The 71,791-nt window shown below is 42.3% G+C and overlaps 2 protein-coding genes across 5 annotated transcripts; one reads left to right on the top strand and one right to left on the bottom strand.

Moving 5' to 3' along the window:
• The first annotated feature begins 1,078 nt into the window (after window positions 1–1,078).
• LOC309531683 (interferon-induced GTP-binding protein Mx2-like) lies at window positions 1,079–22,765 on the top strand. Of its 2 annotated transcripts, none has more exons than XM_082221330.1 (14): window positions 1,079–1,236; window positions 5,550–5,859; window positions 7,601–7,793; window positions 8,285–8,422; window positions 9,626–9,780; window positions 10,073–10,211; window positions 10,788–10,986; window positions 11,556–11,634; window positions 11,767–11,889; window positions 16,386–16,527; window positions 17,641–17,799; window positions 18,165–18,241; window positions 20,552–20,770; window positions 21,315–22,765. In XM_082221330.1, the coding sequence occupies exons 2-14, from the start codon at window positions 5,581–5,583 to the stop codon at window positions 21,543–21,545; spliced, it is 2,133 nt and encodes a 710-aa protein (XP_082077456.1). In that variant the 5' UTR covers window positions 1,079–1,236; window positions 5,550–5,580; the 3' UTR covers window positions 21,546–22,765. The 2 variants fall into 2 exon arrangements, with proteins under 2 accessions (XP_082077456.1, XP_082077457.1); XM_082221331.1 differs by lacking the exon at window positions 1,079–1,236 and adding an exon at window positions 1,963–2,085.
• A 904-nt stretch (window positions 22,766–23,669) lies between these two features.
• Window positions 23,670–46,938, bottom strand: TMPRSS2 (transmembrane serine protease 2). Of its 3 annotated transcripts, XM_082221348.1 has the most exons (14): window positions 46,766–46,935; window positions 38,820–38,876; window positions 37,055–37,262; window positions 36,396–36,482; window positions 35,901–36,020; window positions 35,040–35,169; window positions 34,329–34,439; window positions 33,381–33,424; window positions 32,761–32,935; window positions 31,527–31,702; window positions 29,565–29,660; window positions 28,320–28,462; window positions 26,847–26,999; window positions 23,670–25,085 (listed from the first exon to the last, which is right to left on the bottom strand). In XM_082221348.1, exons 2-14 carry the CDS (start codon window positions 38,832–38,834, stop codon window positions 25,074–25,076), a joined length of 1,470 nt encoding a protein of 489 aa, XP_082077474.1. In that variant the 5' UTR covers window positions 38,835–38,876; window positions 46,766–46,935; the 3' UTR covers window positions 23,670–25,073. The 3 variants fall into 3 exon arrangements, with proteins under 3 accessions (XP_082077474.1, XP_082077473.1, XP_082077472.1); XM_082221347.1 differs by lacking the exon at window positions 23,670–25,085 and having other exon boundaries at window positions 25,093–26,999; window positions 46,776–46,938; XM_082221346.1 differs by lacking the exon at window positions 23,670–25,085 and having other exon boundaries at window positions 25,093–26,999; window positions 46,766–46,938.
• Window positions 46,939–71,791: the final 24,853 nt, after the last annotated feature.

Raw genomic sequence — 71,791 nt, forward strand, 5'->3', positions numbered from 1 at the left:
TAGTGACTTTTTTATAGTGACTTACCATTGAAACTCTTTAATTGAATGTCTGTAAATGTTTTAAGATGTGAAGAAGCCATAAGATCCAGGGCAGCACACAGATACAACATTTAAAAGCAAAAACACAGTAAAAAAGTTTTAAAACTGAACAGTCTAAGAATAATTACAATTAAAGAGTTATAAAAATGGTCTTCCATCCAATGATGGGGTTGGCAGGCCCAGTATTCTCCAGCCACCAAATGCCTGGCTGAACAGGAATGTTTTCAACTTCCTCCTGAAAGTTACCGTAATAATGACAGAGACAAACATACCATACAAGCAGGTGGGTTCGGCCCAGTCAGCCAGCACAACCCCAACCATACCTACTCAAGCAAGTCCTATTGAATTCAGTGGGGCTTCTTCTCAGCTGTGTGGTGTTAGGATTGCAGTCTTAAGGAAACTGAATTTAGGTACCATTGGAATCAATGGGAAATATTGTCATGTCTTAAATCCCATGGATTTCAGTGGGAATGAAGTGCAGTGAAGTTGGGCCTACGGCCAACTCCATGCATCAAACCCCCATTGCATCTCTGTAACTGATTTATTTTAAAAATGTGGATTTGTTAAATATGAACTATATGATGCTTGGATTGAACTGTATCACTATTTAGCAGGCTATCCGAGGCTGCCCCTGCTCTTATAGTCGGCCCCACGGGTGGGGTGAGGAAGCATCTCTGCAGTGTTTGTGGGTTTTTCTTCCATCTGAGGCTCTTCCAGCTCAAGCGCGCAAGATATTTCCTGATCCAGAGCCTACTGCACTTACGTTGGGCGGGGCCAGCTTTCCTGAACCCCAAACCTACAAAGAAGGCGGGGGGGGGGTAAGAAGGTAAAGATGCAGGGGTCAGGCGTAAGGCCCGCTTCGTCCGGCATCCGGCCCCAAGGTGCCTTCTGGGAAGCTCGCCAGCAGGATCCGACCACAGCTGCGCTCTCCCCGTTGGCGATCCAGGGAACTTAGTTGCTACGCCGGGCACCATCCTCTCCGCTCCCCGCCCCTTCCCGCTTTCCTTTCTGCCCAGATTTTACTTTTCAGTTTCATTTCCCCAGATTTTGTCCCGGGGAAGAGGCGGGGCGAGGGATGGTGCTAAATTGCCGGCCCGGAGATCCAGAGGAGACTGGCTCGGAGTCGCTTCGGTGGACGCAACAGCCAGCGATCCGGCAGTGGGACAGATCGCCACCCAAGATCTCCGCTCCGTAAAGGTGACGTTTCCCCTCGACCCTTTCGACGCCTTGCTGTTAACCGAGTGATAGGCAAACAACTTTCCAGGAGAGATTTCATTTTATCCCGCAAGAGGGCGAGCGACGCTGGTTGCGGCTCCGCCTTCCCTCCTGGAAGAGCCGAAAGGTCTCGCTAGGTCCTTGGAGGCGCTTCAGCCTTTCCATTTAATGGGGCGAATAAAGGCTTCGTGGGGCGGGAGGGAGGGGCCATGTTCTCGGGCCCCTGGCTTGGGGAGGAAGGGCGGCGTTGATTGGCCCCATTGCGCTCTGCCTTCGCGCCCCAGGACGCAGCAGGTGGGAAGCGTCCCGCCCGAAGTCCTGTTGGATACGGGGGTGGGAGGGTCACTCTCGGGGAACCGAAATTGGTACTAAGAAAGGGGGCGTGGGGTTTTGGTTAGGGGGCGCAGACCCTCAGACTCGTATTGCTTTTTATTGATGGGGGGGGGTCTGCCCCCTTGGCTACGCCAAGGAAGGGGGCTCATTTCCCTCTGGCAAGCACGCGAAGCTCCACAAAACAGCCTGAGGGACGCGGTCGGGTTGTCGTTCTTTCGCGGTCCTGTAGCACCAGCCCAGAAGTGATGCTCCGCTCCGGGCGACTCAGGCTGTCCGGTTCAGAGAGGCGGTGTTTTCTGAGGGAAGACTGCTGGCGCCCCTTGTGGCAGAAGCGAATAGCGCTGAAGCCCCTTTTGTCACCGGATATGAACGCTCACTGTAGTTTTGGGCGTTGGCTCGTTCTTGTTTGGAGCCGCGCTAAAAGGTTCCTGTTCCAGGCAGATGCAGAGCTTGATGCCCCCTTGGTGTGGGGAAGAGCCGAGGATGGAAGTGTCAGGTGTGGGTGAACGCTCCAGAATATATTATTATTATTATTATTATTATTATTATTATTATCATCATCATCATTCCTGCTGTTGTTATTCTTACCATTTCTATTATATGCCACCCTTCATCAAAAGATCTCAGCGGGGTTCACTTTCAGGTGGCCTCCAGGCTTTTAAAGGTTCTCTAACCATGTTTTAAGAGAAAGTAATAATCTGAGCAATCCTGCTCATAGTTGTGTATAGGACCACAAACTAAATATAAAGCAGGAGATTTGCGATCAGGACCTCCCATATTTGTCCCCACAGCTGGTATAATGAAAACAATCAGATTAAAAACTGCAGCTTTAGGAAGGGGGTAAGATATTCTTTCCCACAGTTCTCTCAGTTAAAATCCCCCCTCCGGCAAAGTTGCCGTGTTTACCCCTGTAGGGCAGACAGCAGCCGTGTATGTAAAATTGGAGAAAGGGGCAGGGGGAAGGGGAATTAAAGCCCCTCCACCAGTGTCATGATCTTGATCTGATTCCCCTCTCCCTCCTACACACACAACTGGTTTTCTATCTAAACATTTGTTTTCTAAAACATGGGAGAACTTCCTTAGTGTAAGAATGGCACAAAAAAACCTGGGAACATCGCCATTTTATCAGATTTCGCTTACTGTAAATGGGAGGATGCATCACAGACAATAGATAAATGGGATAAAAATCGAATTTTATACAATGACCAGGAATAACAAAATATATTATACTATTCAGCTGCTTATCTTATGTTACTACAGTTACGTCATATGTGTTATGGATAATCATGCTGTGTTTTCGTTTTGTTTTTCAACTTTGAATTAAATGTTGCAGAAATCAGACCATAAGACAATCATTTGAAACACATGCCAGGACATCTTTTATTTTCCTGATACATATGTCAGGAGAGTCAGCTTGCACCTTTGTGTCATAGACATTATGAACATGATACAAAGTGCAAAATATTTATACAGTAGCTGAACAAAACAAAAAAACCAGGCGCACAAGTTTATTCCTCAAACACACTGGAAAATTATAAAAGTTGGAAGAGGATTTTGGCAAGTTACTAAAATAGGGTTGCCTTTTAAATATCAGTTTGTCTAGCAGCTTTCTTTGCGTTACATGGAAGTAAGTCTGCCATTACACATATTAGAGCATTTTTGCACAACTCTGTTCTTGTGGCTAGAGCAGAATATGAATCAAACACTTCCGTCCTTTGTTTCACACACAGTCAGCTGTCAATTATCTAGAAGTCTAGGCCTCATTGATTTCGTTAACATTTTTTTAAAGTGTGGGAGAACATAATCACTTAGCAATGAGCAAATTCTTGAGAGAACTGGCTAGGAAACAGAGTGAAAATGATGTATTGAGAAACGACAACAGGGAAGAAGGTAGGAACCTGCCACCTAGTGGACAAAGATTGAATTATTGACATTGCCTTTAAAAGCGTACACAAAATCTACAGTAGGACAATACACTGGTACATTGGTTCCCGAACGGCATAGTGGGCGAACAAATTGGCTCCCGAACGCCGCAAACCTGGAAGTAAGTGTTCCGGTTTGCGAATGTTTTTTGGAAGCTGAACATTCATTTCAGCTGTCGGCATTGTTTCTTGGGCCAATCAGCCAATCAGAAGCTGCGTCTTGGTTTTCGAACATTTTGGAAGTTGAGCGGACTTCCAAAATGGATTGAATTCAAGAACCATGGTACCACTGTACCTTTACTAAGCCTACCAGGTATTGGACATCCCCCTAAAGTGGATTTAGGATTTTTTTTCTTATGGGCCAACATGTTTACTTTTGTTTTTTCAAATACCAGGAGCTCTATACACAAGTGGGTTCCTTGCCTTTTCTGCAGGGCACACAATGTGTGTGGTTTGTACAAAGAGGGTTCTAGAAGGTTTCTTCTTGTTGTGATCGAAGGTTTATTTCCATGTGAAAGAAACGGGAAGAAGGTTTTGGGTGTTTGGGTTATTTCTCTGGGAAGCTGAGTATAGCTGGTTTCAACAGGTTTTGTTGTTCATTCTGTCAAGGTCATACTGACTAATGTAGTAAGGCCAGGAGGAGCCTGGGTCTCACTCACTTTCACTTCTGTCTTTGTTCTAGTGTTGTGTTTCTTTATGCTGTAGTGTTAAAGTTTAGTCTTACTAAGTTTGTAAGTTTTATTGTAAGTGCTGCAACTGGATTTTTATGGACTGTGTCAATCCTAATTGTTTTGGATTTGTGACCATTTATGCTCATTTCCCTTCAGTACCAGTAAAGCTCTGCTGGATGAAGTACAATTGCCCCTGGTCTGTTGTTTTTTTTTTTTTTTGGAAACTCTGCTGTACGTGTTTAAGTTTTTTCCTCCGGTGCTAATGTGACAGTGACCACCTGGTTGATACCCTCAGCCTTAGAGCAGGTGCTTCGTCACAATCTGAAATCCTGTGGGCGCTGGCCAGCTGACAAGAGTAGCAGGGAGTGAAGACAGGAGTTCTTTGCTATCTTCTGCTACTTCAGAATAGTGGTAGTGGTGGTAGTGAACACAGCTGGCTTTGAATTTCCGTTTGTATTTATACTTTATGCTTATGGGTTAAGAGCCGAAACCTGGAAATCCTTCATTTGCATCTCTACTCCTTTCTTCTTCTTCTGATGCCTTAAAGACTTAATACATTTATTGTGGCATAAGCTTTCAAGGACTGCAGTCCTCTGTATCAGATACACAAAGTGCTGTCTTGACTAGGAGGACGGATAGCACTTCACGCACCTGCTGTTGACTGCAGTCTGTGAAGCTTATGCCATAATACACTTATTTATTTGTATTTATGGTGCAACAGGAACTCTTGTTTTTGCTGCAAAAGACTTAACATGCCTAGCCCTCAAGAAAAGGGAAAATACATTATTGCAGACAGGCACATGGTGAGGGGGAAAAATACACACGGTGACATTTTTTAAAAAAATCCAATTTATTTAAATGAAAGGATATGCAAGCTTGCAAAAGCAGAACTTGTTTGCACAGGACTCTTCCTTTTGAACTTTCCCCTTTGTTTGGATCTGAGAGAGCAGAGTTTTATAGTTCTAGCTTTAGAGTTTTTTAATTCAGCTTGTATAGCATTCTGACCTTACCTGGAAGTAAACCCTATGGTATACAGTGGGAATTGCTTCCAAGCAAACCACATAGGATTGCACTGGAAGTGTATTAAATATTGAACCATTGTTGGACAAAGATATTATGCAGATTGACAGCTATCTTGCATTAAGATGGAATGTAAAATGCTGTGCAGATGTTATCCTTTCGTTCTGCTTATTTAAATAGTTAAGTTGAGAATAGTGGAGACAAAAATTCCAGTGTATCTCCTGCTTCCAGATCTCCATAAATATGTGCATGCCCCATTTTCACCCACCCACATCCACAGTTCCAATCCAGCCCCCATCACTGCTTTGAGCTTTTCTTATTCTTGACAAAATGTCTAATATCATTTCAGGAATCAATAAAAGAAAGTCCCAGATAACTAAATGTTGAAGTCCTCTTCCTGGCGTGAGTCTCCATCTGACCGGCGCACTCGGAAACTTAGGAACAGACGCTCTTCAGATGAGGAGATGGATAACCAGTGGAATCTGCAACGAAATGGGACTGTAGACACAATCCCATCACTGTTGCCAGAAGAAGCTAAATCTATATCATACTTTGCTGCACCAAATGTATTTGCTCCATCAAAAATGGAAGGCTTTGTGTTCAGTGCCATAAAACAAGAGGATGTGGATCAACTGGGAAAACAAAACCAGCCTAATAAAGTAAGTCTTTTGAGTTAATATGCACCTTGTTAGCACTGAAATCCTGCAATTTAGAGCCAACTTTTTACTCAAGGTTGTGCATTCTAAACAAATCTAGGATTGTATGCCTCAGAAATCAGATTACTGGCCAAGAAAATATGAAATTAAGTGGGTCTGCATAATTACTCTTATTTTCTGAAATTTATCCTGCTGCTTCTCCCTTGAGCCCTGCTTGTAACTAAAGTCATACCTTGGAAGCAGAACGCCTTGCAAGACGAGCATTTTGGCTCCCGAACGCCGCAAACCCAGTGAGTGTTCCAGTTTGCGAACGTTTTTGGAACCCAATCATCCAGTGTGGCCTCCGATTAGCTGCAGGAGCTCCCTTGGTTTCCGAATGTTTTGGAAGTCGAATGGACTTCCGGGACGGATTCTGTTCAACTTTCAAGGTATGACTGTACTGGATATCTTACTCGGCCACCCCTCTGGCTTTGGAGAGTTTAACAGGTGTTGCCCACACACTCTCAAGAGTATAGGCTCCTAGCCATAAGAGCCTGTGTGAGGGTTCAGGGAGCAGATGTTGGAACAGGACCCATTACAAGACTAGTAGGGGAAGGAAGGATGGATGGAGAGGGGAAACCACAAGGGAGGCCACTGTCTTCCTCTCTAGATGGCCAGTTGTCTTGAGTGAGAGGGAATCTTTCTCATGGGAACTAACCTGCCTGGTGTGTTGTCTCTTTCTGGAAGGAGACTGGTTATGAATCAACTACGTTACTGACGTTTGAGAATGATAAGGAACACAAATTCTGCTCATGGTCCTGTTGGAATATTCTGGTTGCTAGGCAATGGAAAATTTCTCCAGCAACAGGTGTCCTTATCAGGGCATGTGATCAAGGAAGTCTGGGTCAGTGTAAATGACTACAGTCATACCTCAGAAGTCGAAAGGACTTCCAAAATGTTCTGAAACCAAAGTGTGGCTTCTAATTGGCTGCAGGAAGCTCGTGTAGCCAATTAGAAGCTGCGGAAACCCTGTTGGACGTTTGACTTCCAAAAATAGTTCGCAAACCGGAACACTCACTTCCAGGTTTGTGGCGTTCGGGAGCAAAAACATCCGAGAACTAAGCTGTTCAAAAACCAATGTGCAATTGTATGTGAATGAGTCAGCATTAGGTATCTGGCCAGATGGCTAAAAAGAGAAAAAGATTATGTTGCTTTATTTGCTTTGTTCATTAATGACCAGTGTGAAGTTTTGTAAATAACATATACTCTAAGAAACAGGACCAGATTGTGTTTATTCCTGTAATGGGAATTTCACTAAGAGACAGCTCTTAGTAAAAGATGCAGAAAAGCCTTTCTGTAAAAAGGAACTATTCTGCAGAAAGAAATGAAAACCCAAGAGTAAGATGCTCACGCACTAAAATGAAGTGCCTAGCCTGGTCTAGAACCACTGCTACTTTTTGTGCGTGTTCAGTGATCTTTTTGATCCAAGCTGCTCCTATGAGTGTCAGTGTTTGAAATACAATTCTGGCTTAGCTTTACATCTGACCCAAGGGCGGTTCTTTTGTTTCTTCATCGTAATTTGTTTGAATGAAACAAGCCCCCACTTTAGACATAACTTCAGAGATTGTGTTTTGTGGTCCCAATTGCGCAAAGCAGGAGTTTTCTCCCTATTCAAAGCAAACCATTAACCACGGCTCAGATGATTTATGAATAGAGCCACATACTAAAATGGAAGTGAACTGTGTGTGTGTGTGTCTTTAACCAGAAACCAGAAAACACCTTATTCAACCAATACGAAGAGAAGATCCGCCCTTGTATTGACCTCATTGATACTCTGAGAGCCCTCGGAGTGGAGAAGGACTTGGCATTGCCAGCAATTGCAGTGATTGGCGATCAGAGCTCAGGGAAAAGCTCAGTTCTGGAAGCTCTTTCTGGAGTCGCTCTTCCACGGGGCAGTGGTGAGAATTACCGCCGGCTTTTCCTTCTGGGAAGCTTTGAGGATGTGCAAGTTCAGAGATTTTTTAACTTCAGTGTTCCTACGTTATAAAAGGCATTTTTATTTTCTAAAGTTACCTTCTCTTTGGTGTCTGCCTGCATTATTTTAACATCTCGGAGGGTTGGATACACTTCAAAGAAAGCAATGTTCCCAGTTAGAAGTCTGAGAAACCAAATTGATTTTTAGAAAGCTTGGTGTAATATTATCGGGGGGTGGGGAATGGCACTGTTCACCTATAAGGTTAAGTGCAAAGATTTTAAGATAGCTGCCTACATCTGCAGTATAGCTCAGATTATTTATGGAGGTCCATTTTAGGAGATGATTTTGCCCTAGAACTAGGTGTTGTTTCATCATAATCCATGGGATTCTGCCTGTTTTTAGCAAATCTTTAGGAAGTTTCTGTGAATCTGAATAACCTATACTTTTAATGAATTGGATTCTCTTCACGAACAGGCATTGTCACCAGATGTCCCTTAGAACTCAGGCTAAAAAAGCTGCTGCCTGGCGAAAAATGGAATGGGAAAATCAGTTACCTGGGAAAATATATGGAACTTGCAAATCCTTTGATGGTAGAAATAGAAATAAGAAAAGGTGAGTGTTGTGGTTTCCATTATATTCAATAACAGATCGTTATTTTCTTTCTTAATTTCCTTCTGTTATAAATGAGAATACTTCTTCAACTAAATTCTATGTATAGTCCCAAAACCAGTGATGGGGTTTACCAGAAAATTTAGGGTAATTTTGCACTGGATTTTTTTAAAATTAAAATAAGGTTTCTTAGAAAATCTTATCCAATTTAGTGTATTTATTTTACTTGTATTTAGCAAACAAAGCTTAACACTTGAGAACAATGAAGCTTCTCACGTTGTATTTGACATTGATTGTCACAAATGAACTTATGAACTTATAGAAAGTGCACTGGATTTTTTTCCATTCCACATTGCTGGCCAAATATCTTCAATGGCTAAAGTTTGGGAGATGTGGAAGCAAATGCATTGCTGAAATCAAATGATGGCTCTTACGTGGCTTCTATAGTATTCTTTTAACCTTCCCCAGCTTTCCCTATTGCTGTCCTTCAGCAGGTTTTTTTCTTAGGTGGGGGGGAGAGTCTCGTGGGCATTGTGGTGTCACAGATGCCCCATGAAGGGGTCTCAAGTCTGCAGTGATTGGCAGCTGCTGTTTAGAAGATTCAGGCAGAGATGTTTCCCCCAGCTCTTCTCTCCCTGGAGATGGTTCAGAGATTGAACCATGGGTCCTTCTGTATGCAAAAAACAACAGCCCTTAAAAATAAAACTGCACCATTGGAAACCAGAATTAACTTTTACATGAAAATTTATAACAGTTCCGTTAACACTGTTTGATAAACATAGCCATATTAACCTTTCCAGTCTCAGAATTATAAGAAGATACAGTCATACTTTGGGTTGAAATTGCTTCAGGTTGAGCACTTTCGGGCTCCGCGGCAACGCGGAAGTAACATAACGCGTTACTTCTGGGTTTCGCCGCTCGCAAGTGTGCAGACAGTCAAAATGATGTCACACGCATGCGCAGAAGGGGCGAATCGCGGCACGCACAGCCGCGGCTTGCATTCGCTTCAGGATGCAAACGGGGCTGCGGAATGGATCCCGTTCGCATCCTGAGGTACCACTGTACTGATTTTCTAAAGAGTTTTCCTTCCTGCCAAGTTTGGCACCTGTGTTGTATAACAAATGGTAGCCAGAAGAGGCTGCCAGTCCTATGACATGAGTATCTGAAATGTTGATGTTAAAGTTTTTCTTGCTTTCTTCATTCCAGCTCAGAACATAATAGCTGGTGATGGAGTGGGCATTAGTGATAAACTAATTACCCTTGAAATTAGATCTCCTGAAGTTCCAGACTTGACTCTGATTGATCTGCCAGGGATTGCAAGAGTGGCTGTGGGTAATCAGCCAGTAAATATTGGAGATCAGGTAAAACACTAAATATCTTGCCCAAGAGAGCTTTCTCCATAAGTGTACTGCATTCCTTACTAGGTTTCTGCTCCTTTCCTGCTGCCTCTTGCAAGCTCCCAGTCCTGGTGCTTTCTGCCTACCCCCTAAACTGGCAACCCCAGTCCTCTTTCAGGCTTGCATCTTGCCCAGTATATGATCCTGCCTTGATTCCTGTACTAGCTTCAACTTGGCCTAGGCAACTTTCTATCAAACAGTGAAATAACTAACTATACAGTAGCTCTAACAGCAGTTCTGTTTGTCTTCATTGCAGATCAAAAAGCTGATTAAAACATTTATTGATAAACAAGAGACAATAAATTTAGTGGTGGTTCCAAGTAATGTTGATATTGCCACAACAGAGGCACTGAAAATGGCCCAGGAGGTGGATCCAAATGGAGAGAGAACGCTTGGTAAGGAGGCAAAATAATTCTCCTTAACTTTGATAATCTTGCACTGTTGAAATGAGAACGTGCTTTTCAGATCCCGAAATGTCGGTATTTGTAGGTTGTTGTTGCTTTAAATGGTTCATGGTCACTATTTGTTTAGTTCCTTAAGTATTCTTTATTTATCTCACTAACCCACATGAAAACATCTGTTTCTTTTTTTCCTCATCATGAAGACAAGCCAAAGGTCCCCAGTTCTATATAGGGAGTTTTGCTGGAGTGGCAGCTGGACTTTATTCAGCACTGGCAATGGGACAACATACTTCATCGTACCTGAAAGTTAGCTTAGGGAATTCAGGGGAAGTGGTGGTTTCTCCATAATGTTTCAGTTGGCCCTGGTTCAAAGACATAATATTTTGCTTAATTCTACTGCAAGAAAGTAGAACTCTTTGGCCTGCATGATGGTTTTTGAGCCCTTGATTTTGCCAATGCAGACAAGATGATTTCTATACAAGTGTGAACAGTCCTTCAATTGTGCGTCACCTTTGCCATTTTGTATTATGTTGGGTTTTTTCCTAATGTCTTTCTGTATTTCATCCCAAGGGATCGTGACAAAGCCTGACCTGATGGACAGAGGAACTGAGGGGACAGTTGTGAACATAGTGAGAAACCAAGTCATTCCCTTGAAAAAGGGATATATGATTGTGAAATGTCGTGGGCAGCAAGATATCCAGTCCAACATGACCTTGGCCTCTGCACTCAAGGAAGAGAGAGCATTTTTCGAGAAACATAAATGCTTTAGGTACTCATAGACTAGAGAGTGATTTTTAAGATAATAGTATAATTACAGTTACTTAAACGGCCTCAGTCCTATATACCTGAAGGAGCATCTCCACCTCCATCGTTTAGCCTGGACACTGAGGTCCAGCGCTGAGGGCCTTCTGGCGGTTCCCTTATTGCGAGAAGTGAGGTTACAGGGAACCAGACAAAGGGCCATCTCAGTAGTCGCGACTGCTCTGTGGAATGCCCTCCCATCAGATGTCAAGGAAATAAGCAACTATCCTATTTTTAAAAGACATCTGAAGGCAGCCCTGTTTAGGGAAGCTTTTAATATTTAATGCTGTATTGTTTTTAATACTCGATTGGGAGCCACCCAGAGCTGCTGGGGAAACTCAGCCAGATGAGCAGGGTATAAATTATTATCATTGTTATTATTATTGTTATTATTATTAAATATTTATAAACCACACTTTTCACAGGAAGCAAAGTAATATTGTGTAAAACGTAATGCAACACTAAAAACATCAGTGAGTTTAACTGCAATTGTTAGCATCAGATTTTCTAGTAAACATTTTCTTTGTTCCCATACAGTATCCTTCTACAGGAAAAAAAAGCCACAGTCCCCTTACTAGCCGAGAAACTGACAAGCGAGCTTGTGGAACACATTTCCGTAAGTTAGCAAAATGACACTTTAAAAACAACAACAATGAAACATCAACCCCAAAGTTTGTTTCTTTACTCATTACAAGTTTTTTCCCCTAGCACCATATACATATTTTCTTTCTTTCTTTTTTCTTTTTAGAAATCTTTGCCCACTTTAGAAGAGCAAATAAGATTTCAACTCCAAAAGACAGATACTGAAATGCAGAGATACGGCAAAGCCGTGCCAAAAACCGATGGCGAGAAACAATATTTTTTAGCAGAGGTAAGTACACTGATGAGGACTCGTGCTAAACGTTTCTAGTCTTAATAGTGTTATGCAGACAACATATGTCAGTGTAAGAGTATGTGAGCCTTGGAGGCATCCAGAACCAGCAGCCAACGTAAGATAAGTCATGAACCTGTCTTTGCTGTAAATCGAAGATGCTTTTTGTCATTTGAGTTTCTGACCTACCTCACTCTGTGTACAACCCATTCAGCTACTTTTCTGTTCTGCCTACTGGAAAGCTATGTATTGAGTTCATAAGGCGGAGAAAACTTAGTATAGTTATACACCAACAAAAACTGAAGTTAGCTTGTAACTCTATTCCCACTTACCTGGGAAGAAGCCTGATTGAACTCAGTGGTACTTCCTTCATAATGGATACCCATTTGAATTCTTACATACTTTGTCTCTTACATATTCTCAATTATTTTCTGGGATGAATACTTCCTTTTTTTCCCCTTTTTTTTTTATTCCATACAGATCAAACACACACAAAAGATCAACAAAATACAAACATACAAAAAGAAAAAGAAAAATTCTCAATCACAACAAAAAAAGCACACAAAGTTCTTATTTCCATAGTTTTTCCATAACATATTTCTTTCTTTTGGGACTTCCTTCAGCTTGGCCGCAAATCATTCGGAGTAAATGAGCAAAGTCACACGTTTCATCTTTTATATTGTCATTGTGTCCAATTTTGTTCTCTATTTTCCTTATGCAATAACCTTAGTCTGTCACAGTACATCTCTAAACCCCCTTAACGTTATTTGTCCATCACTGATATTTTCCAGATAGTTTACATATTTTCCCCAGTCCTTGATAAACACTTGATCTTTTAAATATCTGATCTTTCCCGTTAATTTGTCTAGCTCTGCATATTCAGTTAATTTACATCTCCACTCCTCAACTGTTGGAATTTCTTCCTGTTTCCATCTTTGAGCTATTAAGATCCTTGCTACCGTAGCCGCATAGTATACCATTTTGCAATCCTCTTTTCTTATCTCTTTATGTAATATTCCTAATAGGAAAGTTTCCGGTTTTTTTATATATGTGTACTTCAATATCTTTTTCAGTTCTGTGTATACCTTTTCCCAGAACTGTTTTACCTTTCCGCACTCCCACCACATATGGTAGAAGGTGCCCTCTGCATCTTTACATCTCCAACACTTGTTATTCACCTTGTACATTTTTGAGAGTTTTACAGGTGTCAAATGCCACCTATAAAACATCTTCAGAACATTTTCTTTTAGTGCCGTACACGCTGTGAAATTCAGACCATCTTTCCATAATCTTTCCCAGTCCTCATATTGTATACTGTGGCCTACATCTTTTGCCCAACGAATCATCACAGATTTCACCTCCTCGTCTCCCAGATTCCAGTCTAACAGCATTCTATATGCTTTAGATATATTTTTCTCCTTGTTGTTTATTATTTCCGTCTGGAATTTTGAATCTTTGTCTACATACCCTCTTTCTTTAATATCTCTACTAAGCATCTGGTTAATCTGTTGGTGACCAAACCAATCGTACACATATTCTCTAATCATCTCGTAAGGTTTGATTCTCCATTTCCCATCCACTTTAATTACTAGTTGGTTGTATGTTGCCCAGTTACCTCCCATATTGATAGTTTTCCTGTTTATTATTTCGAGTGGTGCTAACCAGTGAGGTGTTTTCGGTTCCAATATGTTTTTGTATCTTTCCCATACTTCTATTATCGGTCCTCTAAAGATATGATTGCTAAATCCCCTGTGTACTTTCGTTTTATTCTTCCACAGGTAGGCATGCCAGCCAAAGTGGTTGTCGAAACCCTCCAGATCGAGTAGCTCCGTGTTTTCTAGTTTGACCCAGTCTTTTAACCAGCTTAGGCATGTCGCCTCATAGTATAACATAAGATCTGGCAGCGCAAACCCCCCCTTTCTTTTACATCTGTGAGTAGTTTGAATTGAATTCTGGGTTTTTTGCCCTGCCATATGAACCTCGAAACTACCCTCTGCCATTCTTTTAGAGTCTTACTCCCTTTTATTATAGGTATAGACTGGAACAAAAACATCAGTCTTGGTAAAACGTTCATCTTTATCATGTTTATTCTTCCCCATAATGATAGTTTTAATCGTCCCCATTTCTCTAGGTCTTTCCTTATTTCTCTCCATACTGGCTCATAATTATTTTTGTAAAGGTCCATATTTTTAGATGTTATCCAAATGCCAAGATATTTAACTTTCTTTACCGTCCCTATCTGCCATTGTTGTTGAATTGATTCTATTGTCTTTGGGTCCACATTCTTATATATCATTTTTGTTTTCATCTTGTTTAATTTAAATCCAGCCACCTTTCCGAATGCTTCTATTTCTCTCATTATCTCTCCTGTTGATGTTAATGGGTCTTCCGTCATCACCACTAAATCATCGGCAAAAGCCTTGGTTTTATATACGTTCTGACCTAAGGTCACTCCTTTTATATTTCCGTTTTTCCTTATAGAGTTTAGGAGGGTTTCTAACACTGTTATAAATAGTAATGGGGAGAGTGGACATCCTTGTCTTGTACCCTTCCTTATCTTAATCTCTTCCGTTACTGTGCCATTTACAATCAGCTTGGCCTTCTGATCCGTATATATTGCTTTCACCCCGTTATAGAAGTCACTGCCTACACCCATATGCTCTAGGTTTCTTAACATAAAGTTCCATATCACATTATCAAACGCCTTTTCGGCGTCGATAAACATCATTGTAACTTGTTTGTTAAACCTAATAGATAAGAATTCTAACATGTCCACAATGTGTCTTATGTTGTCTCTCATCTGCCGACCTGGCAGGAATCCCGCCTGATCCTTATGGATAACATCTGCCAGTACATCTTTTAACCTTCTTGCCAGGATTCCTGCATATATCTTATAATCTACATTCAACAATGAGATTGGTCTATAATTTCTGACATGAGTTAAGTCCGAATCTTGTTTGGGTAGGAATGTGATAAACGCCTCTTTCCAGGTTTCCGGGATTTCCCCTTTCTTTAATATTGTATTCATTGTCTTTTTTAGAGGTTCCATAAGGACTGATTTCATTTCCTTATAGTAGCTTGCCGTAAGCCCATCGGGACCTGGGGCTTTTCCCCTCTTCAAATTTTTAATTATCTCCTCTATTTCCTTATTTTCAATAGGTATATTCAATCTTTGTTTTCCTTCCAGTGGAATTTTTTGTCCTCCTTTGTCTTTCAGAAATCTCTCTATCCTCCTTTGTCCTATCTTTTCTTGATCATTGTATAAGTTGCTGTAGAAGCTTATAAACTCACTCCTTATTCCTTTAGGATCAGTTCTTTCTTCCCCCTCTACTACTATTTTATTGACTATCCCTTGTTCTTTCCTTTTTTTAATTTGCCAGGCAAGCCATTTGCCTGGTTTATTAGCATGTTCAAAGTTTCTTTGTCTAAATCTTTTAATATTCCATTCTACCTCCCTATTTATTATTGTGGCAAACTGGGTTTGAAGAATTTTTATTTTTTCCTTTGTTTCTAAACACTTGGGTTTCTGAACTAATTTTTGTTCGTTTATTGTTATTTGTCTTAGAATTTCCTCTTTATTTTTTTCTCTGTTTCTATTTTTAATTGCATTTTGTTGAATAAAAAATCCTCTTATGACCGCCTTGCTGGCATCTCTGGGATGAATACTTCCAGTGATTACGTTCAACTAATCTTAGGCCTCCTGTTTATTAAATAGTCATCCTGATTTGCTTGCACAAAGCTTACATGGTGGTTAGATATTGTCTAGTCTTCGCTGAGCAGTCATTCAGATTTGTTGGTTGTTTATCCCACACTTTTGGGGCATTTTCCCATCACTATCCAAAGTGGATTGTGCCAGAGTGCTTTAATTCACTTTCATTGCACAAACCTAAATTTCCAGTATTCTGTTTACTCTTTCCCACAAAATACTGACAATCTGGAGTCAACTATGACATATGCATTCTTTCTAATGTGAGCCATTCAGTTCCAAAATGATTACATTGCTCATAGCTTTATGGAGGCAAGTTCTGGAACAAATTTTGGGTGCTTTTTTAAAAAAAAAATTGGATGAATGTGTGTTTGTCTGCTTGGACACATTGCCAGTCAATTTGCTTGATCATTTTAACATTATGGACTTGCTGTCTGAGTTGAATTGATGTCTGCAACATAATTATTTATGTATTTCAGAAAATTTATATACTGCTTGATTGTAGGGGGGAAACTCAAATTGGTTTACAAAAAGATAAAAACAAATCTCTTTTAAAAAGTACACCATAATTAAAAACATACAAAAAGTTAAAGCCACAATAGAATAGACTAAAATAAATTAAAACTCATCAGAGCAGGACTTTCTAAATATTGCTAACATTGCAAAAAAAATAACCACTCATTATCATTGCTGAAAAAACACTTTGTTCAGATTTGAAACATGCACAAATCAAATTGTCTTTATAATCAACAAACCTCATTGCATCTCTTTAAATTGTTTGCTTTCACAGAAAATCGAGCACTTTATTGCAGATGTTGGAAGCACAGTACAAGGAGAAGAAAGTGTGTCTGAAAATGAAGCCAGACTGTTTACCAAAGTTCGTAAAGAATTTCAGAAATGGGGCGAAGGAGTTGCTAGTAGTGGCTTAAAAAGTAAGTACAGACTACACTGTGTCTAGAGCAGCTCCTGTTTTAATAGCATCACATGTCCCTTCTAAACTGAGTCTCCAGGATTACAAATGGCTACCTTAAAATAAAAAGGTGTGTGCATTTAAAAGAAATGCTGTACAAAGAACTTTGTTTTGAGGTAAGATGTTAAGTCCAGCTTATCCTTGTCTGGAGATTTTATCAACCTTAAATAGAAGGGACGATGGAGTAACAGACATGATTAGTTACAGATAGGTAGCCGTGTTGGTCTGCCATAGTCAAAATAAAAAAATACCTTCTAGTAGCACCTTAAAGACCAACTTAGTTAGTTCTTGGTATGAGCTTTCGTGTGCATGCACACGAAAGCTCATACCAAGAACTAACTTAGTTGGTCTTTAAGGTGCTACTGGAAGGAATTTTTTTATTTAGACATGATTAGGTTTAAGCAGGATGCATCCTAAGATTTTGTGTTATCAGGCACCTGGGAAAAGCAGTGGAGGATCTTCGGTTGCTTTTAAACCAACTGCAAGGCTCCTAGTTCTATTAGAAACACATAGAATAGGAAGAAACATTGCAACCTCTATTTGGAACACCTTAATAAAATACGCTACTGATGCTGAATTTTGTTGCTGGATCACAAATCCCTTCACCTCTGACTATTGACCATGCTAGCTGAAAATTAACAGTGGAGAGTACTGTGTTAGATAGGGACCCCTGACAGTTAAGTCCAGTCACAAACAACTCTGGGGTTGCGGCGCTCATCTTGCTTTACTGGCTGAGGGAGCTGACATTTGTCCGCAGGCAGTTTTTCTGGGTCATGTGGCCATCATGACTAAGCCACTTCTGGCAAAACCAGAGCAGCGCACGGAAATGCCGCTTACCTTCCCGCTGGAGAGGTACCTATTTATCTACTTGCACTTTGACATGCTTTCGAACTGCTAGGTTGGCAGGAGCTGGGACCCCTGTGCTAATTTGGGGACTTCTGTAATGAAAAATGATGGTGTAAATTAAACAAACCTATCCTGATTTCAACTAACTGGTTCCCAGGGTGATTTACTGAGCTTTTGTAAATCCGTGACAAGTTTTAGGGGTTTAAAAAAAATGTTTTTCTTCCTGCAGTTCAAGAATCCCTACTCCCTGAGAAGTGGAAATTTGAAAATCAGTATCGTGGCAGAGAGCTTCCTGGATTTCTCAATTACAAGACGTTTGAGATGATTATAAGGAGATATATCACCAATCTAGAAAGGCCAGCTGTTGATATTCTAACTAGAGTTACAGGTAAGTCCATTTATTAAATTCAGTTTTCTGGCTACTGGGACAGTGTAAGTTGTTTTAAATGTTGCAGTTGTACCCGCCATAGGGTGAAAGGTGGGTAATAAAGGGGATTGATTATACATAACATAAAAATATGAAAGGGGTTTTCAAATACTATCTATATATACATGCAATGTAAGTGATTTTGCTTGAGCTGTGAAACCTCCAACATTTATATTTTCGTAAAAGGGCTGTAGGAAAAAATGAATGGAGTTGTTAATGGTTTGAGTGTATGCAACATTTTTACCAAAATACGTGTGAGAAAACAAGAAATTATTTTTCTACACAGATTCTGATCATTTGGTGTATTCACTCCCCCCCCCTTTCAGAAATAGTGCGTCAAGTTTTTGTGGCGATTGCTAAAAGCCATTTTGAAGGATTTCATAATCTTCATTCGGAAGCCAAGGTAAGAACAACATGATGCAGATTCAAACTCTCTTGGATGTGTGGAGCTGCTGGCAGGGAGAGGACGCTTCCTGAGCTCCCCCATTCATTATCTAAACATGATCATCAGAAAGGAGTGTCCCTGCCTGAAACCATCCTACTACAGTGGTGCCCCGCAAGACGAACGCCTCGCGAGACGAAAAACTCGCAAGACGAAAGGTTTTTTCGTTTTCGAGTTGCTTCGCAAGACGAATTTCCCTATGGGCTTGCTTCGCAAAACGAAGCTTGCCCCCGCACCCCGGACCTCTTTTGAAGCAAGCGGCGGCGGGGAGAAGATCGCTTCTCCCCGTTGCCAGCCCCGCAATCTCCGGGGACAGAGGGGAAGGCGCGCGCCTTTTGAACCAAGGGGCGGCAACGGAGAGAAGCGATTCTCCCCGCTGCCCCTTCCCTTGCTTTAAAACAGGTCCGGGGACAGAGGGGAAGGCCCGCGGCGCTTCCCCTCTGTCCCCGGACGGTCTCCATAGGAACGCATTGATTGATTTTCAATGCATTCCTATGGGAAACCGTGCTTCGCAAGACGAAAAACTCGCAAGAAGAAAAAACTTGTGGAACGAATTAATTTCGTCTTGCGAGGCACCACTGTATCTGCTGTTGGCCAGCCATGATTACATGTAATGATGGGCTAAACTCTGGTTTTATTTTGGGGAAAATTCTTGGAATTTGTCCCTTTTCTGAAGAAAAAGCAGCTGTGGGGCCCACACCTGAAACATGCTCACTGGGACTCATCACCAGTTTCCTGCTGAAAATTAGTCCCCTCCTTAGCAGTAAACAGTATAGAGGATAGAGTGCATCCCTCACCCAGTGGAAGAGCAATTCTGGGTTGCTCACCCATGATTGCTTATTTTTCTTCAAAATAAACATGAGCAGATTTTAAAAAGTTACGATAATGTAACATTCAGTTGGCCCCAGGTACTGTCATAGTGGGACAATCCCATTTGTTTTGTTTCTGTTATTTGTTGCAGTTAGTTTCTCCCCCCCTTTTTTCCGGATCACATCTATTGTATTCCGGCATCATGCTAAAGTACAGTTCAGTGAGACATGAATGATCCTCACTACCTCCTCGGCTGGTGGGCTCCCCCTCTTTCCCTCTGTTCCTTTTGAGCAGCTGGGAGGATGAGTTCATAGAATTTCATTTTTCAGCCATCCCTACTTTCCCTGTGCTAATAACTTGCTTTACCCATTATTGATACCAGCTAGTGCCCAGTAATGCTTTGTTGGATATGGGCCTTAATTTCTGTGTAACTTGATATCAGCTTGCTGCTTCTTGTGATCTGTTGAACCATTGTTCAGAGGTTAGAATAAGTCTGCTATTTTCTGACTTGTTTATTTCATCTCATTTATCTCGCTCTATCTTGGATTGTGCCATCTAACATGTGCCATCTTCTGGGCCTCTTGGCCTGTGCTATTCAACTCACCGGGTCGGGATGGGACCAGGTTCTCCCCTACCCCCCCCTCTCCTGATCATGAATTGCTTGCTGCTGTAATGAAAAAAGTTGTGCCCTAATTATTATCCACACACTGGTCTAGTCTGTGTCGCTCATTTGGTCCTTGGTGTGTGTCAAAATTGTGCATATACCACATGTTTGCATTTCTTCTTCTGCATCATTTTCCTTTTAATCTAGCTCTGCTGTTTGTAGAAACTGGATGGGCAGTGCTGAAAAAAAATCACAAGCTGGAGGAGGGGTGGAAGTTTAGTTTTTCGCAAGCAGCTATCAAAAGCAACAGAACTTGTATGCAGTGAAGCAGAGTATTTCAGAGTATGAAATAAATTCAGTTCACAGAACCGGGTTTCTCTTGGTGCCCTACTCCCCCTGAAATGTTCAAATGTTAGGCACATAGACACTTCCATTTGTTGTACAGTGGTACCTCAGGTTAAGAACTTAATTTGTTCTGGAGGACTGTTCTTAACCTGAGATACCACTTTAGCTAATGGGGCCTCCCGCTGCCGCGCTTCTGTTCTCATCCTGAAGTAAAGTTCTTAACCTGAGGTAATATTTCTGGGTTAGCGGAGTCTGTACCCTGAAGCGTCTGTAACCTGAAGTGTCTGTAACTCGAGGTACCACTGTAGTCTTTTACACTGGAGGAGAGCTTGCAGAATAAGTGGATTTAGGGAGCTTGAGTGCAATGTGTGGTAAAGGAAGGCAGTTTGAGATTAAAGGTCATGGGGAGTACGTGTGGGAGTGTTATGTCCAGTATCTCCATATGGAATAGTCAGATGTGATTCCTTCTATGCTACATCACTGGAAATGTCTGTTATTTTTGCCTTTCACAGAATAGAATTGAAAGTATTATGGAGAAACAAGCAAAGGAAGCTGAAGCTATAGTCAAGATCCAGTTTGCAATGGAGAAGACCTTATTCTGTCAGGACAATCACTACCAGTCATGCTTAAGAGCTGTAAAGGAAGCTGCAAGAGGGGGGGAAACCACAGCGATAGCTGAAGAAGGCACTGCAATCGCTGAAACAGCTTTTCATTTGGAGGCATACTTCAAGGTGAGTTACATGGCATTCCTGAACATATTTACTCAGAAGTAAGTCCTGTTGAATTTGGTGGGTCTTACTCCCAGGATCGCAGCCTCAAGTCACCAATATCATTTGTACCCGTTTGACTTTGATTATAATTGCTAACAATATTGCATAGCAAATCAGATTGAACTGAGAGCTCATGATCACATTCATTCCAAGATACTCCTGGTTTATCATGAGCCTCATTTATAAATATGCTATTAAGTCAAAGGCTCCCACATGGCATCTTCAGTGCTGTGAGGTTATAATGCTAGCCTTCCTTGCCTGGCCCCCCATGAGGCTCAGATGCCATTGTGGCCACCCAATGTTTTATCTCCAGCAGTGGGTATATTTTGCTCAGTCGCAATTTTTCTCCCCTGCCATTATTCCACTTATTTCCCCCCTCAAGCAAGACAGTGCTGGGTCATAGACTGCCCAAGTCTATCATTCTTTACCACTGCTCATTCAGAAACAGAATTACCAACATGTGGAAGTTACTAATTGCAGTGCATGCATCTTTTTTTCATTTCAGACTGTAATCCAACGTCTCTCCTCCCAAGTTCCCCTCATTATCCAGTACTTCATCCTCAATAAATACGAATACAGGCTGAAGAATGAAATGATGCTGCTCCTCAGTCAAAGGGAGAATTTGAGCCTTCTGATCCAGGAGCGCACAGATGCTGCTGAACAGAGGCAGTTCTTGTCTGACCGCATGGATCGCCTGGTTCAAGCTCGGGACCACCTAGCAAAACTACTTGGCTAAAAATGTGTGCTTCCGCTGCTGCTTCCGGAAGGCTAGTGCGCTAGACAGCTTCTGGGTAGATTATATCTCTCTTGCTAAAAGATGTGGTTCATCACTTGCAGTTCGTGAATCTGGAAGAACTTTGCTTACTCGCAAACAACCCTTAGTGCCGTGCTGTGCCTTATGCATTAAACTTCTCAAGGACAAACTGCCTCACAGCCACTTTGACTTAGATTCCATCAGTTTGAATTGTTCAGCATAGTAGAAGGGGGGAGCAATATATGCAGTATTTTTTTATTTTTTTAAAGGAATGTGGGTACTCATAAATTGATAAAAGTGGCAGCACAAAATGGTTGTAATGGGCAGCAAAAAACAGTGCTGTGTGGCTGAGTACTGTCACCCAAAAAGTGTTTATGCTTTTAAGCTCCATCAGAGGCAGATTTAGATCAGCTCAACCAGTTCCCCATGCTGGGACCAAGGGGGTGCCTTCCCAAAGCCAGTAAGCGCTGGGGAGGCGGCGTGAGGCTGACAGGGTTGTGGAGTCCTCCTGCCTCCTTCCCAGAAGCCTTTGGGAAGGGGGGGAAGTCACATTTTGAGCTATTGTTTTTACAAGATTGCCATGCTCTTCATGCAAAGAATAGCAACCACTTATCACATATCTGCTCTTGTGTGGGGGCGATGGGTGCATTAATTTCTGAATAGGGGATATCATGCAGTTTTATTGAAATCTGTTGTGGCCAAAGCACTTGGAATGGGATGCAGCCTTGAAGCTGCTTGTTCATCTGCTAATTGTGTCCTTTTTGCTTTTTTTGTCCTTCTCATGAGTATTTTATGGGGACCGTATCTTGTTTATTTCTAAATGTGCCTTGGGGGGCCAAAAAATATGGGGCAGGGAAGTTTACTTCAGATTCACTAGGTTTCTGTGGCTTCTGCATGGAAAGTACTGGAAGTGGGTGATGCTTGTGGGTTGCAGTTTGTTCTCTGTGCGGTGTCTGTATGAAGCCATGTAGGAATTTGGGTGACATCGAACTCTTGCACACACCAGTTGGTCAGCTCCTAAGTCAGAAGATCAGTAATGATCCTTTGTGACCCACTCTTGCCTTTCTGGCAGCAGGCACACACTTTTATTTTACCAATGCTTCTTAAATGGTAGCGGAATTTGGTGTTCATGTGTAGGGCAGTAGTGCCTCCCGTTGGCTCTGTTGTAATTTTTTATTGTACAATAAAAGGGGGAGAAACTATATTTTATGCATCTTGTCTGGTTCTGTCATAATTCTCAAGCACCACCGTCAGGAACTCTTCGGGGTTTTTTCACAGGCTTCAAAATAAGTGCCATGTTTAAAATGCTTTTTTTAAAAAGCATTTTAATCTTTCCTTCCACTACAGGCTCCTTTATAGTGGTGGTCGCTGTTCAACCTCCTAAGGCATCTTCTGCTGTATTTCCACCCAGCTTGCGCTGATACTGGAGGTTCCTGTTTGAATCTTGTGTTTTAAAAGCAATGATGCAGGAAAGGTTTTTACCATTCTACCCTGTTAGGCAGCCTCTGCCCCTCCAGATGTTTACAACTACTGCTCCTATAATCACCATTAGCCATGCTCTGTGGCTGATGGGAAATATGTGAGGGGGTCACAGATTGCTTGGCCAGAATGTACCATCCTAATTCATGTCATGCTAAAGATCCAAAACAAGATTCCAAATATGAATAGAGTCATACCTTGGATCCCAAACAAATCAGCTCCCAAAAGTGAGTGTTTCAGTTTTCGAAAGCCGAAAGGGAAGCTCCTGCAGCCAATCTGAAGCCGTGCTTTGGTTTCCAAATGTTTTGGAAGTCAAATGGAGCTTCAGAACGGATTCCGTTCGACTTCCAAGGTACGACTGTAGTATCTTCAATAGACAACATTTTTGAGTAATGGAAAACATTGTTACTGTTGTGGGGCAAAGTCTGTTCTGCAGTTAATCTTCCTTAATTTACATTTTCAGGGAAAGTGGCCATGCAAATGCTGTCTCATTCCCATCAGCCTCATCCAGCAAGGACAGTGTGAAAAGGATGTTTGAAGCCCAAATATTCTCCAGTTGTAGGTGCCCATTTTTGCTAATGCTCCTACTATCACAAGAAACACAAGAAATATTAATTAGCCAAAAGGTTAAGAGAGTAAAAAAATTATTTATTTGTACATAAGATACATGTTGTATTTCAATTTTGAAGTAAAGAAATATTTGCTACTTAAAATAGTGGCACAACTATTTAACAATTCAGCAAGATTTATATTCATAGTATTATCAGTATGTCTCCTTCAAATAATGATTTGAGTGGCTCATTACTACCCAAATTTATCGGCAAACCCTGAAATGAAAGTTGCTGCGGTAACAGGCACTTTTTTAAAAAAAAATTGCAATTCAATAGCAGCAGTTTAGTAATTTCAGTCCATGAGAATCAGAAGAAATCCCCAGTTTGCCAGATTTTATTGCTGTTACACATTCCATATTTAAGTTTATTTCTGAATTCATTATTAAAATTGTAAATCTTAATTGTAAAAAAATCCCTGCTTAATAGATAAATGTTGCTGCTCTCTTACAAAATGAGGTAGCTGTAAGATTAAGTGGTTACTTTTCCATTAGCATGTGGGCTAACAGCAGCAAACCGCATGTAATAAATATTCACGAGAGCGTATTTAGGCTTTCTCAGGAAAGAGATTGGGGAAAACTGTTGAATTGTTCCCTAGCTACTGTCTGCAGGCTCCAAACATGAGTAAGCACATAAGTAAACAACATATCCAGTTGGTTGTTTACTGAGGCTCAGTAGTAGTTTTATCCTTTCTGCATCAGATACGACCTGGGAATATTCTAACAAAATAAAATTCAAGGTTTTCCCATTTTCTGAACCAAACTCTGATTTTGGTATCTGAAGGAGGGGAGGAATTCAGTATAAACCTGAACATAGACCTGATTTCAGAATCAATATAATACCTAGACAAAGGAAGTAAAGGTACCTGACCAGGAGATAATGGAAAAGTATTATTCATCTCTCAGTAGTACTGGAGTATTGGAGAAGGTCTCTTCATATGTTACAGTAAGACATTTACCCTCAATCTTGAAAAACTGGGCTAGCCAGCAGCCCAGATATTCACAGATAATAATATATTAAAAGTTAAAATAAAACCAAGAAAATAAACAAGATGCTGTGCTATTCCAAAGACAGCAGTAACAGCAATTTATAAATATGATTTATAATGAAACTAAAAAAAAAACTGGCTGGGAATCCTCCAAAATGAAGAAAAGTTTAGCAACTTGATAAGGGAGTGATAGTGACCAGCGGCACCTACACTGAAGGAAAGAGAATCTTGTTCAACCTACACCGCTTGATATTAAGACATTCACAGTGCAAATGGCCCCAAATACTTCGCAAGCATTCAGAATTATCAAGTGTTTAGGTCCTAAGAGTCGCTTAGTACAGGAATGATGAAGACCAAGAAAGCCATTGGAAGCAATCAGATACATCAGGGGCACCATTCATTTCATGGAGGGCAGGGGGGTCTGGCTGAATATCATCATCTGTTTGCCTGTTAGGAAAAACACAAGTTTCAGCAACCTCAATCCAAAGTATTGAATTTATTTATGAATTTATTAATGTTTACGTGAACTTTTAACGCAATCAGTTGTTCAAGGTAAGAAGCAAGTGGTGTCACTGAATTCTAGAATGCCCCCTGCTCCCACAAGATCAGGTATCTTGACTCACATTCTCTTCATCCCTGCATGCAAGATCATGAGTAAACTATAGCAGGGCTGGCAAGTGTTTCTAATGAACTATAAATTTTCAGGTCGTGGCAACCTGCAAATGACTGAAGGTGGCAGCCAAAGGGTGTGCCTGAACAAACCTTGTAATTCCTACCACAGAGACAAAAGACAGTTGCAGGAGAACTGTGTCTTGACTGACTAAACATCCCCCCTCCAAAAAAAAAAAAAGTTTCCTTGATGGGCGATAACACATTTGGAACCATATTGTGCCTTGAGAGCCAAGTGCAACGGAAGTGGCCAAATGGCATTCCAGAGTGGACAAGCCTGTGCACACACTCCACATCTGCTCTCTCCTGCCTTCCTCTTTGGTCCCTGTGCCACTGCTGTCACCACCATCAATTATTTCTCTCACAAAAACTAAGGAGAGATACATTTTAGCCCTCCAGATGCTATTAGTTATGCAATTTCTTACATGAGGTCCTGGGAAAGATTACAACAATTTAAAATTATATCAGTTAAAACAATTTGCACGCAGAAGAATAGGGTGGCTCCTAAAATAGCTTTCCAGTATGAAAGGCCAGGAGTGAGCTACATCTTCAGCATATGGGAAACTGTAATGAAGGTGCCATATACACCTCTAGAGGGAGTAAATTCCACAGCTTAGGGGCTGTCACAGAATGCCCTCTTTGGGGCTGCTATCATCTGAACTTTGGTAGGGAGGAGCTCTCTTAATAACAGAGGGTCTAAGGAATGGGCAGCTCCCACCATCCCAGACTAAAAGCCATGTTTACTGTACCTGGTGGAAGTTAATAGTCAGCAGAGCAACAGGTTTTCAACCCCTGTTCTAGGCTGGATCTAGACACATCAAAGACACTTTCTCTAATGTAGGGTTTCCCAAACTTGGGTAACTAGCTGGTTTTGGAGTACAATTTCCATCATCCATGACCATTGGGTCCTGCTAGCTAGGGATGATGGGAGCTGTAGTCTAAAAACAGCTGTAGACTCGGAAACCCGGCCTAATGTATAGATAGATACTTAAGATAGATAGCAGGGCAAGGTTGGAGCTACTGGGTAAAAACCAGGCAACTCTGCAGAGCACATGGAGTCACCTAGCTTTCCCCAATCATATTGGGTGGAGCAGGCTAGAGATAATTGATTGGAGCAAAAGTTATGCCATTCCAGCCCCACATGATGTGGAGGAAGACCCAAGTTTTCATTTCCCTTTTAAGAAAATGTTTAAACAAATTTGTCTATATAGAGCCAGTTCCCTGACTTCCATCTCTTGGCCGTGCTCCAGCATGATTGAAGCAAATTTGATACACACACACTGAACACCTTTGTCAACACAGACAGAATTCTCTGCCCTTACAAATGAGCCAGGCCCCTGTCCACTTGTGGCAACCTGGACCTGCAATCCCTGCTTTGCTCCTCTTGTTACCAAGCAGCAGCTTGGCTGGCAGAAAAGGGCAGGGAAGGCTACCACTCCCCAATCAGCCCAGTGGCCATTCCATCATTACTGCAATGTATCTGACAACCACTAAAACCCACCTCGGAAAGTGCTATCAAAATATTTCAGAGAAGGTTACCTGCATATTTCTGTAAATCCAGTCTGCAAACACTGTCATGTTACCATAAACTCCAGGTCTGAATCTACTAGCACAGCCCGTTCCCCAACTTGTGTCACCCACTAACCACCACAAAGCATTCTTCTGAGTTACCAATGGACCACCACTGTCACCCTAAAACAAGAGAGGAAACACATTCTACAGTTATACCCTATAAGTCACATGCAGAGTTTTCTATAGGAAAATTATAATCATTTTCATTGCAACCCACGGTAAAGTTACTGCTGCTTTTAAACCATTTGTTCAACTACTTCAGAATGAAACTTCTTGCCTACTAATGAAGAGATCCATTGTGACTATATTAGATGGGTTTTATAGCATTTGCATTGGCAATGTGCCATATATGAGGTACTTGTTTTGACCTGAAAAGGCTCTGACTGTCTAGACCCTGTATACCTAATTTATCTCCTTGTGTTTGCTCAAACACTAGAAGCCAGGTGAGGAGCCCTGCTTAAAATTCCATTCATTTTACATAACTCCACTTGAGGAAGTCACTGGGACCAACTCCTTTTTGGCTTCTCTTCTCCCACAACTTTCTCAATTGCCCATTACGTAGCTAAGAAGTTTTGGTACCTGAATTTACTTCTACTTATCCCTTTCTCTTTCCTATCCCTCTTCCATTTCATATTTTGTTTTTGAGCTTGTAAGCCTAAGGGCAGGACCTGTGCAATTTACTTAACCACTGTATGCTACCTAGAATCATCATCTGCTATAATAGTCTCCTCAGTGGTGGCACCAATGTCGTCTGGCAGGGAGCCCTACGCCTACAATGTCTGGCTAATACTAACTTTGCTGAAAGTAAGTAGCCCTTTAATAGTTATTGAATGGTTTTCAGAAGTTCTGTTTAGCTTTTAGGTAGGGAAAACATGTAGGAATAGGAAAATTGGAGGGGGTTGAGAGAGGTCACCCTCCGTCTGTAAAGGAAGTTCAAGGAAATGAGAAATGCTTTTAAATCAGTCAGACATGTTTTTCCAATGAACTAATCACCATTATTTGTATTAACATTTCTATGGTCACTTATCAATAAACACAATGGAAGACAGAAAAACTACCTCCTTTCCATAAACTCAGCCTATATTATTGGTATTATTAAAATGTGTAAATCGCCCTATACCCACAGGTCTCAGGGTGGTCTTACAGGCCAGATGTAAAACACTTTAAAAGCCTGGGTAAAGCACTGGGAAGACACTAATGAAAGTTCCATGGTGAGTCTCTCTGTGCCAAGACGTGACAACCAAAAGGCCCTGGTAGCCACCCACCTCACTTCGCTTGTTGAAGGCAGGTGTGGTGAGGCATATGTGGGACAAGGCAATCTCTCAGATAACCTGCTCCTAAGCCATTTAGGGCTTCATATGGCTAAACTAGCACTGTGACCACAAGAGCTCATGCTAGAATCTAAGCGCTGCTTTATCACTTAAAATAGAGAGACATTACCTGACAAGAATCCACCTTTCCTTCTATATATCCAGCACAGACCATGGTAGGCAAAATGAGTCCATTATAGATATACCTATTATTACATATAGCTGAGTCTATCAGAGGTACTATTGCTGCATTCAGTTCTTGTGAAGTGTTACCTAAGGTTGAAAAATAGGTGCAAAAACAACATATTAATAACCACTCAAATACAAGCTACTAAAACTTTCAGCTGCAGAATGTTGACATAAAGGCAATGGACTCAGCAGTAAAAATGCAGTTCAATGGATTGACAAAGCACTGCAACTTGTCTCTAAATGTCTTTTTAAAAGCTGAATTGAACAAGACATTTCATACACATAAAACAAACTATTATCTGTTCCCCTCTTTCCTGAGCAGCGAGAAACCCCAGGGGGAGTGCATAACTGCATTTTACTTCCTTTGGGGGGAGAACTCACTGGAGACTTATGCAGCATTATAATATTTAGATTTACAAATACAGTCGTACCTTGGAAGCTGAACAGAATCCGTTCCGGAAATCCGTTCGACTTCCAAAACATTTGATAACCAAGGCACGGCTTCCGAATGGCTGCAGGAGCTTCCTGCACACAATCAGAAGCCACGTCAGATTTTGGCTTCTAAAAAACATTCGCAAACCAGAACATTAACTTCTGGGTTTGCGGCTTCGACTCACAAGGCATTCGGCTTCCAAGGTTTGACTGTAGCAGCAGCACTGCTGAAAACAGATCCTGACACAAACTCTTCAGCATCTTGCGATGCCTTCCAGTTTTCAGCCAGCTCACTCTGACTCTCCTTCTGAGTCTCAGACTGCAGCCTTTGTTGCTTTCCCTCAAATTTGGCACCTGAGATGTTGCTGAAGTGTTGCTCTCACCTTCTTCAGCCAGAATGGCCAAGAGTCAGTGAGGATGTAGGCTATATGTAGTGCAGCAACAACTGTGTGTCACTTTCCTCAAAACATCTGGTGGCTTTTTCCATTTAGAACAAAACATAGGCAAATTGCTTCAAGTAATGGCTCAGGGTGACAAAAAGATTCATAGCAACAACAAACATGTATTGGACATATATAAGGTGATATTGAGCTAACAATCTAGTTCCAACATAAAGAGTGACTTTTAACTGGGTCACTTTAGTTAATTTGTTGCAACCAAGCCAGATATTTTAATATTTTTATAGCAGCAATTCCAAAGTGCCACAACATATAATTAAAGGAAAGCCCAGACTTTGATAGAAACTGATTTTTACCTCTCTGGAATTTCGCTCCCCATCCAGATATCCAACATTGTTGTTCAGGCTGAAACATCATTCCAGGGTTGGGCAAACAAACTGGACTTATAAACTCTATGAGGCAAGAACATATTGCTAATCAGTAACTGTGCAGAAATGAGAATTTGATAGAGAGTTGCCAGAACAGCACTCTCAGCCCTTCTAACATGGAAGGTTGGGGGCTTTCATAGTACCTGATTTCTACTAGCACTCTTAATTTCCTTGAGGAAATGAGCATTTTTGTTGATAAAAGTCACTGTATGGGAGCTATCAAGGCAAGAAACCTTTACCCACCAAAAACACACTTTTTGGCAGATGTCTAGATGTGACTACGGTTGGAGACAAGTTAAGAGTAATAAAAGCAGCAACTCGCCTCACTTAATACTACATTTTTCAATAGATGAATAAATGATTAAGTTTAGTTAATTGGATTATGCTGAAAATATAAAAAAATAAATGTAAGGAACCACAGAAAGGGGGGGAGTTGAGTTTCGAAATGTTAACATGATTGCAAAATTACTGAAATGTATAAAATTGAAAATAATTTAAAAAATAAAAAACAACAACTATATTTTCCCCACCATCCCACAAACATGGAGGTTTGGGGGTGGAAGAGAGAAAGGAAATAAAAACTGACACTGCAGGTGTTTACATTATTTGGGGCACTGTGGATTTTCAACAGTATTTTGCATAGAATGCGGGGGGGGGGCAACACAAGCACAGGAAGCTCCCTGATGTAAAGATTTGCACTCTGACATATGGAGGACAATGGGGCCACTGGTGCCATCGGGGGAGGGGGAGCTATTGTGGGTGCCCGGCAGTCATGTTGCACACGTGTGCGCTGCTCAGTCTCCACCCACCACAGCCTTACCTCGCTGGCTCTCTGACACTGTGGTGGCCTCCACAAAGACCTTTCACCGTGGGCCTCTGCTGCAGTTCACTGTGGCCAAAGGCGTGCTTATGGGGTGCATCTGCGGCAGGCCTCAGTGGAGGCTGTTGCAGCACCAGAGAGCCAGCGGTGGTGGAAGAAGAGGAGGAGGAGGAGGAGTTTGGATGTGATATCCCGCTTTATCACTACCCGAAGGAGTCTCAAAGCGGCTAACATTCTCCTTTCCCTTCCTCCCCCACAACAAACACTCTGTGAGGTGAGTGGGGCTGAGAGACTTCAGAGAAGTGTGACTAGCCCAAGGTCACCCAGCAGCTGCATGTGGAGGAGCTGAGATGCAAATCCGGTTCCCCAGATTACGAGTCTACCGCTCTTAACCACTACCACTACACCACACTGGAGAGTGGTAGTGGGTGGAGGCCCAGCTACACACGCTCCGCCGCCCCCACCCTGCAGATGCCATGACCACAGAGGCCTTGTGGCAAAGGCGGAGGCCCCTGGCCCTGTCACCACAGCAGCGGTGGGTGAAGGCCAAGCTGTGTGCATGATGTGACACTTGCTTCTGAACAGGCAAAAATCTTGCAAACTTACATTTGGTGCTTTGGTATAGTGGACAGGACTGGCTTGTTGCTACATTTTGAAATGTAAACATTTAGCTATTGCTGCTTTAAGTGTAGAAGTTAAACTTTAACTGTAGAAAGATGAACAGATTCTCCAATTTTCTATTAGGTTATCATCATAGACTCACATCTTTCATTTTAATCATTTTCAATGGCAGATCCTGGGGTCTTAAATTTTAGCAGTGCCCTGTGCAAGCACCGAAATTTAGCGCTCCCTGCCTCCTCTGCCTTCCATTCTACATAATAGTTGCGGCACCCCTGAGGCTCTGCACCCAGTGCAACTGAACTGGTCGTGCTCCCCTAAATCAGCCTCTGTTGTTTTGCACTGATCTGGTTCAATTAGTTTGATGCAATGTTGACTTTGTTAGCTGCACTGAGCAGGTAATAGAAAGATAAAATATACATGCATATATACACAGGTAAATAGATAGGTACCATCTAAAGGTAGATGAGACTGTAACTTCATAAGGGCAACATCATTATTTTTAGTAGTTGAATCATAGTTTGGATGAGAAATTATTTTGGATACTCTGTAGCCCTTATGAGGACGCATTTCTTGCTGTTTCATGATCCCAGGATAAACTGTCCAGTCAAATGGATGAGAATATGCCCTAGGAAACAAAATGAAGGCTAACAATTATGATTTATTCTCAAGCATGATTCATGTTGCTACAGCATCAACACCTAATATGCTAAGGTCTACTGTCAAGAAGGTAACATTCCTGGTTACAACCCTATATACAATATTTTTCGCCCTATAGGACGCAATTTTTCCCCTCCAAAAATGAAGGGGAAATCTGTGTGCGTCCTATGGGGCGAATACAGGCTTTCGCTGAAGCTTGGAGAGCGAGAGGGGTCGGTGCGCACTGACCCCTCTCGCTCTCCAGGCTTCAGGAAGCTATGAGCAAGCCTGGGGAGCCCGCGGGAGTTCCCGCAGGACTCCCTAGGCTGCAGGTAGCAGTCTGCCGCCCGGCGCGCAGGACGCCCTGAAGCAGAGCGCCCTGCACTTCGGGCAGACATCGGCCCATCCCACAAGCTCAGGGGACAGCGGGGAGGTGCAGTGCCGCCATCCCGCTGTTCCCCGACCTGGTTTGGAGGCTGGCGCTGGGGAAAAGCGTGCTTCTCTCCAGCGCCAGCACCACAAGCTCGGGGGACAACGAGGAGGCAGAGCGCCGCCATACCGCTGTTCCCCGACCTGGTTTTGGGGGGGAAATAAAGGGGGGGGAAATTCCTTTATTTCCCCCCAAAAAAACTAGGTGCGTCCTATGGGACGGAGCGTCCTAAGGGATGGAAAATACGGTAGATAGGAAAAAGCCATGTGTAGATACCAGGGATTAAGCCTTTTCTGTCAGTGTGTCTGCATTTGTTAGGACCTAGCAAAGAGGAGAAAGGAGCAAAAAAAAACCCTCAAAAACCCTCAAGAACATTTGACCAAAAGGAGGAGAGTTCTCCGTAGCACACCAAACAGACACAATGCAGTCTAGGCGTTCCTTGAAAATTATTTCAAAAGGGCTAAAAATAAGTGCCAGATCCTACATCTATTCTGTTTAAAAATTGAAGGACAAAAATGGTTCCTAATAGTAAAAGTTTTAGTAACCAGAGCTACTATACATACAAAAAACAAAATCCCAAGGGACACATAATTTGGGAGAAATTGTTTGAGACTTACCCATCTACACAGTGAGCTGCAGTTACTATCCATTCAGGAGTGATAATGGACCCTCCACACAGATGAATCTTCTGTATATGAAGGCTGACTTGCCATGGCCACTCACCAGGGGAGGCAGCAGTTCCACCCACAATTCTGCTTCGAGGATTCCAAACTTTACTGGAAGTGCCACACGCTTTGTAAAAAATAGAGGAAACATAAGTAAAACATTCATAAGTAAACTATTCATAACATAAGTCACAGGATGTTTCCTGCCACCATTTATGACTCTCCCATGACAACAATATATGTATCCTGCCCTTCCTTGTAGGAGTTACCATAGCCATGTTGCCTACAGTCAGATTTACAGTCACTTAATATCAGTTCCTTAGAAATCAGGATCTCTATTTTATATTAATTCTTATTCATGATAACGGTGGCTTTATAACAATAGAACCCAGAATCTCCAAATGAAATAAGGTAAATGTATTTGGCCAATTTAATAATACCCCAGCCATATCAACATAAATTCATTTACTTACTTACTAGCATTCTTACAAGTCAGGCACAAGACAGTAAAGTTTAATTCAAATAAAAACAGAAAAAGTTAACTAAAAACTAAACAGCATTGCAACACTTACCTATACATCTCAGAGACACCATCTGTCGCGATGGACACTGATCGCTGTAACACAAATAGTATATATGTATTTGTACTATGTATGAAGAAGGAGGCTTCAACTTCACATGAACCTATACTCTACAACAGTGTGGGGGTAATCATGCCACCAGATCTGCACACATTTTCTCATGTAAATCAGGAGCCTCCCTTCTGGCAGGGTACCAACTGGGCAGGAAGAATCTAGACAATCAGCTCCACACGTACACCACATGTTCAAAACATATTGAAGTGGCTTCTACACTAATAGACTCCACAAGCGTAAAAGAGGGTATCAATCGTTAATTTACACAAATGTATGGTCCTCCTACTCGGGCATTGTAGGGTGCTCCTCACAGCTCACCCCCCATATCCCCCCCATTCACAGCAGAATAACTATTGCTGAAAGTAATTACCCAACTCTTAATGTTGGAATTCCAAGGCATATTCTCACACTGAAGGAGAGAGACTGGTACAACAATTGCTGCAAGCCACTGGGTACTGAGCACAGCTTTAAAATTTTGCAGTGGAGGGGAGAAAATTTCCAGGTTGGCATATTAAAGATCTGCTTCATTACATGCCCCACAATTTAAAGCAGCCTCCACATTTCAACTGCTAATCTGGACACGAATAGAAGTCAGTTGAGTACAACTCAAGGGCAGTATTCTTGAACTACAAACATTTGTCTTCTATATGCACAGAACAGGACTTGGTAAAATATGTTTGATGAGTTCAAATTCTATTCAATATGCTTAATGTCTTCAATTTCTATTAAGTAGAAGCTAGAGGCAGGGAAACTTAACAGGGGCTTAAAACATAATAATTGTTTATGCCAACAATCATTAAGTTCACCCCTACGACAACAGTTGTGCATTATAATGGCTCTGGGAGTCAAACACTTAAAAGTAGGCAAAAAGTATAAAAGTATCACCTATTATACAGTTTTTTATGCAAGTCTGTGTCCACAGCACTTTTATTCAACCTCATAAAGCTCCTAGAGTCAGTGATGAGTGGTAATGGATCGCTCCTGAAATATGTGTTCCTGTCAAAGATAGGAGTGAACATTCAAACATGTGCGCTTAACTATTTCAGCATGCATACACACAACACAATCAGCTTAAGCATTAATTATTATTTTTAATGCCACTAGATATGAACTCCCTCTTCACCAGCTTTGAGCACTAAACAACAGTATCTGTTGTATTAGAGAGTTTTGCATTATGATGATTTTGGGAGCCATATCTATTTGCCCAGCACTTACATGAAACATTGTAAAGCTTGTTGAAAGATCTGGCACAGTGTGGAATTCAAATTTTGTTCCTCCTATCACCATTACTACACTCACTGGTATAATAAAAGTATTACTGCAAATATCAGTAATCAAAATACATGCAGCAGTGTTAGAAATGGAGAAGTGAAAGCTAGGAGCTAAATGGCACCTTAAAGCTAAGTTATAGGCGAAACACCAGAATGTTCAGGCACACTTTTTAATAACAATAAAAAGCTGAAAAGGAATGAACTGCAGCTAAAATCTTATGTTCATTTTTCACATGGTCCAGTCCTTCCCCTCATTATATGGAAATTATTGCAGTCAAATTATTTCAGTCTATATTTGCTATAATTAAAATATCACTATACTTACAAGTTATATCCCAAATCCTCACAGGCAGTCTTTCCATGTTCATTATTCCAATCATCATAGCAAACACGGTACCATTTTTTGCTTTTAGATGAATAGACTTCCAGGAGAAAATCTGGCCCATAAAGCCTAACTAAAACAAAAATAAATTTTCTGATGACATAAAAGTCTCAGAACCATCAAATTTCAATAAGGCTGACACACACATAGCAGTTGCTGCAACTCTGATGTTCCCTTTCTGCAAAAAGAAGCCAGGTGTTGCTAAAGGGTAGGTGGGAATTGCTGATAATATTACAAACACTGGGAGGGGCCTCTGTGTGGATGTCTGTAGTAATTATCCAAACATGTAGAAGAGGGAGGGTTTTAATCAAAGAAAATCTTTAATATATATATTTAAAGAACAGGGATGGGGAAGCTGTGGTCCTTCAGATGTTATTGAACTCCCAAGTTCTTTCAGTATCATCCACTATGGTCAATGGTCAGGGACAGTGGGAAATGGGAATCCAAGAACAGTGGGCGGCCACAGGTTCCCCACCCCCAAATATAACAAAATATAACAAAATAAGTTTGTTGTTCTAGGATCACAAGCCGCAGGCCAGCCATGGCCCTAGTATTCCCCTTACTGTACTTCTGTGCTTACTGTGCCAGGAGAATTTCAGCACAGGGGAAACCTCACCATAACTGAAGCAATGACTGCAGGTCAATGGCCAGTGTCCTGTGCGAGAAATCTTGAATGTCTCCAACAACTGCTACATAGAATCTAGCCGTAGATAATATTGGCTACCATTGACTATAGGCTGCCTAAAGAGGAGGAGCTTTCAATTATTTATTTATTTTTAAAAATAATTCGCTGAATGCACTTACCACAACGATTTTCATCTTCACCATTAGGGCAATCCTTTACTCCATTGCACCACTGAGATGGTGACACACAAACTCCCAGAGTGCCACACCGTATCTTGGAGCCATAACAACTGTCTGTCACTGTAAAGAAACAAATCAGATTTAGGAATCTACTTCACTGGCAACAAAAAGAGCACCATGCTTCATGAGCAAAAGCATTTCAAATATGGGTGGGGAGAAAAGGAAGCAGGATGGACTCATGCTATCAGACGTTTGTGGCCGTGACCATACATGTATGGTCCATAATTTAATAATTATGTGGTTGTTAAGAGAGCCAGTGGTTAAGAATGTGTGTGGGACTAGGATCTGGGAGACCTGGGCTCAAATCCCCACTCAGTCATGATGCTCATTGTGTGACCTTGGGCCAGTCACAGTCTCTCAGCATACCTAACCTACTTCACAGGCAAACATCTTGCAAGATATTTTAAGCTTCTATAAACACAAACAGATCCTTACCGAAAAACCAGATGAGAACACATGCTATTGCAGCTCCTATTAGCAGTATTGCAATGGCTAGAATGAGTAACAATATTTTCCTGAGTCCTGAAAATATATAGAGAGAAAACTATCATGAGTTGTAAGACTAGACAGTCTATTCCTAACCTACAGGTACATACCAGTTTAAAGAAAAGCAGCCCACCCACCCCCAAAAAAATAATAATCCATAACATCATTAAATCAATGAACTGCCCACCATTCTATTCTCCCTGCTACCCTCACCCCCCGCAAGGTACAACAATGGAAGTACAGTGGTACCTCGAGTTACATATGCTTCAGGTTACATACGCTTCAGGTTACAGACTCCACTAACCCAGAAATAGTACCTCGGGTTAAGAACTTTGCTTCAGGATGAGAACAGAAATCGAGCAGCAGCGGCACAGTGGCAGCAGGAGGCCCCATTAGCTAAAGTCACCACTTTCAGGTTAAGAACAGTTTCAGGTTAAGAATGGACCTCCGGAACAAATTAAGTACTTAACCCGAGGTACCACTGTACAACCATGTGAACAATATTTAAACATATGAACAAATACAAAGAGGCTTTTTTGGAAATCTATACAACAGGTCTAATTACAGAAAATCTTGCTTTAAAAAAAAAAAAATAAAGCAAAGCTTACTTGGCGTGCAGATTTTTGTAGACTTTGGTTGTGCTATTGTTGGCACTGGAGTTGACTCATGAGTTGAAATTCTGGGGACGTAATGTGGCACTGATGGAGGATAATACGGAGGTGGGTAATTTGGATACATGTTATAGCCACCGAAGTATCTATGAGAAGCTGCATTTTCTGGCTGATAGGCAAAATTTTCATAATACGGAGGTGGCCTCTAAAAATCAGAAATAATCAGGTGCAACAAAATCAGCACATGAATAAACAAATATTGTTTAGAAAGCACTGGAATACCAACATCTCTCACTTTGTAATAGTTCACTTAAATGTCTATTTATTTGTTGCACTAGCTGTTGTCATTTGTCATCAGATTAATTTATCACTGGTCCTTCTCCCTAACATCCCAGGGCAGGTTGCATCAATTTAAAACACAACATTAAAAACAGTTCTTAAAACCCAAGAAAGTCTTTAATTATTTTTAAAAAAAACAGTTTAAAACAACTTAGTTTCATATCATTTATTATAATTCTAAAATATTATTTTAAAAAGGTTAAAATAACTTATTTAATTTCATTATCATTTATTATATTTCTATTGCTGCTTTTCACTCACATGAATCACAAAGTGGCTCACAAACAATGAAAAACAACAATATAATAGAACATCACAAATAAAACATAAACCATACAGAATAATTAGCAAAGCACCAGTAAAACAATCACAAATCATCAGTAAATTTCATATATCTATAAACCAAGACCTTGCATTTTAGATAACTTAAAATGGCAGACAGCCACTATGTATGAAAGCTCAGCTTGGCTGCTGCCACCTGTTCACCCATGGAGCATGTCTGAAGGCCTGGTGGTGTGCTGCCTGCTGCTAAATCAGTGATAGCAGCAGAGAAAACATGTGATGGTCCCCATGACTGCCACAAGCAGTGCTGGGTCTGCCCTGGCTACTATGTTCACTGTCAATTGTCAAATCCAATGTTGATGATTTCAGCAGCATTTCTCCCCGCACCCAAGGGCTGCCTTATGTAGTGGCTACCCACAAATGATGTTCTCTACTGTGCTGCATTGATAAGGTTCCAATGCTTATAGCATTCTATAAGCATTTTGGCACTATAGCAGAACAAAGTCTGTTACAAATCCAGCCCGCTTCTTCGGCTTCCACTAGATTCACCATGGGATGTGTGCTGTTGCTATCTGGCAAGCGTGAAAGCACAGCTAGGGCAGGGGTGGGGCAGGGTGGAGCTATCATGTCAACAGCTGCACAATGTTACCCACCATATTCCCAGGTCCTAGTTGGGGGAGGAAGGGTGGAGGTCCACAATGTCCCAACAAGGGTTCTGACAGGCTTTTCACAGGCAGCTCATGGGTCGCTGCTGTGCTGAGCTAAACGAGGCCCCATCAAACACAGTTTTTTATTTGGCTAGCAAAACCAGGCCAAAATTATGGACCTGTCCCCACTTGCTAGAAGAATTGAGATGAACTTTAGATGAGCAAGCACCAGCAACTGTTTGCACCATTAAAGTTCAAAATGCTTTTTGGCAGATTTACATGCAATACTTTCCTGTTGGTTTTCCAACTGCCATAATATTGTTTAAAAAAAGATCAGATCCTAGATTTAAGACAAAAGTGTGATGTGGAGATGTTATTTTCAATAAGCATAAATTAAGGTTCATTTATAATAAGATTTGCCACCTCTTTTTTTCTGAAAACACCTTTACAAATCACCACAAATGGCATGCTATCTTTGAAAGATATTCACTTACTGAATCAGACTCCATCTTGATTTTCAGCAATTCGTCTTTTGCAAGTTTCAGACAAACCTATAAACAGAGAAAATTACTTTCTCAATTATAAGATGCACTAAAGTTTTGAAGCAAGTAACTGTGGTTACAATCCACAGACACAGACACGCACACACACACTCTGCCTGGGAGTAAGTCCTACTGAACTCAATAAGGAGGGGAGATGTTTGCTTCCTTTGGGCTATAGTCTGTCCTATCGTAGTATATCATGCATGCTCAAGGTAAGAGTGAATTTGTTGTTACATTTGAATGGCTGTCATCTCAGTAGACATTACAGGATGGTACTGCAATGCCTTACAATTCACTCCTGCAGAGGACACTCACACTTTACCCATCAATCCAACTTTGTTATACTGTAATAATAAAGTATTGAGGCAGCCTCTTTCAAATGTCCATTAATTGTCCATTATTATGTTTTTATATTTGCTGGAAGCCACCTAAAGTGGTTGGGTGGGGTATGAATTATTAATTATTAATTATATTTGTTGTTGCTGTTGTTGTTGTTGTTGTTGTGATCATTATTATTATTTCTGCCAGCAACCTGCTTCTAGCTTCCAGCTCTTACACACCTCAACTCTGGCTTTTGTCCGTCTAACAACCAGTTATAGCAGGCCCCTACCCATCTGCTCTCTGGCACAGAGCCACTTCCTCTGTTACCTTAACAGCTCATAACAACTCATATTTAGGTGGCCATTACCAAGAAGGTGGTCTGGCTAGTTCAACAACTGAATCCTTGCTGATTCAGGAATTATAAATTATACAGCCTAAACGGCAAAACTCATGCCATTCCTTTTGTGAAATGGGTGAAATTCCAACGCCTTGAACAAATAACACTTTACATAAATTGTTTAAGAACATAGCCATAATTTATTTGCCCTGAACACCAGTTGGTTAGTCATCTATGTATGTGTTCCTGCTCTTTCACTATGCTTGTGGGGGTTTTTTGACAGCCATTCAAATGTAACAACAAATTCACTCTTACCTTGAGCATGCATGATATACTACGACAGGACAGACTATAGCCCAAAGGAAGCAAACATCTCCCCTCCAAAATTTGCCCCAAGTGCAGTACTGGTTTAAGTATGCTCCTGGACTGACCCCTTTTAACAGACACCTACCTACCCATGTGCATGATACCAAGAAGCACACATACCTTTTTGTGGGGGGGAGTCTACAATTCAAAGATATATGTGTTTCCAGCCTTAGTTGTTTTTATTAAATTGCAAGGAGGATCTGTCATAAAATGCTGTGCTGTGAAGTTCTTCTGTTCAGGTTCCCTAACCAATCATGCCATTTTCCAGAATCCTCTATCCCATCTTTTCCCCAGCAGTTTTCAATTTCTCTTCCTTCCACTGCAGCCAGTCTACCATCAGCTCTAGCCTCCAGCTGATTCCCCCCCCCATATATAGAAAAGATTCCCCACCACTAGTATATAGAATCACAGCATATCAATCAAAATTTTAGTCCCACTGATTTTAAGCTTAAATCCTACCTACTTCTGCATTGCTAGCTTGAATTTAACCCCATGTATTCTTCCCATGGCAACTATGTTGCACTAAAGGAGAGAAAAAGTAATACAATGCAAACTTTCTGTTTCCTACAAAAACCCGTAAACAAGCTGGGAAAGCTTCTCAACTTACAGTATACACAAGCTTATTATTTATCACGGATACATTCATCACCAAGTTTGTTTGTTGAGATCTTTCTAGATACTTCCCTTTTGAGTCAGCAACATGTATTCAGGTCAGTAATTTATAGTTCTAACTATATAGCTTCAATTTACAAAAGTACAAGGAAGTATAAATTAAAGCCAAACCAGTGAAATGATTACGTGGCACAAGATTACATGCCTGGAAGTAAAAATCAAAATAACACTAGTGCCACCTTTAAATTACTCAGTAATGATCCTTTTCCAGTCATGCAGCTTTTAAATTCATATAGTGAACACACCAGGGAAATTCCAATACTGTACTACAACTATTCCACCAAAGACTTGGACTACATACAATTCTCAAAGTCACCATAGAGCCTTTTCAAGCTGCAGCAAGATTGTTCCAGATTAACAGAGGAGAGCCAAAATGGTTCATGTATCGTAAAAAAGGGTTGCAGATATAATCCCTGGTAAACCCATGTAAGTCTGGGAAAGGCTCCTATCCTGCCTGAAACCTTGGAGACCTGCTACCAAATGGTCTCTTATGGCTTCTGTGAGAAAGAAGGCATACATAGAGCAACGAAGAGCAGGCACTCTTGGCAGACAATAGCTTTGTTAGTCTAGAGTTAAATAAAGTACCTGTCCTTGTGGAAGTTAAAAGGAGCAGGAAAAGCATTGAAAGAGGAGTTTGTTGAAGCAACTGAAACAGCAGGTGGGTGTCCATCACTAGAATTATTATAGTATTTATTGTTATATATTCAATTTATTACACGTCCTTCGCCATCAGGTCCCAAAATGAGTTACGATAATTTAAAACTCAATATTAAAAACAGGAATATATGCAAAGCTGATGCTGGTAACTTCCAATAACTTTTTAAAAAATAATATCACATCCCAAGCTTGTTCTCAAACAGCACACAGCTGGATTTCCTGCAACTCTGATGAAGAACCTAACTATTCTCAGCACACAATATCAAGAAATCCACACTATACCATCATGTACTCTCATTACTAGGTAGCAAGACAAAGGTAAAATATTCTGTATTTGTTTAACAAAAAAGACAGTTCTATTTGCTGCCAATTGTACATTTCTGGCTCATCTGACCAAGTGGTATCAGTTACGTTGAAATCAAATACCCAAAAGATGTCTCAGTTCAAGGCTAGGTTACCCTGGACCAGAAATGTTATGAACTCAGTGCTCACTTAGCGTATCATGCCTCCCCAGTTGGTGCATCAACCATTTTTAGTAGCAGATAACATGGTGTGGCAGGTCATATGGTCTGAACTTATTTCAATCAGAAGAAAACCACTTTCTTTAGCACCCTTCTCAGAAGAACTAGATTTTTCCCATCAAGTACTTACAGCTAGACAGAGCATGTATCCCAATAGTTTTTACATCATTTTCAGGGGGGGGGGGGAGAGAGCTCATTGAATCAGATAGCCATTAACCTGCTGTAGTTAATAGCACAGAGATCTCTTTTTTCATTTAAGGTATTGTTTAGCACACTCACCTTCATGCTTTCCAAAAGTGCTTTTTGAAGCAATATTCTATTTAGATATGAGGCTGTGTGGCTATAACATGCCATTCAGGCAGGGGCAGGGCTTTAAACATCACGTACCAGCACAGGGATGTGGAAGTGTTCCAAATAATGCTAACTTATAAAAGGACCTTTAAGGCAGTTTTCTGGTGGCCAGTAGAAGGCTCAGGAATTAAATTAAAGGGAACTCTTCATGGAAGAATTGGTATAACAGGAAAGCTTTCATGCAGAATAGAAACACCTGATTTGTTCTTCGTAGATATACACCACAGTATGCAAGGTGTGCATACGAAGAATGTACTCCTTGCTTATTTTGCACTGAAAAAGTTCAACACTGAGTGTCATTAGTAAAAAGTCAGGACAAATATTTAGCACAACTACATCTCCAATTCATATATGAAAATTAGCAACTTTATTAGGTTGCTGCAGAGAGGGAACGTTTTCAAAATTAAACATTATCTTGAGTATGACTGAATCCATTTGTTTAAAGTTCTATGGTGAAATTTACATGGACTGATGCAATATGGAAATTCATTTGTACCTTTGAAACCCAAAGACCTGCAATTTTATGTTTGTTTGCATGAGAAGTTTTAACATCATAACCAGTTGCACCTGAATGCTTGAAAAATTCATAACACAATAGATGCAATGTTACATTTAATTTACTGTGAGTTACACTACATATGATAATTTAACAGAATGTCAAACTTATTTTGAATGCATAATTGGAACATTAAGGAAAAACTAGTCTAACATTTGGAATATCAGTAGTTAATAAATGTCTGGGGTTGAAAAAAATAATAGCTAATATTAACAGAATCTGAGGAACCTTTCATTATTATATGAATATTTTATTTTAAAGTGTTTATAAACCACTTAATAATTTTAAAATCTCTTAAGCATTGAATAAATGACATGTTCCTATATTGGACAGATAATTAAAATTAGAATCCTTTATTTTTTGCTGTTGACACATTATGCTACAAATAGAGATGATACGTGTATAAGCTACTTAGGTTTATTTTAATGAAGCAAAGAAACAGCTTTTTTCAACCTCTCTTTTTTGGCTTGAGAGAGAAGTCATTTCCCCTCTATAGAATTTCCACTATGCAGTCTAACCATGTTTATTCACCACAGTCTCCAAGTTCAATGGAGCTTACTCCCAGGTAAGCATGCATGGCACTGCAGTCTCAATTGTAACTGTACTGTCTCTCCACCTTAATTAATAATATCTGGGACACCCGTTTCCCTTGAAGCATAATTTATAAAGCACCAGATGTCACACAGTAGCAGGAAGACAATAAAATAAAATATTTTGTTACATGTGCTACTGGTAGATAGGATATCATAAAGTCTGCTCCATAGTTTCCATCTGCTTCTTAGTACTGGAAAACTGGAGATTTAGGTTCTCTTACACATATCACACTTCAGAAGGAAACAAAACCATGAGGACAGCATGTCTGTGTTATGTGTACATTAACTGCACACATAACTTGGTTTTCCTGCCCTCGTTGTTATTATACAGTATACCCAGTATACCCAGGGGATACTTTTAAACTTCTCTGATGTCACTTTGTGTCAACAATGCTGACACCCCACTCAACTGTAATTTTCAAAGCACATAGCAAAATATTTTTGAACTTGTATCAGCTACTGAAGATCACTCAGTTAACACCAATTCAGCATATGATTGTTCCTAATACAGGCAACTTTAGTGACAGAGTGCTATTAACAAACAAGGATTATAAGCAAGTATTCAAAGTGTTTTGTATGCCTTATGGTCAATAGGCATTTGCTGTAAACCTGCCCTCCTGGTAGGTCAGTCTCATCCTAACACAGACCCACTGCAGATGAGGAGCTGAGCTGGAGTCTGCACAGAGCTTTAATAAGGTAACTTAGTGCAATCCTAACCATGTCTACTCAAAAGTAAGTCCGACTGAATTCAATGGGGCTTACTCTGCAGATAAGTGGGGTTAGGATTGTAGCCCTAGTGCATTTGTGAATGGCAATTCCCCAACTCTTCATCTTTAGCCTATAGCACTATAGTGGTTCAACTGCAGAAGCAAGAAAGATTAAAATAAACTTAGAAATGGAATGTATTCTACAGAAAAAGAGAAACCCTTTCAATAATGAAGTTCCTGGAACAGGACCATAGAATACAAAGTTAGTATTAAGGTTTCTGTGTCTTTAAATGCTGCTATGGTGAGCAGATGTTTAAAGGCTGAAATTCTTCCCAGCCTGAAAATTCAGATAGGAAAAAAGTTCCACCTGAAGCAATTTTGCTTATCACATAGTTGCTGGTAGGAAAACAATCCTGCCAGACAAAGCTGGTAACCCTATCAGGCAGAAGGAACTGCTTATTCATAAAGTGCTTTCAGCCTTTGAAGGCAGAGGAAAACCCCATCTCAGCCAAGAAATTTGCTTCCAGGGAAACCTAAACTACAGTACAGTCTTTCCCTTTATCATGTCCTTTTCCCCTTAGTACTTAAAAGAAAGGAACAATCCCATATCCCTTAGAAACAGCACAATATGAGAAAACAAAAAAGGACCAATAAGACAGTTCTGCACATGAATTTCTGTTCCTGCTCAAATAGCTGAAGTACATCGTTCAAAGCCTCAGCGAAAATGGCCTTTAAAAACTCTTGAGCTCCCCACCACCACCACCTCCCACAATAGAATGGACAGCCCAATCCTTAAACAATTTAGGATGATGCTTCAAACCACTTTAGACATGCAGAACCCTGAACTCAAGTGTAACTACTGCAGCTTAGTTTCTCAATCTGCTTGTGACAGTGCAGTATAAGTCAAGAACATAATTTTCATTTTATTTCCTTCACTGCCAGCAGAACAGTTTAAAGATAGCATTTTAAGCTGAGGACAGTAACCTTTGTTCCACTAAGGTCAGTGTAACTCAACCCATTTAGATGCAAATATGTGCTGGTTTGGGTAGTTTGCGGAAATGTAACCTGAATCCTTTAATGGAAATGAGGCCCATAAAAACTGCCCAAATGTGATCTCTAATCTACAACGAATGAGCACACAAATTATAGATTTGGACCATGTGATAGTTTTGCGTAGCCAGTGACTACCAAACAGATACTTTAAAAAGCAGCAATTAAGAGAACTCAGATTAATGGGCATTTCATTTCACATACCCAGCTACCCTGAAGTAATGACACACACCTTCAGTTTGTAAACTTTCCTCCTCAAATCAGCACAAAGTCTCATATGTAGATATGGTTGCACAATGTTGTTTTTCAAAATCACTGCTTCCACAGAACAAGCAAACTTCTCTCATATTTACCACCACTTTGAAGACACTACAGCTGCTGGGTTACTCCATATTTAGTGCCTAATGTGTGCAAGGTGCTACTGCACAAAAAAGGAAGTGTCATGGATCTACCCAGGGCCCATTAATCACGCTCAAATCAGCTGCTACATCCCACCTAAGAGCCATCTAGGAACCACATGTACTGTATAAGCAGTTCTGATTTTTTCATTGAGCTAAAAATGTAGTGTTGTAATCAAGTATGTGAGACTGGGGCCAGGGAGCCGCAAACTCCCACTTAGCCTTTAAGCTGTCTGGGTGACCTTGGGCAGTCACCATCTCTCGGCCTAACCTAACTTAGATGGATGTTGTGAGGGTAAAATGGATAGAGTGTTAACCAAATATGGTGGCCTGGGCTCCTTGAGGAAAGGATCTAATAAAAAGGGAATTATCAACAACAAAAATAGCTCGGATGAAATTCTGTTGTATAATAAGTTTCCAGACTCTATGGAAAAGTGCTGGACAGAAGATGGAGCAGGGATCTGCTCCAGGCAGCTTGGAGGATTTGGTGAGGATTTCATACTTCCCCACAATTCTTCTGCTGAAATAAAGTATGGGTGTGTGTGTGGAATAAATGTAACATCTGTGTGTGGAATAAATGAACTCAGATCTACTCCTGGGCCTCGGAATTCTTTAACTTGTACACTTTTCGTACCTGATTCTAGGTAGTGGATCCCAGGCGGATCCTGCAAGTATTGAGGCCACCCATGCCTGCTTAGAAAGAGATCCTATCGATGCACATCTTTAACAGCCTCTGCAGATCACTTTTATCCATCCTATGATGGGAAACGTCCCGGTAAGGCTGGATACAACGTAAGTCATTTTTAGAATATAGAATATCATCCACACGACCGAAATCTCTGTAGTCCAAAGCAACGTCTTAATACGGAAACAGCAGGTGTTTCGGCAGAGGTATGGTGGGTGCCAAGGTCATTCAGATCAAACATACAGGAAACACCACCACCACGTCCTGACTTTTAAAATAAACTGGTGATATGGCCAAGCTTCCATGCCTATGTCTCCTACCCCGCTTCCCCCTCCACTCCATTACCTTTTTTTAAGCCCCCCTCCCCCGATTTTGGTTTGAAAAGAATCCGGATTTGTGCATAAAGGGCACGACCGCCTCTCCCAGTGGGGTTTCTGTTCGTTTTCTCGCCACAGAAACGGCAACGAATGGAAGCCAACGAAACACTCTTCCAGTTAACAGCTTAGAGTTTAATAAGCATCTGCTTCGATAAAAGAGGGGGGCACTTCCGCGTCCTAAAAACAAAAAACAGGCGGGCTCGGCCGCTATTGCGAGGGCGCCGTCCTGGCGAATCGCTCCCTCCGCCTCAACCCTCCACCCCACCCGCGTCTCCCTCGCCCGGAGAATGAAAACTCTCGCGCTCACCGGAGGCGACGGGCTGCGCCTTCTCCGGGCTCCCCGATGCTCAGCTTCAGCCCAGGCGCAGCGGGGCGGCTTTTTCCTTCGCCCAGGGACACGCTATTCCGCCTTCCTCCCTTTCTCCGCGCCACTCCCGCCGCGCGCCAGGTGAAAGAAGAGCAAAAGTCCGGGCGCGGATGAGAGGGAGAGCTTCGTTCCACCGCTAAGGGAGAGCGGCCTGGCGGCGAGGGGAAGGAAGAGTCGTCCGTTTCCTGCGGGCTCGCTGCTCTCTCGCTTTATCACTTCATCCTCAGAGGCGGGATTGACGGGCTATTATTCACCTGCAGGCGCGGAGGGAGGGAGGGAGCGGGGCGGGCAGTGGGGCGACGAGCGTCGCCAGCGCCGCCGCCGGAGGTGTCACTCTCTGGGGCAATGCCTGCCTTGCCGGAGGGGGGTGGGGCTTAGGCTGCAACCCTCTGCCCCGTCGCCCGAGAGGAAACCCCCGAAGACGGCGGCTCCCTCCGCATACCTGGGAGGCTCGTCAGCCGCGCAATCTCGATCCACACGCCAAGAAGCGAGCCCCACTGAACTCCGGGAGGCTGACTTCCGAGGAAGCGTGGCTGCCCGAGGCGTCTCCGGGGAGGAAGAATTCCGGCGGCTTTGCCAGCTGCGTGGCAGCAGGCAGACAATCAACAGGTTAAAGCATATCGGCTCCTTTAAAAGAAGATGTTTGCAAAGAAAAAATAATTATTAGTTTTTAGTTCTCGAGTTGGCAGTGAATTAATGAACCACTGTTGACAGTCTTGCAGGGCTGGCCCTACCAATAGACAGGTGAGGCAATGTCCTTGAGTGGCAGATGGTGGAGGGCAGCAACAGCCCTCCCCATTCTTCACAAGCTGCCCTGCCGTTGGCCATTAGACCTATGTTTGCCACAGTTCTGCCAGGTACAGAAGTGCCAATGCCCTGGGGGCCTGAGCACCCACAAAATTCTCCATGAAGGGGCCAGAAACTCACAGATTTCAGTGCCAGGGCCATGCATGCTGCATGGCACCGATGGCCCCGGCACCCACCGTCATGGGGCCAAGCTGGCAATCCTGGCCCGATACTCCCTAAACTAGCCTGTTGGCCTCAGGGGCACTGAAGGACCCTATCCTATTGCCATTATTTAAGTAAGATCCAAATGTTCAGCCGGCTTGTGTGCACATAATGGGGGTAGGAGTGTCATTGTGTCCTTTGCCACAGGCAGCAAAATGTCTTGGGTTGGCCCTGTAGTCTAATATCATTGTCAACATCATCATATTTTCCAAATTATATTAGTGCTTACATCAGAGATGAGGAGCCTGTGGATCTCCAAATGTTGTTGGGCTCCATCTCACATTGGCCCCAGCCAACATGGTCAATGGTCAGGGATGATGGAAGGTGGAGTCTAGCAACATCTGGAGTGCATACATATATATGCATGGATAATTACAATACTTTTTAAAAATATTTTTAAAAATCTGATACATGTATATATAGGTATTATTTGTCATAGGCACTTTCCACAAAGGGCTCACACTGTGTTTCATGGATCCTATGAATTTTTCCTTGGGAGTAAAGCTGCAATCTGAACCTCACTTACCTGGGAGCAGCAAGCTCCATTGAATTCAACAAGACTTACTTTAGAGTAAATATTGTTGAGCTTTCCCCCTATTCTTCCTAATGTCTCAACAAATGAAACCAATTTGTGTTTTTTTAAAGGTTTTTTAAAAGTGTTACTGGGGGGGGAATACGAGAGAGAGAGAGAGAGAGAGAGAGAGAGAGAGAGATTGCACATACCTTTGCAAATCAAGAAAATCTTGACATTTAAAAAATATTGTTGAGCTTGCAAAGTTTGTCCCATTTGACTCAGTAGGATTGGGCTGCTTCATGCCTAGAATAAATAGGTTGGGAGTTATAGGTACAATGAATAATAAGGATTATTTCTAGTCCATTAAAGAGTAAGAAGATAGCAACATCCCCAAATCCTTTTTACTTTCTGCAGGCCTCTTTTTGTGTTGTTCAACAGCTATGCATTGGCTGGAAAGAAGTAAATCACATTGGGGACACCAAAGTGACATAGTTTAAACTTATATTTCCTCTCACATGGCTGGGTGTGGTGTGTAAGAGTATGATAGCCTCATGCTCTTATTTCCAAACAGGAATGGGAGGAAATAATGAGCTCACCTTAAAAAATACAAGTAAGTCAAGCAAAAACGTGCAGAGAGGAAACTTGCCTTGGTGTCATTCACAAAACACTCATGAGTATGTAGGTACAATGAAGTAAACATAGAAACTAACACCCCAGACCTATGCACCTTTTATCCATAGGGTGCTCATTCGTTTCAGTGGAACTTAGTTTTGGGTAGGAGTGGGGGAGGTTATGCCAGAGGAGAGCAGTTTTTAGACCTTTTGGATCATTCTTGATTTTTACTAGAACCCCAAAACCTACCAACTAGGACATGGCGCAAAAGGCATACGTTAGAATTAAAGGTTCAGGTAGGTAGCCGTGTTGGTCTGACGCAATCGAAATAAATAAATAAAAATTTAAAAAATTGTCCAGTAGCACCTTAGAGACCAACCAAGTTTGTTCTGGGTATAAGCTTTCATGTGCATGCACACAAAAGCTTAAAGGGTCTGGTGACTTCTGTTTCAGTGTATCTGTAGAAGTGTGCAGTTTGTTCGTGTGTATGCACACTTCTTCAGATACACTGAAACAGAAGTCACTAGACCCTTAAGGTTCTGAAGAAGTGTGCATGCACATGAAAGCATATACCTAGAACAAACTTAGTTGGTCTCTAAGGTGCTACTGAACAATTTTTTATTATTTATTTTTTTATTTCGTTATAATTAAAGTACAGGTTGCCCCTGAGCCTAGGGATTTGTTTTCAGTGCCAGAACTGATGTGAACTTACATCATGGCCTACCTGTCACATTTGGACCACTGGGTGAGAGGGAGATTCCAGATGCCCACCGCTGACCTACAGTGAATCCTAAACTTGTTGATTCAAAAACAGGGCTAGCCCTACTGTTGGGTAGAGTGCTGTGGCTACATCAGCCAGCTAATGTCAAATGTCATAACAAGGAAGCCCATGGTTAGTAATTATTGCTGTATTTGTATTGTCTGGGAGGAGGAGGTGCACTTGTGAGATTTTGTGTTGCAGATGCCATCATAAGTTGGCAAGACTTAGATAATGGGCATTTTGACTTGGGGTGTGGGTAGGGGATACCATCTGCTAAGACAGCAAAATGCTTTCGACCTGCCTTGATTAGAAGTCCTGCCTTGTTCACTGTACTGAACTAAAAACTCTCAAATATTTTAGTTTTTTTTCTCAGGGAAGTAAAGATTTATGGATCTGTTTTATATTTAATTTTGACTTCATGAAAAGGCTAATGGAAGAATGTTGAAATGCCCTATGAGACCGAACAAAGAAAGAATAGTTAAATCAAACAGCGGAAATTATTACCTTTGTCAAACTGATGGCATATCAGAGAAAGAGGAGTAACAAGTTGGAAGCCAGCCTTGATTAATACCAACAATTATTGGTATATATTAAAATGATAATAAATATTTGAGCTTAACCTGAGCCAGCAACCTACACTGAAATTGGTCAATATATCGTATAAATTTTGATCCTTGAATAATGTAAGGCTTTAAAATGGAATAGCTGCTAGCTGCTCTAAATATTTCTTCTATGTTTCAGTTAGGCTGCAATCCCCCTAAACACATAATGGTGCAACCCATAAATTAATCCTAATGAATTCAGTGGTAAGTAAGGTAAGTAAGGTTAGAACTGCAACATTAAATAGGAAGTGAATACCATCAAATACAGCTAGAAGTAAAGATACGTATTCCCACTCAGGACTGCAGTCTTAAACCCGCTTTTATTCAAAAGACTTTAAGGGAACATCTTCTGATGTTCCATCCACAGACATATAAACACCTGTTTAAAAACACAGGATTAATCCTAGAGGTAAAAAGCAATTAACGTTCTAATATTCTTTACCTCAGGTTACTTTTCCCCCACACCCTTAAGAGCTCTTGCTCTCATTGTTTGGGCTTGCCCCATATGCTTAACCCAGCAGATTAGAATAGTGAACAGGAGGTGTTCTAGCATATTCACTTACCTTACTGAACTCAGTGAGGCTTACCTCTGAGTTGACAAATATAGGAACGTCCTGGAAATATGAGTCTGCACAGTAGTCATCCTTAAACACAGTAGTTTATATGGATGATCATATATTGACTGTAAAAGACAGGTCACTGTGGCAGTGGGCAAATACATGTAACATACAGGAAAGCAAAGCTAGCAGCACCTAGTTTTAGGTGTACATTCAGTCTGGTTTTTAAAACTTGAGCATCTTCTTTCTTTTCTTTTTTAAAATCACTGCCGCTACCAATCACTACCTACTACCCATTGTATGTTATTCATATAGCACTTTTGACCAGCAAAATGGTATGTCATACGATAAACCACAATGTTCTTACCATTTTACAGACAGAGAATCAAAGCCACTGGGATTGCCAAGTATATGGCTTCTTTACTTAAGAGTTTCATAGAAAGGTGAATATTACATGTGCTGTGGCATTTTTCATTCCCCTGAAAAGCCTCCCTTGTTCATGGCTTCTAGGATCACCCAGCCTGAGAGAGCTCTTGCCCTTTAAAAGTTTCACTGTATTTGTGTGAAGATGACGGAAATAAAGAGCACCCTGGTGATCAAAAGCACCACAGAGGTTATAGGCAGTGCTAGAAAATGCTTAGTATGCAATATAATTTTAATTAAATGAAAATATGATGTTTATGTTTTAACCAGTTGAGACATGGTTTCTATTTACATTATATAGCGTATACATATGCTAATACGGTAGCAGTCGCACAATTAATGTCACCTGCTGTTTGGCTCTAATTAAATAGCCAATAAGGGACTTGTTTTAGCAGGCATGAAAATCTCTGCAGAGTTTCCAGGATGCTGCTTCTCCTGGGACCTAGCAGGGCTCATTCCCGTCATGTTCACAATTTCAATTACAGCATTGTTGAAGTCGTGCATTGCTTTTTTAATTAGTAACCTTTTGCTCAAGCTCTACCTATTCTGCTGCCTTAATAACGTTTCCTGTTGGATGTTTTACTGCTATCTCAAACAATATTATGATGAGTTTCAGAGAAAAGAATTCTTTATTTATCAACCGTGTCCTCTCTTCCCCACCCCCACCCCAGCACTTTCACTTCATTGAAGATATCCTGTGCAATATTCTAAGTTACGGGAGGCCTCTCAAGTTTTGGACTGCAGAATGAAATCACCCCATTTTGCCATTAATGAAAGCTCTGTTACAGGAAGCATCACTGTGATATTTATAGTTCCTTTCCTTGTGCCTTTCATATTCAAATGCTTAACAATGCTTTGCTTAGTTACAGTGCATCGCTTACACAGTCTTTATTTGCTTTAGAAACTTATCCATCTCAAGTAAATCCCTTTCACTCAAAAGCAAGTCTATTTCTCATTAATGATCTCACCAACAAAACAAAACAAACAGTACCAGCTACTGATGGTAAGACAAAAACAGTGTTGGACAAAGGTAGCCCAAGAGCATATAAATTCTCACCTAACCCCCAGTTTCATTGGAATTTTTTCACGGATATGGTCTACCAGGTTTGTTTCACATTGAGTACAATGAGCTGTAAATCCAGTTCAACTGGTCATTTAATGGCATTTGTACCCACAGCAGCAGCTTTTGATAAATAATAGAATGTTTGCTGTTGGCTATTCGCCTTATACAAACATTTAAATTTGTCTACAGCTTGAGTTACTGGAAAGGAAAGGCTTTAGGTTATATCAGTGGCACAAAATCTGCTTTGCATGCAGTTCTCTGGTTGAAGCTGTCTACTTGAAGGGCTGCCAGTCCATTTCCAGTTAAAAGATAAACAAGGGAGCGCAAGGCATTAAAGCTGCCCATCAGCAGTTAGTACCTAATCATATGGTCATAGCCTTCCCCGTTATGGTGAGATGCATTATATTTAAATTCTGGTAATTATTTCTAAATTAGGAAATGCAACTTTTGCCCTCTTTTGGGGAAGGATGCATTTACTCTCCCCACCCCATGCATAAGTGGGCATGGTAGGAGAGGGTTAATGGAGACTGAAGTCCTGTTGCAGATTGCCTCAAGTATCCTGGCAAAGGTGTCAAGTTTCTCTTTTGTTAGAGAAATTGCAGGCAAATGGCCCACAATATTCCTCTGCAGTAAGGGAAAGCCTTCTTATTATCTTTTCACTTACAAATCCTGTCTTAAGGCCACATTTGTGTATGAATAGGGTGAGCCTGTGACCTGGATTCGGGAACTAAAGTATTGTTGTTTAGTCCTTTAATCCTGTCTCACTCTTCCTGACCCCATGGACCAGAGCACGCCAGGCACTCCTGTCTTCCACTGCCTCCCGCAGTTTGGTCAAATTCATGCTGGAAGCTTCGAGAACACTGTCCAACCATCTCATCCTCTGTCGTCCCCTTCTCCTTGTGCCCTCCATCTTTCCCAAGATCAGGGTCTTTTCCAGGGAGTCTTCTCTTCTCATGAGGTGGCCAAAGTATTGGAGCCTCGGCTTCATAATCTGTCCTTCCAGTGAGCACTCAGGGCTGATTTCCTTCAGAATGGAAAGGTTTGATCTTCTTGCAGTCCATGGGACTCTCAAGAGTCTCCTCCAGCACCATAAGCATCCATTCTTCGGCGATCAGCCTTCTTTATGGTCCAGCTCTCACTTCCATATATCACTACTGGGAAAACCATAGCTTTAACTATACGGACCTTTGTCGGCATAGTGATGTCTCTGCTTTTTAAGATGCTGTCTAGGTTTGTCATTGCTTTTCTCCCAAGAAGCAGGCGTCTTAATTTCGTGACTGCTGTCACCATCTGCAGTGATCATGGAGCCTCACTTTCTGCCATCAAGGTTGTGTCATCTGCATATCTGAGGTTGTTGATATTTCTTCCAGCAATCTTAATTCCAGCTTGGAGTATTAACCATCACAAAAGAATAGCCAGGCTGCCCAGGTAATGCAATCAGTGACCATTATCAGGTATCCTGGGAGACAGAATTTCTGCTGTAGATGTATGATGATTTTGGGGTGTTCTTTGGCTAAGGGAGTTGGACTATGTCAAAAGTCTTTAAAAGTTCCTGCACTACTTTGTTCAAGGTCTCTCCCTCCTTGGAAGGAGGGGAGGGAACTTGATGCAACAGAAAAAATGAATATCTGCCTTGCTTTCCACTGGATCCAGTCTCCATCCATTTTTTCTCTGACCGATCATGGACTTTGGGGACTCAGAGCCCCATGGGGAGCTGCGCAGTAAAGGCCAAACCCCAATTTTTACATCAAAACACAGAGAGGACAGAGTTTGTAAGTTACAGAATTGGCATAGCTGTCAACTTTCCCCTTTTCTTGCGAGGAATCCTATTCGGAATAAGGGAATTTCACTTAAAAAAAGGGAAACGTTGAGAATTGGGGTTGGAGCAGCTGCTTCTCTGGAGATCTGATATAGAAGCACTGGCCTCTGGTTATCTCTTGAAGTGTTCAAAACTGTAAACCTGCACCTATGTTCAGCTTGTATATTTGTAAATAAACTCAAATATAATAATAGACTGTGTGCATCCAGTTACCTAATTTCAGTGGGACCCACCCCAGGCAAGTTATGCATTACCTGAACAAAGTTGAGTTAGCATAACATCTTTTTCTAGGGACAAGTTCACTGATAGTAGGGATGTGACAGTGGCAGGGGAAATAACATGACCTTCCTCCTCAAAAAATCATCAAGTTTGAGAGATTAATGTAATCAAGTGAATGTGCCGACTGTGAATTAGAAGAACTAGATTATTATTACAGCTCACCCATGGCATCGTGCTGTTGCTCATGATTAAAAACACACACACCTTTAAATGGGGATAATAATGACCTGCAACTCTAACCTATCCATGTTTACTTAGAAGTAAGTCCCATTGTGTTCAAAGGGCTTTACTCCCAAGTAAGCATGCATGCCGTGCGCTGCTCTGGTTCGCCAGAAGCGGCTTAGTCATGCTGGCCACATGACCCGGAAGCTGTACGCCAGCTCCCTCAGCCAATAAAGTGAGATGAGCACCGCAACCCCAGAGTCGTCTGCAACTGGACCTAATGGTCAGGGGTCCATTTACCTTTACGCATGCATAGCACTGTAGCCTGTGCTATGCTATTGTGGAATTGAGGACTCTTGGATAAGATAGCCTCAGCTGACCCTGTTAACAGGGAAGAAACAAGCTCTACAAATCCAGAATGTGCTCATGTCGTCTATGAGGGTTTTTTTTTTTTTTTTTTTTTTTGGTTGCTCAATGAAAACAAATAATGATTGTACTTTGGGTGCAGCGTGTCCTTGGGTATCCAACAAATGCCTCAGCTTGCCATTCCCTGAAATCAACTCTGTATATTGCTTCTCCTACAGTTGCTGGAACAAACCACTATGAAAATCATCAGGCAATAATATCAACACAAAATTTGTATATGCCTCCATATTCAGAAAGTTCCAGAAAAGTCTAGGCTGCTCCTATACCACATCTCAATCTTCCCCCAGTTTAGATCCCCCAATTCAGACGCCAGTTTCAGAGGGGCAATATTCTGAGGACCACAACAGAAAAAGAGAGGGTTAACACTGCCCCCCCACTGCAACCCTGACAATGATCAGCTCCCTCCCCAGAGACTGCTATTTGAATTTTTGGCACCACCCACTTTTGCCTCTGCTCCCAGCCTCTGCAGATAAGTGGTCCCTTGAAGGTTGCCCAAGAGGTTTGGAAGATGTTCCTTTCCCCAAATAAAGATAAATGAAAAGAGAGAGTGTTGAGAGTACACGCCATGATGGCTATCACTACTAGAGGCCTTTTCAGTTAAAGAACTAAATATGATGGGAAATTGGGGAACATATAATCAATTATTAAGGGAGGAACAGGGACAACCAAAGTTGAAAACATATGTGGAAATAAAGCATTATATCACAGACTGGCTCCAATATCATCAATTAAGCAACATCTTTTACTTGGATAAAAAACGAGGATTTGGAAAAGAAGATTTGTTATTACAAAAAGTTTTATTAGGAAGTAATAAAAATTATTATCAAAAGTTTATGATTTATTATTGGAATGGAGTTTAAAGGATGAACAAGTGAAAGAAGTACAGATTAAATGGGCACAGGACATCGGGTATGTAATACAACTGGAGCAGTGGGAAAGGCTGTTAAAGAAGGATATAAAATTGACTGCATGCTATACTACAAAAGCAAACATAATGAAAATGTTTTACAGATGGTATATGACCCCAGTAAAACTTGCCAAAATATACAAATCAAACTCCAATTTATGCTGGAAATCTGAGGAGGCAGAGGGCACATTGATACATCTATGGTGGGGCTGTGTGGTATAATAAATGAGGTATAATACATGAGGAAATAAAAAAAGATGCTTGGATTTACTTTAATGAAAAAACCAGACGTCTATCTACTGAGTATAATAGGTAAAGAAATATCTCAAGATAGGAACCCATTATTTTTATACGTGACTGCTGCAGCAAGGTTACCTCTCACGAAAAATTGAAAAGGAAAATATATACCCACATAGGAGGAATGGATACACAAATTAGCTGAGTTTATAGAATTGGCAAAACTAACTGCAGTAATAAGGTACCAATCAAATCAGAAATTAAGACTACAATGGAAATTGTTTGAAGATTATATGTCCAAACACTGCTCAAAAAATATGTTAATATATTTGGATTAATGCTTGTAAAGCCGAGTAAGAATAAATAATGGTAAGTTAAGAGAGTTAAGAAACAAAGATATAAATTGCAATGTGAAATACAATAATACTGTACAAAAGAAGGCAAATGTTGGTGGAGGGAAGTCACAAGGGTGTTTTAATGTTTGTAATTGGTGTTAGTAGTGTTATAAGAATTTTAAGGTCTTATATATATAAAATAGACGTTCATAAATGTACCAAGCAAACACGTACAAATATTTACCATAAACCACATGTCTAAAACCCACAGAAAAGTCCTGAAACCATTTTCTCTCTCCCAAAATGACCTCAAATATTTCTCTGCAAGGTCCAAGGAAATGGGAAATCTCCCCATTGTCTCTTTCACAAATCCTGTCTTAAGGGCACATTTAAGATATGAATAGGGTGTGAGCCTGTGACCTGGATTCAGGAATTGAGTAATAAAAGAGTGGCCAAGATGCCCAGGTAATCCAATCAAGCAACCTAGCAGACAAGAGGGGAAAAAACAATGCACTCATATTTCTGTTGTAGCCCTTCCCTTCTGTGATGTATGTATGATGTTTCTGGGGGTGGTCTAGAGTTTGAGGGTGGGCAATTTAAAATGTCTATATAAGGGTGGGCACACCTTTGTTCTTGGCCCCCCCCCCTCCTGGGGGGGGGAGCACCTTGTTGCAACAGTTTAATAAAGATCATGCTTACTAGCTGCTTTGCTTCTCAATGTTCCCTGGTTGGTATCTGTTATTTTCTCCTACCAATAGAGAACCTATGTAAGGACTCTATATGGGCTCTTGGGTACCCCATAAGGGAAAAGGAGCAGTTTTTTCTCATAACAGTAGCGTATGTGAAATATTTGTGTTTACCTGTTTGTTTGTATATTTAAAAAAGGGGGGGAAGAGCGTGAACAAAAGTGCAGCCCGATATATCCTTGGATGGGAATAAGTAGCATTGAACTCAGTTGTGGTTGTGTTTCCTCCTTAGTAGATGTGTTTGGATTTGCACTGCAACTGAAACAATTCAAAAGAAAATGTTGGTCTAGTGTGGTCTCTTTGTTTTTCTCCCATTACCTCTGCTTGTTTATTCAGTCCTGTAGTTGGGTAATATTAGACTCTGGACTTGTCCTTAGGGGTGTTTGTCCTCTTTAGGTGGAAAAATCTATTACGTCACTCACTCCAAAATGTGGTAAGCCAGCCCTGGTGCTTTGGGGGCCCTCCTGGTCGTACGGCTAAGTGGAACCCTGGATGTCTGCCCCCAAGTCCTGCCCTGAAGACACAGCACTGCATTTTATTGATTGTGCTTTAGGCTTGTTCATGTTTTACTTTTTTAAAAAAATGTGATATCTTGTTTCTGTAATAACTAATACTTTCTCAGATAAATAACAACTTCCTTCAGTCACTCCTAGTCCCCAGTCACCAACATAGAGGGATTTTGTTTTCCCTGATCACTTACATTCCATTATCATAGTAATCTTATACCATCCACCTTAAGGCAATAGTACAACTTCTATAGGGGTAAAACCTCTCATTGATGTCTGCCCCTGCCTAGAAAAAAAAACCTATGCCTCTAAAAAAAATAGGTGAATCATTTGCAAATCAATGCTGCAGGTGGGGCAGACCACCCAATGGGACCATCTGGCTATGAGCTTGATTTTCGCCCATGCGACTTCCAGGACTGCTGCTTCCTATTTTGCCAACATATATTGTTGATAATTATTTTCCTGTTTGACTGCTACGGTCATCTTGGCTTACGTGTTTGGTTGTCTATTACCCACAATCATTCTTTTCTCTCCAGGCTCATTATGTCAACAGCAACTTTGTATGGCTCAATTACAGTATCCTAGGAGATGTACAGTATATGCTTTAGCCAGTACTTTCCTACAGTTCCTTTTCTTCCCCCACACCCAGTAGATAGGTCGGAATCCTGGAGTCAGCCAAAAGGTTGGAGAGCACCCAAGAGAAAAGTGCATGTGCAGAGGATTTGTTGATCTAGGCCAGGAAAAATAGACCAAAGCAGTGCTTGCACTAGGAAATGTCAAGCGACAAGCATAGCTGCATGTGGAGAGCAAGGAACTAGGCACACATCAATTTCAGCGCTTTGTCTCACTGTTCTGGCTTCTGGGGCAGCCCGTGAAGCCTCCACAGGATAGTGGGATGAAGGCACCCCGCTGTCCTGCGGAGGCTTTGCGCAGCAAAGCCCAAAGCTAGAACAGTGAGACAGAGCCCTGCGCAGCTCTCCCTTTCCCTGTTCTGGCTTCTGGCTTAGCCACACAGTCTGCATTCGCTCCATAAGACGCACACACATTTCCCCTTACTTTTTAGGAGGGGAAAAGTATGTCTTATAGAGCGAAAAATACGGTAAATAGCTTTTTCTCTACCAGTCTAGCTGAGTCCTCTGTCCTTTAATTTCAATCTGCATACTGGACTTCTCCACTGATTTCAGTTTTAGAGTAGGGGACCAGTGGCCTGCCAGTTGTTGTCAAACTACAACTCCCATCATCCCTGATCATTATTGTCAAAACTATTTACAAAAACAATATAAACTTGTACAGTGCAATATAAAATTGTATGTATAAAACCAATTATAAAACAAAGCAGAAAACCCAGTAACACACACACATATATCAGCATCATTTTTGTGGATGAGGAGAAAATATGTGAAACATGCCTTTCCCCTTTACTGCCTTCAGATGTATCTAAATATTTCAATTTAACAGTGCTTCACAGCAGGCATATGTTCCACAAAGAGTGTTTTCCTGAACTTAGCACAGATTCATCGGTACACTTCTGTAACATCTGCAGTGCTAAACACAGAGGTCCAGGCAGTGCTATCTTGGAGATGAAAAAATAATAATCTTTGGTATGTTCAGAGCTTATATTTTTTTATGTGTGACTGCTTTAATGTGGCTCAGTGAAGCAGTGCTTCATTGTCATTATGCTACACACTGTGTGCATATGTGTATGTAACTTTGGCTGTGGGTGTAGTTAGAAAAAAAAGAAGTTTTTTGGGGGGACACAATGAATGGTTGATGTTCCTTTACGGCTCAGGCATACTGCCCGACATGTTAGGCACTAATATCTACCAGGTATGCCCGAAACATGAGTGTCATTTTGGAGAAAGTGACACACCCTTCCAGTTGGTTGAACATGAGACTCTTAATCTCAGGGACTAGATGACCCTCGTGGTCTATCCCATCTACAATTCTATGATTTTACAATTCTATGATTCTCTCCTCCCCAACAAATATCTTAGGATAGGCCTTGAAATCTGTAAGCCACTGGGACAGAAGAAGCGGGTTTCAGAATGACACAGAAAAACTGCAGTGCAACAGGCTAGAAGAGAATCAAAGAGAGCTTTGAACTAAAAGGCTGAAGGTATGGGGTATGAGAAGAGATGCCTCTCTCTAGAGATCTGGTGTGGAATTTGCTGCTCTCAGATGTGCCTAGCCGTCCGTCTCTACCTATGCTTAAACCCAAATATCACAAAGAACACCACAAGTCTCTAGTGATTTAGAGGAAGCCAAGCCCAGGTGAGCACTGCCTCCCCAACTTCACACCACTTGAGGAAGCAGGGAGGATGTAACCACATCTAAGCCTGCAACCATGTCACAATTGCTTTGTGTGTATTTCAAGGCATACCTTTCAAGCTAGAGCTGCTAGAAACTGGTAACATGCTCTTACTGGTGTTGTTTACAGTGCCAACAGAGCTAACAAGATAGCATTCCCTTCACTCGAGGCCCTGCAGAGATAAATCAAAGGATTCATGTGAGAAAAAAAGAGGCAGTTATGCTAAAAAACAATTGAGCAAGACCAGAGCTGAAAGGGAAGTAGAGTGGCGGGGAATGCTGCATACCCAGGCGTCTTACGGAGAACCTGATTCACGAGGTTGCCATGGATCACCACAAGGGATTCACGTTTCATGCCTGTATGAGCCACGGGCAAGCTGTGGCACTTCCTGTCTTAATTTATGGCCTGCCAGAGGTTTGCTCTCAACCCAGTTGCCCAGTATACGGTTTCAAAGCTGCACAGCATGGACAGACTTGCTAGCGGGTGACTCTTCTGGAGAGGTCAAGCCATTCACTCTCCTTCTCTGGCTACCTTGAGGTTTTTTCACATAATGTGTGGAAAGGAGAGTACAGTGGCACAACACTGTCTCCTCCCTGCTGAACTACAAAACCCTGAAATTTGGGGTCCCTTCCAAACTGGGGTCAAGGTTTAGCAGTTATTTTGCTGCATTTTGCAGTGCTCCCCACAAAACTGAGTAATTTATACATCATCAGGGTTTGTTTAGGATTGCTGCCTGCAAACCTTTAAATTCCACACTGAACTGAGTGAGGAGATGAGTTTTCTTGCCTGTATTTCTCCCTCACCTGCAGTGTGGCACACCTGGTGTCCTGCTCACTATAGCAGAGGGAGGAGGGACAGAGCAGGCAGGAGAAACTGCAGCTGCCTCATCTCTGGATTCAGTAGGGATTTGAAAGTCATCCTGCACAATTTGTGACCCACTGAGTTGAATGCATCATACCAACCATCTGTCCATATAAAAGAGTTGCACGTAGGTAGCTGTGTTGCTCTGCTGTAGTCAAAACAAAATTTAAAAATTCCTTCCAGTAGCACCTTAAAGACCAACTAAGTTAGTTCTTGGTATGAGCTTTCGTGTGCATGCACACTTCTTCAGATACATATAGAAGAAGAAGAAGAAGAAGAAGAAGAAGAAGAAGAAGAAGAAGAAGAAGAGGAGGAGGAGGAGGAGGAGGAAGAGGAGGAGGAGGAGGAGGAGGAGGAGGAGGAGGAGTTTGGATTTGATATCCCGCCTTTCACTCCCCTTCAGGAGTCTCAAAGCGGCTAACAATCTCCTTTCCCTTCCTCCCCCACAACACACACTCTGTGAGGTGAGTGGGGCTGAGAGACTTCACAGAAGTGTGACTGGCCCAAGGTCACCCAGCAGCTACATGTGGAGGAGCGGAGACGCGAACCCGGTTTCCCAGATTACGTGACTACCGCTCTTAACCACTACACCACACTGGCTATAGAAGGGTGTGATCCTACGTAATTTTGTTGTCTGCCTGGGACTGCCAAACCCGGGGCCAGAGAAGTTATCAAGTAATAGGCAGGTCACAGTCTCAGGATTCAGTTTTAAAGATGCATTACATGTTCCTTAAATCAATATGAACCCATGCTACTGAAATGTGCTCCACTCTAACAGTCTATTCACTCCAGAAAGCTGAGGCCACTTCTACACTGAGACACCACTTTAAGAGAGCTACAATTTGAGGAGTGGTTTAACAATTAGGGGATTCTCACAACTCCCACCACCCTCAACAGACTACAGTTTCCCAGATTATTTGGGGGAAAGCCATGTCTGTTAAAGTGGTATCATAATGTACTTTTAAATGTACAGCTCTGAATGTGAGGAGGGAAGGCACCTCCCCAACCCATGAAATTAATGACTGACAGAATCTAGATAATATTGGGATCTTGAAGAGAAAATACAAGTTGCAAAGGAATTCCTCTATTAGCCTATGCTAACCAGATGGCTAGCTAAGCGCAGAGCCATTACGAAACAATGGAGTACCATTAAGGGCCACTGGCAATGCAAAAGAACTGTCCTCTCCACACACACACACCCAGTGGACAGAGACAGAAGAATTGACAGGTTGCCAAGGCAATGGTGGGAGTGTGGTGTCTGAGGGACTTTTTTCCTTTTTAAAAATCTAAGGGTGTGCTGGGAGGAAGGAGGAGAGCAAAGGCCAGACCTCCATGAGTTGCTGGGTGGGACAGAACTCCATGTGGCCCTGGCTGGAGGAGGCTGCAGGTTAAAAAAAAGGTAAAGGAGCCCTGGACGATTCAGTTCAGTCAAAGGCAACTATGGGGCATGATGCTCATCTCGCTTTCAGGCCAAGAGCCTGCATTTGTCCATAGTCAGCTTTCCGGGTCATGTGGCCGGCATGACTAAACCGCTTCTGGCACAACAGAACACCATGACAGAAACCAGAGTGCACAGAAACACTGTTTTCCTTCCCGCTGCAGTGGTACTTATTTATCTACTTGCACTGGCGTGCTTTCAAACTACTAGGTTGGCAGGAGCTGGGACAGAGCAACGGGAGCTCACTCCGTCGCGGGGATTTGAACCACTGATCTTCCAATTGGCAAGCCAAGAGGCTCAGTGGTTTAGACCAGGAGCCATGACTGACTGCTTGAAGCTTGAGAGGGGCACTGAGAGGCACTATTGGGGTATAATGTTCTGTGCCCCCTCCATTGCAGACTTCCAAGAGTATATGTGTTAATAAACCATATTTGGCAGAAAGTGAAGAGGAATTAAAGAACCTTTTAATGAGAGTGAAAGAGGAGAGCGCAAAATATGGTCTGAAGCTCAACATAAAAAAAAATGAAGATCATGGCCCCTGGTCCCATCACCTCCTGGCAAATAGAAGGAGAAGCAATGTAGGCAGTGAGAGATTTTACTTTCTTGGGTTCCATGATAACTGGAGATGGTGACAGCAGTCATAAAATTTTAAAAATGCCTGCTTCTTGGGAGAAAAGCAATGACAAACCTAGACAGCATCTTAAAAAGCAGAGACATCACCTTGCCAACAAAGGTCCATATAGTTAAAGCTACCGTTTTCCCAGTAGTGATGTATGGAAGTGAGAGCTGGACCATAAAGAAGGCTGATCGCCGAAGAATTGATTCTTTTGAATTATGGTGCTGGAGGAGACTCTTGAGAGTCCCATGGACTGCAAGAAGATCAAACCTATCCATTCTGAAGGAAATCAGCCCTGAGTGCTCACTGGAAGGACAGATCGTGAAGCTGAGGCTCCAATACTTTGGCCACCTCATGAGAAGAGAAGACTTCCTGGAAAAGACTCTGATGTTGGGAAAGATTGAGGGCACAAGGAGAAGGGGACGACAGAGGACGAGATGGTTGGATATTGTTCTCGAAGCTAAGAACATGCGTTTGACCAAGCTGCAGGAAGCAGTGGAAGACAGGAGTGCCTGGTGTGCTCTGGTCCATGGGGTCAGGAAGAGTCCAACATGACTAAATAACTAAACAACAACAACAAAACCCCCATATTTCTTAAACCTCTGCTGTGCCTCAATACCTCCAATGGAAACACAACCACTTGTCTGAAACCCCTGGAATCTCGCACCACTCATGGGGTAGGTTGTAACTGCACAGTGCGGATGTGGCCTAAAAGACTCCCTACCCGAAACTTTAGGTAAAGGTAAAGGTACCCCTGCCCGAACGGGCCAGTCTTGACAGACTCTGGGGTTTGTGCGCCCATCTCACATCTATTGGCCGGGGGCCAGCGCTGTCCGAAGACACTTCCGGGTCACGTGGCCAGCGTGACAACGCTGCTCTGGCGAGCCAGAGCCGCACACGGAACGCCGTTTACCTTCCCGCTGGTAAGCGGTACCTATTTATCTACTTGCCCCCGGGGGTGCTTTCGAACTGCTAGGTGGGCAGGCGCTGGGACCGAGCAGCGGGAGCGCACCCCGCCGCGGGGATTCGAACCGCCGACCTTTCGATCGGCAAGCCCTAGGCGCTGAGGCTTTAGCCCACAGCGCCACCCGCGTCCACCCGCGTCCGAAACTTTACACAGCTATAAAAGGCTGGCTGCAGGGTGTGTGTGGAAGAGCTGGGAAGGGGAGAATTGGCAGGCACAGAACGAATTAAGCACTTCTCGCTTCCTTGTACCACCTTTCCCCAACTCACCTGCCTGCTATTTTGGCAGAGAACCAAGGGCAAAGATCACACGCTGTTCCACCTTGAGAAATGCGTTGCAAAGGGGAATAGAAAATTTGTGCCACACACAGAACTTCTGCACTCCGACTTCATTCTATTCTGATTTATAGCTGATATAAAGAGATTTAGTTTCACAGTGGCATGTAAACAAGGAGTTTGCAGGGCAGCAGTTGAAGAAGGAGCAAAAAGGACTTTCTTGTGTGTGTGTGTTTCTTTGTGGCTGATTAGCTGTTTTCCCTGTGTAAAGGTCAGAGGGGGCAGGGTTTCTGTTGAGGCAGGGGATTAGCTGTGGGAGGAGCTTATCAGAGTTTGCAGGGCATCAGTTGAAGAAGGAGCAAAAAGGGTTTTCTTGTGTCTGTGTGTTTCCTTGTGGCTGATTAGCTGTTTTCCCTGTGTAAAGGTCAGAGGGGGCAGGGTTTCTGTTGAGGCAGGGGATTAGCTGTGGGAGGAGCTTATCAGAGTTTGCAGGGCAGCAGTTGAAGAAGGAGCAAAAAGGGTTTTCTTGTGTGTGTGTGTTTCTTGGTGGCTGATTAGCTGTTTTCCCTGTGTGAAGGTCAGAGGGGGCAGGGTTTCTGTTGAGGCAGGGGATTAGCTGTGGGAGGAGCTTATCAGAGTTTGCAGGGCATCAGTTGAAGGAGCAAAAAGGGTTTTCTTGTGTCTGTGTGTTTCTTTCTGGCTGATTAGCTGTTTTCCCTGTGTAAAGGTCAGAGGGGGCAGGGTTTCTGTTGAGGCAGGGGATTAGCTGTGGGAGGAGCTTATCAGAGTTTGCAGGGCATCAGTTGAAGAAGGAGCAAAAAGGGTTTTCTTGTGTCTGTGTGTTTCTTTCTGGCTGATTAGCTGTTTTCCCTGTGTAAAGGTCAGAGGGGGCAGGGTTTCTGTTGAGGCAGGGGATTAGCTGTGGGAGGAGCTTATCAGAGTTTGCAGGGCAGCAGTTGAAGAAGGAGCAAAAAGGGTTTTCTTGTGTGTGTGTGTTTCTTGGTGGCTGATTAGCTGTTTTCCCTGTGTGAAGGTCAGAGGGGGCAGGGTTTCTGTTGAGGCAGGGGATTAGCTGTGGGAGGAGCTTATCAGAGTTTGCAGGGCATCAGTTGAAGGAGCAAAAAGGGTTTTCTTGTGTCTGTGTGTTTCTTTCTGGCTGATTAGCTGTTTTCCCTGTGTAAAGGTCAGAGGGGGCAGGGTTTCTGTTGAGGCAGGGGATTAGCTGTGGGAGGAGCTTATCAGAGTTTGCAGGGCATCAGTTGAAGAAGGAGCAAAAAGGGTTTTCTTGTGTCTGTGTGTTTCCTTGTGGCTGATTAGCTGTTTTCCCTGTGTAAAGGTCAGAGGGGACAGGGTTTCTGTTGAGGCAGGGGATTAGCTGTGGGAGGAGCTTATCAGACCTAGCAGGGCAGTTAGATCCATCTTTTAGATTTAGGGGAGCTAGTCTCAAACGTTTGTTGGGGGAGATCTAGGTGTTTTTTTGTGGGGGGAAAGTTATTTGCCCTGTCTTCAAGCTTTTTATGATGGAGGACCTCTGTAGCCAACCCCAACGACACGATCTCAAGATGGAAGGGGAGGGAACAGCTGCAGTCGCCTGCGATTCCTGCGCAATGTTTGCCATCTTGCCAAAGGTTGCAGGCAGCTTTACCTGCAGCAATTGCATGTTGATTGCCCTCTTAAAAGACAAAGTCCAGCAACTGGAGGAACGTGTAGCTACGCTCCAAAGAATTAGAGAGCTGGAGCTCTTCTTAGATGCAACAGAGCACACCGTCTCCACCAAGGAGGAGACAGGGGACTCCCCTGAGAAGGAGTCTAGTTCACCAACACAGGAGCCAGATATATGGAGAAACGTGACTCAAAGAAGTAGGAGGCCCAGGGTTCACTCTGATTGCTTAGAAATACACAATCGCTTTGAGGTCCTCTCCCCTAGCATGGAAGACGAAGAGCAGACTCCATTTGAGGATCTCTCCCTCATTACAGTCGATCAGGTATATGAAGACGAGCAGCAAAGTCAGTCCTCAGGGAATGTGCAGGCGACCTTGGAATGGACAGCTCACGGAAGAACCCCGACCAAACCCAAGAGGAGGCGTGTAGTGGTGATAGGGGATTCCCTACTGAGGGGAACAGAAGCAGTGATCTGTGGGCCTGACAAGATGTCTCGGGAAGTGTGCTGTCTCCCCGGGGCTAAGATCCAAGATGTAACTGAACGACTGCAAGGAATCATAAAACCCACTGACAAATACCCCTTCCTCTTGGTTCATGTGGGAACCAATGACACTGCAAGCAATAGCCTCCAGAAGATCAAAAGAGACTATGAGGCTCTCGGCAGGAAATTGAAGCAACTAAATGCACAAATTGTCATCTCGTCTGTCCTCCCAGTTGAACGACGTGGCCCAGGGAGAGAGGGGAAAATAGTGGAAGTGAACAGCTGGCTTCGCAAATGGTGTAAACAGGAACGGTTTGGATTCTTAGATCGCGGACTGCAGTTTCTTGAAGATGGACTTCTGGCAAGTGATGGGCTGCACCTCACAACGGTTGGGAGAAATGTTTTTGCCAAAAATCTCAGAAACCTCATCAGGAGGGCTTTAAACTGACTAATGTGGGGGAGGGAGACAGTGCTCCTGAAGGTAGGAGTCTATCAATTAATGAAGATGATCATCCAAATGTCATAGACCAAATGGAGCAAACAGCACGCGGACCTAGTGGTGGGAGGAAAAAATCCTTAAATAAGAGACACGGGGGAATGATTAATGGACTTCAATGTCTGTACACTAATGCGCAAAGCATGGGAAATAAACAAGATGAGCTTGAGCTCTTGGTACAGCAAACTAAATATGACATAATAGGCATCACTGAAACCTGGTGGGATAAGTCCCACGATTGGAATGTAATAATGGGGGGATACAATCTATTTCAGAGAAACAGACCAGACAAGAAAGGAGGAGGAGTGGCGTTATATGTCAGGGATGTGTATACCTGTGAAGAGATCCAAGATTTAGATCCTCAAAGCCAAAGTGAGAGCATTTGGATCAAAATTAAGGGAGAGAAGAATAACAGAGACCTCATTGTGGGAGTTTACTATAGATCCCCAAGCCAAACGGAGGACATAGATGATGCCTTCCTGGAACAGATGGCCAAGCATGCAAAAGGAAGGGAGATAGTAGTAATGGGGGACTTCAATTACCCAGATATTTGTTGGACGTCAAACTCAGCCAAGAGCATAAGGTCAAACAGATTCCTCACTGGCCTTGCAGACAACTTCATTGTCCAGAAAGTGGGAGAAGCAACAAGAGGAACAGCCATTTTAGATCTGGTCCTAACCAATGTTGATGACCTGGTTAGTGGGGTAGAAGTGGAAGGATCATTAGGCGCGAGTGATCATGCTCTTCTGAAGTTTACTATACAGCGGAAAGGAGCAGCCAAGCATACTAGGACTCAATTTATTGACTTTAAGAAAGCCGACTTCATAAAACTTAGGGAAGTGCTGGGTGAGATCCCATGGACAACAATACTAAAAGGAAAGGGAGTTCATGATGGCTGGGAGTTTGTTAAGAGGGAGATACTAAAAGCACAACGTCAGGCAATACCAATGAGACGGAAACATGGAAGGTGCCTAAAGAAGCCAGGGTGGCTATCTAAAGAACTTTTAACTGAATTAAGATTAAAAAAGGATGTGTACAAAAAATGGAAAAGGGGGGAAACCACCAAAGAGGAATTCAAACAAATAGCCAGCACGTGTAGACACCAAGTCAGAAAAGCTAAAGCACAGAATGAACTCAGGCTTGCTAGAGAGGTTAAAAGCAACAAAAAAGGCTTTTATGGGTATGTTCGTAGCAAAAGGAAGAACAAAGAAACAGTTGGGTCACTCAGAGGAGAAGATGGTGAAATGCAAACAGGGGACACAGAAAGGGCTGAACTACTCAATGCCTTCTTTGCCTCAGTCTTCTCCGATAAAGAAAACAATGCCCGACCTGAAGAATTTGGAGCAAATGATTCAGCAAAGGAAACACAGCCCAGAATAACTAAGGAGATAGTACAAGAATATTTGGCTAGTTTAGATGTATTCAAGTCTCCAGGGCCAGATGAACTGCATCCAAGAGTATTAAAAGAACTGGCAGATGTGATCTCAGAACCACTGGCAGTCATCTTTGAGAATTCCTGGAGAACAGGCGAAGTCCCGGCAGACTGGAGGAGGGCAAATGTTGTCCCTATTTTCAAAAAGGGGAAAAGAGAGGACCCAAATAATTACCGCCCAGTCAGTCTGACATCAATAGCAGGGAAGATTCTGGAGCAGATCATTAAGCAAACAGTCTGTGAGCACCTAGAAAGGAATGCTGTGATCACCAATAGTCAGCATGGATTTCTGAAAAATAAGTCATGTCAGACTAACCTGATCTCGTTTTTTGACAGAATTACAAGCCTGGTAGATGAAGGGAACGCAGTGGATGTAGCCTACCTTGATTTCAGCAAGGCATTTGACAAGGTGCCCCATGATATTCTTGTAAAGAAGCTGGTAAAATGCGGTCTTGACTATGCTACCACTCAGTGGATTTGTAACTGGCTGACTGACCGAACCCAAAGGGTGCTCATCAATGGTTCCTCTTCATCCTGGAGAAGAGTGACTAGTGGGGTGCCACAGGGTTCTGTCTTGGGCCCGGTCTTATTCAACATCTTTATCAACGACTTGGATGATGGACTCAAGGGCATCCTGATCAAATTTGCAGATGACACCAAACTGGGAGGGGTGGCTAACACCCCAGAGGACAGGATCACACTTCAAAACGACCTTGACAGATTAGAGAACTGGGCAAAAATAAACAAGATGAATTTTAACAGGGAGAAATGTAAAGTATTGCACTTGGGCAAAAAAAATGAGAGGCACAAATACAAGATGGGTGACACCTGGCTTGAGAGCAGTACATGTGAAAAGGATCTAGGAGTCTTGGTTGACCACAAACTTGACATGAGCCAACAGTGTGACGCGGCAGCTAAAAAAGCCAATGCAATTCTGGGCTGCATCAATAGGAGTATAGCATCTAGATCAAGGGAAGTAATAGTGCCACTGTATTCTGCTCTGGTCAGACCACACCTGGAGTACTGTGTCCAGTTCTGGGCACCACAATTCAAGAAGGACACTGACAAACTGGAACGTGTCCAGAGGAGGGCAACCAAAATGGTCAAAGGCCTGGAAACGATGCCTTATGAGGAACGGCTAAGGGAGCTGGGCATGTTTAGCCTGGAGAAGAGGAGGTTAAGGGGTGATATGATAGCCATGTTCAAATATATAAAAGGATGTCACATGGAGGAGGGAGAAAGGTTGTTTTCTACTGCTCCGGAGAAGCGGACACGGAGCAATGGATCCAAACTACAAGAAAGAAGATTCCACCTAAACATTAGGAAGAACTTCCTGACAGTAAGAGCTGTTCGACAGTGGAATTTGCTGCCAAAGAGTGTGGTGGAGTCTCCTACTTTGGAGGTCTTTAAGCAGAGGCTTGACAACCATATGTCAGGAGTGCTCTGATGGTGTTTCCTGCTTGGCAGGGGGTTGGACTCGATGGCCCTTGTGGTCTCTTCCAACTCTATGATTCTATGATTCTATGATTCTAAGCTTGGTTACTTCAAGGAATGGTGAAAACCATATTTGATTAAAGTTTACAGAGACTATGTTTTTGATTTTATGTGAAAATGGAAGGTTGACCTTGATTGAACTTGAAAGGAGAAAGGAAGCCAAACTCTGAGCAATATTATTTCCTTTTGGTCATACAACTGCTAGCCCGCTGCATATTTTAACTTTTAATATTCTGCAGTGACTACTCACCTAACAAGTAAACCTTAACAGTAAGCGACAGGTCACATGCTTATGTTAAGCAACAAGTTAACCTTTAAGGAAGAAGTAAGATTGCACAGTCATTGTGTGATAAAATAAACACTCTGTTACATCCATATTGGCCACACTGGCTGGAGCTGAAGGGGTCCAAAACATCCCAGGACGGCAAAGTCTGGAGTAATTAGGAAAACAGACAACTCCTTCCTTCCTTTTCTTTTTCCCCAGACTAAAAGTGTTGTTCCAAATGTTGTTGCGGATCCACTCACAGCGCTTCTCATCTTAGTGGGCAAAGGCAAAGGCACAATAGGTGTAAACAAACAAGACAAGACGTTATGGGATTTAAAGTGGGGAGGCTTTGGCTCGGGCACTGCATGTATACCCATGGTCAGGGGCATACGAAGGAGGGGCATGGGTGCCACCTTGGGGGGTGACAAGATAGCCCGCTGCCTCCCCCCTAGCTGTAGAGCAGCCGAGGGTACAGACTGCCGCTTGAGTGCCATCCGTACGGGTGCCACGTAGGTGCAGTCCATACAGGTGCTGCTTGGCAGTTCGCCCCGCCCCTCAGTGCCCCGCCCCAGGTGCCGGAGACACTTTCTCTGCCGCTGCCCATGATCAGCCAAGGGCTGAAGCTTAAGCAGGGTCATACCTGGGAGTGAGGCCTCCTCCTGACAAGGATCTACTGAGGTGGCTGCTATTAGAAGCTTTCCAGCCTTTCCAGCCCAAGTTTGGCTTCTGGACAGAGACTTCCACTGAGACCCTTCCAATGAGATCCCTTCTGCTTGATGCTGGGGGGTGGGTGATGCACTACTTCACCCCAGCCCAGTATTGAACTAAGGATTCTACCCTAATGCCTTATCCACCAAAAGTTGTGACTTTTGCTATGAGGAAGGCAAAACCTCTAAATGTGTCTGCAGGCATATTCCTTCCAGGATCCAAATACGGCAGCTATTGTTAAACTATAGCACAATTTACACTGGGCTCAAGGAAGCAAACAAGGTTAGCAATCAAGTTAAACAACAGCATTGAGGAAAGGTGGGTGGGCTGCTCTTCAGGGGACGGTGGTACTGTGCTCAGGTGCAGCCTTTTATTTCCAGGTGGTGGACCAGAGTGAAAACTTCCCCACTTTGGTCTGACCACTGCCCAGGCTCCACCTCCCAACTTGTTCCTGATAGGGCAATTCCAATTTGTGGGTTGTGGCCTATCTTGCTGTCCATAGCAGCAGGCCATGGGATGAACCAATGCAAACTGACTTTAACCCTGAAAGGTGTTATGTTAAAGTGTTGTGTAATCTGAGGCTCACAGCCTTTCAAAAAGAACAAAACACAATTAACCACAAAATGAAATCACTGTGTCCGTTGACTGACAGCAGAGCAATAGGAAAAGTATTGACGTTCTATAATTGTGTCACTTAGCAGCAGCAAGTTAACTATTATGCCCTTAGGTTATCTTCCATACTTGGCGAGTTGTGTGGCTATTATGACCTTGGAAAGATCTGGGGCATCTATTAGAAATACACAGGCTGGATCTAAACACAGCAAAAAAATGCATGGTAAACTGAAACAGGGAAAACAGGTAGAGAGTCCACAGTGCCATCTGGTGGCACAATGTTATATTGCATATGCAACACATATACGGTAAGTCTTTTTTTCTTTACCAATCTAGCTGAGTCCACAGTGAGGGTGAGTAAGGATAATCAATATGAGAGAAGCTATCTGAGGTTCTCA

Source organism: Podarcis vaucheri (assembly GCF_965113315.1).
Source record: "Podarcis vaucheri genome assembly, chromosome: 4".
In the NCBI taxonomy this organism is placed as follows: domain Eukaryota; kingdom Metazoa; phylum Chordata; class Lepidosauria; order Squamata; family Lacertidae; genus Podarcis; species Podarcis vaucheri.

Bases quoted from the DNA above. Each gene is read 5' to 3' on its own strand.
- LOC309531683 (XM_082221330.1), top strand. From the start codon at position 5,581: ATGTTGAAGTCCTCTTCCTGGCGTGAGTCTCCATCTGACCGGCGCACT. The intron at 8,423-9,625 runs GTGAGTGTTGTG...TCTTCATTCCAG, and splicing joins AGAAATAGAAATAAGAAAAG to CTCAGAACATAATAGCTGGT. The intron at 9,781-10,072 runs GTAAAACACTAA...TCTTCATTGCAG, and splicing joins CAGTAAATATTGGAGATCAG to ATCAAAAAGCTGATTAAAAC.
- TMPRSS2 (XM_082221347.1), bottom strand. The intron at 31,703-32,760 runs GTAAGTCTCAAA...TTTGTTTCCTAG, and splicing joins GCAGCTCACTGTGTAGATGG to GGCATATTCTCATCCATTTG. The intron at 27,000-28,319 runs GTAATGTCTCTC...CTCTTGTTTTAG, and splicing joins GAAAGGTGGATTCTTGTCAG to GGTGACAGTGGTGGTCCATT.